Genomic DNA, 59,777 nt, shown 5'->3' on the forward strand with positions numbered 1-59,777 from the left:
ATTTAAAACACAAAAGGAGACTGAACTCAACTACATTAGGATATTAATTGAAACCCGTTAAACAATGACTGGAGCAGTGAGGTCATTCAGATATAAGGCCATTAAACGTGAAAGTTCATGCTCTGAGGTATGCTTGCACTCACTTCCCTCTGTCTTTTACCCAAAAATAATAATTGCACAAACAACAAAGTCACGTAGTATTTACAGCAATGTCAGATATGCACAATATGATCTACGTATAGTGAAATAATTCTGCTCTGTATTAAAATGGACGACTTCATTCAAATTCAATATCTTACCATCAGTCAAAGTGAATTGAGTGAACCATCAGTCAAAGTGAGTCATTAGTGAATTTCATGAGGACAAATTGTTTGGATGACAATCAAATAACTTACTTCAAATGTAGAGTACTAATACTATTCAGACAATTGTAGATTCAAAAATAAAATGAAAATACTCAATGGCAAGACCTCAGCTTCGTGACAATGACGGCAGCGAGTTGTTGTGGGTCCGTCAGATGAGGGTTTTTCTCCATGACAGAGTGCACCACGAAAGCGGGGAAGATGTTGCAGAGGTTGCGGTATGTTTGGTACAGGTGCTCTGGGATGACATGGCGCTCCTGGTGCTCGGCTTGAGGCGGGTTCTCCCACGGAGACCTCCAGATCTGCTCCATCTTGTCAGGCATGCTGCGGACCATCACCCGCTCACAACACGGCTGCATCAGGCTGTTACTCAGGGGGTACGAATGGTATCCATAGGACTCACTGCCACAGGGCAGCGGGTCCCAGCTGGCGTGCTGCTCGCGGCACAGTGGGGGTCTGCGCTGCCTCATGGGGTTACTCTCGTACAGCCTGGAGTCTGAGATGCTGTCCATACGTGTCATGCCCAGGGAGCGTCCCGGCTGCGAGGACTGGGACGGGAGGATATTCTGAGGTAAGGGGTAGTCCCCTGGGCAGCTGGACCGGGCCCCAACAACAGGGTGCTGGACATGCGGTGCCAGGTGGGATATGGACTGCTTCCTGCATGGACCTTGCTTGGGCTCCTCATGGCCATAGCTCTGCACCCGGGTCAGGGCCTCGTGGTGGAATCCCCCATGGGAGAAGGCCTGGAGTCTGCTCTGTGCAGGAGACTGCTGTGCCTTCATGCTCTCATCCAGGCTACTGTCCACTGAGCTCATGTATAATTCCCCATAAGAGGAAAAGGAGTCACTGTTAGAGTGGCTGAGGCAGGGCTCAGGGCAATGCTGGCTGGGATTTCTCAGATAAACCCCGTGCTCATGCTCCATGCTACAGAAGCTGTCCACGTTGTGCATGCTACTCATGCTCATGTTAGAAAAATCACTAAGCATAGAGTAGTATCCGTGGTCCGTGCTCACAGAATCGTACTTAGGAAACTGTTCACTGTAAGTGACAGAAGCGCCATGGCTGTTGGTGACTAGGATGGGTGGATGTGGGTACTGTACACTAGACATGTGCTCCAGAGAGCTGTGGGTGAACTGGAGGGAGCCGGGTACTGGGCTGCTGGCTGATCGTGTGTTCAAGGCACCAGCCGCATGGCTCTTTGCAGGCTGCATGGTGGGCACGCTGAGGGCAGACACAAGGGAAGGAACAGAATTTGCCTCAGGCTTACGGACAGCGGACAGTCTCTCCTCTGGCTCGCAGGCGACTGAGCGGATGCTGGGGTCAGACTGGCGCTTCGGGGTCACACGTTTAGCCTCAGAGCCACTCTCCCCCTTAGCTGTGGCGGGTCCAGTGCCGCACTTGGCCAGGGCCCCCTCGCTCATTGTCTTCACAGCAGACAACTTGGCAAACGCCCTCAGTTCATCAGCCACTGACCGTTGGGGCTGGTTTGCACGCTCTGGATGGTAGTACTTGCACTTATGTCCATAAGTGCATTTTTTCCCTGTTTAAGGTGATATAAAAGAGAGCACAAATTAAACAATATATACATCAGCAGTACAACCACAAAAATACAATATAATTATTTGTTGAGACTACCTACCATATGGACAAGGTTGCTTTTTGTGCTCTGGAACAACAGGACGCTTGCGGAGAAAATTCTCTAAACTTGGACCGTGTCTTCCCAAAGGGTCATCAGGTGGCATGAATCTAAAACATAAAACAGGAATATGCTTAGTTATTGTGTAGTTAATTACACTCATTACCCAAGTAACTAAGGGCTTTGATGACTTACTTATCATTGACAAACGAGTACATCAGCAGCCGCTCCTCTATGAACTTCTTCCACTCCGGCTTCTCATTCTGTAAATCCCTGTAGTTGTCATTTGACACAATTATGCCATCAGAGTCACAGGCCAGTTTCACTATAAAGCGATCATCATAGCACACCACTCTCCTCCCCTGGACTCTTCTAGATGGGGTGAACACTAGGATCTTTTCTTTCTCCAGCTTCCGCAAAATGTCTTGGTCTGTGAAATGAAAGTTAAAACATCAGTCAAGAACAGCAGTGTACAAATTGTTACACAGAACTCTGTAGGCCTATGTACCTGTGGTTTGCGTGATTACACATTGATATTTTCATATCCATTACATTTGTAAACAAACACATTGCAGTCCAACGTAATCCAAACTCAAATAATTGTTCATTTAAAATTATCTATTTAAAATGGTAACAATAATTTCTCACTGTGGGTGCTTTTTTTGCACTGGAAAATTGAGCTCAATGGTCACACACGTTGATAAAACACACACACACCCTCCCCCCAAAACATAGACAACCTTTTTAGAAAATATCTCGGGCTTGTACGTCTAAATGTGGCTAATTGTAGTAGAGTTTTAGTACCTGTAATAGGGGCGTCAGGTCTCGACTGCTCTTTCCTCCAGGCAGGAACAAACACTGTGATGTCTTTGTGCCCTTTCTCCACAAACCAATCAACAGCCAATTGGATACCAAGGCAAGAGAAAACCTCTTTGTTTCCATGGCTACAAAACAAAACAACCACATAGTAAAAAGGTCTGCTTGTAAAGGTAATTCAAGTACAGCCATTCAAAAACAGATGGTTCAGAACACATTTTGCACGATGTAAGGTACAAAATGAGAGACTTACCTCATTGCCACATTCTAATAGAGACTTACCTCATTGCCACATTCGATCCATCAATGACAATAGGCCTGAGATTATCATAAGGATCCACGGAATCATCTTCAAGTGACACCTCCGGACTGACAGCCTCTTTGACACAGGGGCCTCCACGGGAGACCAACATGCCTGTGTTACTGCTTGCTTGAACTTCCAGTTCACCTTTATTACCAAGCCTCACAAGCTCAGCCAGAATATCATTGATGAGGGCAGCAGCCCCTAACTTGTTCAGCACTGTCTCCACCTGTTCACCTGAGTATCCCAGCTTCAAGGCAAACTCCATCTTGGTTTGGTACACCTTGTCACTGGCCTGTTTGAGGACTGCGGCGGCCTTAGTGTCGTCAGGGCGGAGCTCTGGTAGAGTACTGCTCTGGGAGAAGCTGGGCCGGTCCAGGCATGGAGAGCGACAGAGCTGGCGGTGAGGCTTGGTGGCACTGAAGAGCTCCGTCCTCTTACAGCTGCCGCTGTTCACTTGCAGCTGATGCTCTGACTCACTCTCTGAGCTGTTCCCCTCCTCCGACTCCCCACTGGGCTGCTGGGCCTCAGTCAGCTCAGAGGCCTCTTCCCTGCAAGGGTGTTTCTCCATTTTGATCTTCTCCACCATCGACCATGCTGTCATCACGTTCCTCTCGCCACCGGAGATGTCCACCACATGCTCCCTCACCTCCACCACAGCCTGAGAGTCATACTCGATGACTGGCTTCAGCGCAACCAGCTGTTTGTGTTGAGCCAACGTTAGATGCTCTCTCTTTCGGTGAGCTGGCGAAGTTAAGGAAACTATGTAATCCTGGAAAAAAACAAAGGGTGATTGTCGATAAAAACGCCAAACTGGCCAAATGTCATCCCTGCCTAAAAGTAAAAAATGCAATGCATGTAGGGCTGGGAATTGCCAGGGACCTCACGATATGATATTATCACGATACTTAGGTGCTGATGCGATATGTATTGCGATTCTATATGCATTGCGATTCCGTCCTGCGATTTGAATTTCGAAACATATTTCTCACTATATGTCTGCTGCAGAGACAAGAGAGAGCATTATATAGTGTATCGGTCATGGAAATAAGTGTTGAAAACATGATGGCTCACCATTTAAAAAGAAGATCGAGAACAAGATATTGAATGACAAATACAGTAGTTTTGTCCCAGGTACAGCTGACTAGCACTAGCTAACATTACCTAGCCAAAAAGTAGAGTCAAATTATCGAAACAATATCATGCCAAAATAATATTGTGATATGTAATCGTATTGATTTTTCCCCCATCACTAATGTCTAATGCATGTGTAAATGTTAAGAAAGAGCTGGGACGATAAAACGAAAAATTACATACACCGACATCGCCTTCCTCTTTACCAAAGCATATATTGCGCAGGTAGGTAATTTCCGGTGATTAGGCTACACGTTACTGCAGATTTTTGGGTTCTAAAACCTTTATTTGGTGAACAGTAATGTCTATTATCCTGATTCTTGCAATGAAAGTATCTGCAAAGTAGGGCTACCTGTTTTACTGCCAGCTCTCACTCCCTCTCTCCACTGTGAGTTTAGGACTGAACAGAGACACAGGAGAGGTGGTAGAACTGTATACATGTATTAATGCGCACCATTACATGTCCTCCTTTTTGTCAAGACAGATTTAAATCAATACACTTTTTAAGAACTCTTGAGATCAGGGCAGATACATTGGGCTCCCGAGTGGCGCAGCGGTCTACGGCACTGCAGTGTTAAAGGCATCACTACAGACCCCCGGTTCGAATCCAGGCTGTATCACAAGGCAAACAATTGGCCCAGTGTCCGGGTTAGCGTCCGGGTTAGGGGAGGGTAGGCAGGCATTGTAAAATAAGAATGTGTTCTTAACTGACTTGCCTAGTTAAAGGTTCAATTTTAAAAAAGGTACAGAACTTGACAAAGTTGTCAATCTACAGTACCACACCATGGATAAGCAACGTCATAACTAGCCAATTCCATCACAGCTAGCCACTGTAGTCCATACACGTGCACAGACCAACAACATACAATTAGACCTACAGTTGAAGTCGGAAGTTTACATACACCTTAGCCAAATACATTTCAACTCAGTTTTTCACAATTCCTGACACTTAATCCTAGTAAAAATTCCCTATCTTAGGTCAGTTAGGATCACCACTTTATTTTAAGAATGTGAAATGTCAGAATAATAGTAGAGAGAATTACTTATTTCAGCTTTTATTTCATTCATCACATTCCCAGTTGGTCAGAAGTTGACATACACTCAATTAGTGTTTGGTAGCATTCCCTTTAAATTGTTTAACTTGGGTCAAACGTTTCAGGTAGCCTTCCACAAACTTCCCACAATAAATTGGGTGAATTTTGGCCCATTCCTCCTGACAGAGCTGGTGTAACTGAGTCAGGTTTGTAGGCCTCCTTGCTTGCACACGCTTTTTCAGTTCTGCCCACAAATGTTCTATATGATTGAGGTCAGAGCTTTGTGATGGCCACTCCAATACCTTGACTTTGTCCTTAAGCTATTTTGCCATAACTTTGAAAATATGCTTGAGGTCACTGTCCATTTGGAAGACCCATTTGCGACCAAGCTTTAACTTCCTGACTGATGTCTTGAGATGTTGCTTCAACATATCCCCATAATTTCCCTCCCTCATGATGCCATCTATTTTGTGAAGTGCACCAGTCCCTCCTGTTGAGAGAATGCCAAGAGTGTGCAAAGCTTTTATCAAGGCAAAGGGTGGCTACTTTGAAGAATCTCAAATATAAAATATATTTTGATTTGTTTAACACTTTTGGGTTACTACATGATTCCATGTGTTATTTCATAGTTTTGATGTCTTCACCATTGTTCTACAATGTAGAAAATAGTAAAAATTGCGACCAAGCTTTAACTTCCTGACTGATGTCTTGAGATGTTGCTTCAATATGTCCCCATCATTTTCCTGCCTCATGATGCCATCTATTTTGTGAAGTGCACCAGTCCCTCCTGCAGCAAAGCACTCCCACAACATGATGCTGCCACTCCTGTGCTTCACGGTTGGGATGGTGTTCTTCGGGTTGCAAGCCTCCCCCTTTTTCTTCCAAACATAACGATGATCATTATGGCCAAACAGTTCTATTTTTGTTTAATCAGACCAGAGAACATTTCTCCAAAAAGTACAATCTTTGTCCCCATGTGCAGTTGCAAATCGTAGTCTGGCTTTTTTATGCGGTTTTGGAGCAGTGGCTTCTTCCTTGCTGAGCAGCCTTTCAGGGTATGTCGATATAGAACTCATTTTACTGTGGCTATACATACTTTTGTATCCTTTCCTCCAGCGTCTTCACAAAGGTCCTTTGCTGTTGTTCTGGGATTGATTAGCACTTTTCGCACCAAAGTACGTTCATCTCTAGGAGACAGAACACGTCTCCTTCCTGAGCGGTATGACGGCTGCGTGGTCCCATGGTGTTTATACTTACGTACTATCGTTTGTACAGATGAACGTGGTACCTTCAGGCGTTTGGAAAATGCTCCCAAGGATGAACCAGAGTTGTGGAGGTCTACAAACATTTTTCTGAGGTCTTGGCTGATTTATTTGGATTTTCCCATGATGTCAAGCAAAGAGGCACTGAGTTTGAAGGTAGGCCTTGAAATACATTCACACAGGTACACCTCCAATTGACTCAAATGATGTCAATCAGCCTATCAGAAGCTTCTAAAGCCATGACATCATTTTCTGGAATTTTCCAAGCTGTTTAAAGGCACAGTCAACTTAGTGTATGTAACCTTCTGACCCACTGAAATTGTGATATAGTGAATTATAAGTTAAATAATCCGTCAGTAAACAATTGTTGAAAAAATGACTTGTGTCATGCACAAAGTAGATGTCCTAACCGACTTGCCAAAACTATAGTTTGTTAACAAGAAATTTGTGGAGTGGTTGAAAAACGAGTTTTGATGACTCCAACCTAAGTGAATGTAAACTTCCGACTTCAACTGTAGATACTTCAAACACTTTAATAAAGTTGTCATAATGCTCAGACAACAGGGTAACAGGGCCAGACTGTTACTCAAAATATTTTATAAAATAAACAGCAAGCGATCTGCAATAAAACTCACCAGAAATTCATCCTGCTAGATGGTCGATCGGTCTTGTTTACATTATATTGACATGACCTTTCAACTGTCATTAAAAGGTACATTGTAGCGCTGACGCCTTGTGGTGGTAATGACAAACTGCATGTTACTGCAGCATCATTTGGATTTGATCTCAAATCATGACTGATAGGCCTAGTTGGCAAAGATTGAATTGCTTCAGCGTTATGTTATTATAACAGTTACATCATAATGTATATAATATCATAATATACATTATATTCCTTTGTGCAGGGGAATCGGCATCAGGTTAGATGTCTCTAAATCTACGGCCGAAGCCTGCTTCCAAAGGGTGATCGTAGCTGTATCTCATCTCTCAAGGGCCAGAGCACGAGAAGTCATCAGTGGTATCACAAAGGCAGCTAAGTTCCCTGGGGGGGAATCGGAGCCATTGCGGAACACACATTCCCATCAAGGCCACCCGAGAATACCGAGACAAACTGCATGTCAACTGAAAGTCGTTCCATTCTATGCACCTCTATGCGACGACAAAATGCTTTTCACCAATGTATTTAGTGCCTATCCCAGTACAGTGCGTGATGCAAGGGTCTACCGGAACTCAGAACTGCACCAGGTGATTACCGCCAACGCTCAGTCTATGTTGCCCAATGCCTCTCTAGGGGAAATCTAAGGCCCCTGAACTCCCCATGAAAAGTAAAAACTGAAATATAAATAATCAAATAAAATTGTCACATGCGCCGAATAAACAGTCAAATACTTACTTACAAGCCTTTAACCAACAATGCAGTTAAGAAAAATACCTTTAAAAAAATGAAATAACAGTAACAAAAAATTTTAAGATCAGCAGTAAAATAACAATAGCGAGGCTATATACAGGGGGCACCGGTTAGTTGAGGTAATATGTACATGTAGGTGGAGTTATTAAAGTGACTTATGCATAGATAATAACAGAGAGTAGCAGCAGCGTAAAAGAGGGGGGGCAATGCAAATAGTCTGGGTGCATCTTTCTTTTTCCCAACACAGTTAAGCCAAAACCACGCCCCGTTATTCAGAGGGGCGTTCTACTACGCTCCCATTGGCTAGCTAGCGTTGTCTCACTCACAGGCGATCAGCGCAGAGACAGTGGCCTTCCAAGGTAAGGATGGAAAGTGTAATTTAACAATTAGCTGCCTACCGTAATGCAGCCCTATTATCATCATATCTGGTAACATTTGCCCAAATATTTATTTTCAGAGTTTCAATGAGTTGTAAAAATGTCTCAGAACTCTGCTGGATCAGTGCAAGCTAATGCATGATGGTGCCATTGTTGCAATTGTATAAAATAAAATATTGAAATGTATATATTTTTTTTAATTTAACTAGGCAAGTCAGTTAAGAACAAGTTCTTATTTACAATATCTACCTCTTTAAGGAATACCTAGGATAGGATAAAGTAATCCTTCTATCCCCCCCCCCCCCCTTAAAAGAGTTAGATGCACTATTGTAAAGTGGTTGTTCCACTGGATATCATAAGGTGAATGCACCAATTTGTAAGTCGCTTTGTAAGTCGCTGGATAAGAGCGTCTGCTAAATGACTTAAATGTAAAATGTAAACGTAACAATGACGGCCTAGGAACAGTGGGTTAACTGCCATGTTCAGGGACAGAAAGACAGATTTTTACCTTGTCAGCTCGGGAATTTGATCTTGCAACCTTTCGGTTACTAGTCCAACGCTCTAACCACTAGGCTACCTGCCGCCCCATATAAAATTATGGCCTACACTGGCCAAACCCTAACCAGGACAAAGCTGGGCCAATTGTGTGCCGCCCTTTGGGACTCCCTATTACAGCCCGGGATCGAACCAGGGTCTGTTGTGACGCCTCTAGCACTGTGATGCAGTGCTTTAGACTGCTGCGCCACTCGAGCCCCTAAATTAAATAATGAATAGCTCAATCTTATCCATTGTAAATCGACAGAATGTAAAGGCTGAAGTGCATTTGAGATTACATGAACATTTAAAAACCTTTATTAATTTGTATCCAAATATGCATACAGATCCAAGTGCTTAAAAAAAAAAAATGGACACCAAATGCATGTGCTACTGAAAGCAGTACTTCCCCAGGTCTTGCAGATAGATAGTAGATAGCTACTTCCATTCCTGCTTCAAGAGGCTCAGCCCATGACATGGGTTGCCTAGCAACGCAGCCCTGTCATCAGCTAACTGCTTTTTAGCAGTCACGACTAACACAAAACAGAGCCCATCTTTCTCTAGGCAGCCTGGCAAACACGATTAACGTAGCGTGCCTAAAAATATGAGAATTACAATGTTAAACAGAGGTAATAAGTTGCACACAAGAAACAAACAATTCAGTTCATAGCTACATCATTCCCCCAGTTTCGTACAGATTGCATCATCCTATTTTCAGATTTAACCTCCACATTGTGAATAGGTATTTGATAACCACTTAACAGGAAATTTCCATCTCTAGTAGTCTTTCTACTACGATTTAGTCATATGATAAGCCTTATGCAGCTAACGTCCTAATGAACATGTGCAGAACAGCTTAAAACATTGGATAGCCTAAATAATACTTATTTAGATAGCCTACTTATTTCCCCACCTCTTATTATAGAAAGTGAGAGTCAGGACAGTACACAACCTAAGATAATGGAGTAGATCTAGTTTATCTAGACAAAGTAGTTTATTTCCATAAGAATAACTAGGCTATACATTATATAAAAAGACAACATATTGGGAAGAGGCTAACCCATTCTATAACAAAAGTGGCAGATATTGTATAGGTGTCCTCACAAAGTCAACACAGACATTTGTGTATTTGCAGGAAACCCAGTAGCCACCTCACAACAATACTGATGTGTTGGAATTTCCTGGAACAAAATGACATAACTGTCGAGGAGCAGAGCAGCATGAAACAACAAAGAAGCCCCATCTTTTTTTTCTCCACCTCCACATCACAGGCTGAGACACAGCAAGGCCACTCAAGCACTGCACATGCACAGGCTTGTGCAGCCCTGTATCATAGCAACAAGTGGAGCATGTGCAGTCAGAAGGACTAAGATGCTTGGCCAAACTGAGGCCCCACAGCGAGGATGCAAAGTACAGATATGCTGCAATAATGGAGGTACACACCTGAACATTGTTCTGAAGCACACAACATTAACGGTTCAACACTATGAGTAGCCTAAGTCCTGGAAGTCAACCCCCATAAAAGGTCAAATAAGGGGTATTTTGAAGTAGCTATTAGGTGTGCAGAATTTGTTAGAAGTGTTCATAGTGCTGATTACAGACAACAACGATTAATAATAAGATTAGATAACTACCGTTGCTAACTACCTAGCTAACGTTAGATTCGAATAGTTTATTTTGCATAAACTCTGTTTCAGCAACATTTCTGCAAAAGGTAGCTAGGCTAACGTTAATTCACAATCATAGTTTACCATACAACACACATCTACCTAGTTAAACAGTACTAACGTTAATTCTTCCTTCTGATGACATTGGCTAGTAGCTGAGACATGTAAAGACTAGCTTAGCCAGTTAACTTAGTTGGCTGGAAAGCTTCCAACAGAAACATTATTTCAGCTATGTAAAAAAAGTAATTTATATATATTTTTTAAATACTCAAACAAGTTAACTTAGCTAGCTAGCACTTGTTAGAGCATAAAACAGTTAATATTGCGCCTCATGAAAGTAACGTTAGCTAAGAATGTTGTTGGCAGTAACGTTAGTTAAACTTACTAGCTAGCTAACGTTACCTACCAGAAAACAATAACTAACGTTAACGTACATGTAAACATGAAGCTCTAGTCATACATTACCAAATCCACCACAAGCGAGATTAACGTTAGTTTAATATTAGCCTAGCGAATATAGTAAGAAGCAAGCTAGTTAACAGCAAACACTAGCCTGCAGTGAAAGCTAACTACACCAGTCCAGAGTAGATCAACTAACGTTAGCTACTAACGTTAGCTAGCTGACTTATCTAGCTAACTAGTTGACCGCTTCTATGCGGCTAACGCGTTGCCGGTAGCTAGCTAAAAAACACGAAGCAAACATTAACAGTAGCGTTCCAGCAAAGTTATCTTACTTTTGCCTTGGTGTAGTCATCTTCCTTGCCCTCCGCGACACGTACTATTATGATATTGCTGGTGCTGACATTTGAGCTGTCGCAGCTTGACTCCGCGGATCCGTAGCTGACCCTCACCCGGAAAATACGCTCAATGTGCGGGATGGAGCGGTGAAGCAAAGGGCCTGCATTTGCGGGCACTGCCAGCTCCAAAACCATTTATTTATGGTAAATCAACGACCCACAAATATAATGCACTCAGCCGTCAAACGAATTTATTAACCTTAGCTATGATGTCTTGTTCAGAAAGTTCCAAATTGAGCTAGCTATTATAGTCTATCTACGAACATTACTGCAAATAATAAACACAGCTAGCAAGCTACTATAGCTAAATATCATTCATCATCCCCTCCCTTCATCATTTTTGTCTGCCTCCCACAGACTGTAACTTAGCAACAAGTCATACACCCGGGCAGGCCAGTGAAACGGAAAATAAATAATCTGGTGCCGTTCCAGGTCGTCTTTTTACTATCCCGCTGTGCAGACGATCAGATTTGACAATGCCTCGAGAATGAATTGATCATCACTACCGCTTCATATAGCCAGGTTACTTTGATCAACAGAGACAGTTTCAACTGTATATTCAAGTTGGTTATTTATGTATTTATTTATTTTCAGCAACAAAAACAAAACAAAAAAGTAAGCTACGAGTTGGCTGACTCATGTGTGGTATCAAAGTATATTACATTAACTACATTTGGTGGGCATTGTATCTAAAGATGTGCATGCTGAACTGAAATGTTTTTCCATGTCTCACATAACATAAATAATGTGAACACTAAATACTACCCCCACCCATTATATAGGCTATAGGCCTATGTAAAAACTTTTTTAGTCTCAACAACACTAATGACCGTCATAAGGTAGTTGATTATGTGTGCATCCTCTCAGTCCCCAGCTGTGCCCTCTTATGCTATTTACTTATTCCTCACTTCCACAAACTAATTTTCAAGAGACAAGGCCTACCAATCTATTAGTAGGCTAAGAGACTTGCCTAGATAAATAAAGGTTAAATAAAAAATACAAAAAAAAAAAAAATCTCCTCTGTGTGAAGAGATTGTCCTTCCCTCCCACTGTTTTTCCCCACACACCAGCAAGGACACTCTTTTAAAAACGTATAGGATAGTATACATCACAAAATACTTCAACTCCAAATCTCCTGGCTATCCTGAAGATATAGCTTGTTTGCAGCCCAAAACATTGGAAGGCTATTGTTCTAGCATTCTACCATGGCATTCATTTTACAATGTCATGAGTCATTTTGGCAATATAGGCCTATGGGATGATTGTCACACTATGTATTAGTCACCTTTATTACGGTGGGATTTTAGACAGTTTGGAATCATTATTATAGGATCAGTTTGGACAAAAATGCTGAAAATAATTTTATTTACACATCAATATGCACTGAAATCAGTGGATAATAAACATGTTACCAAAATGTACTGTATGTACTCTCTCCATAGATAACTCTTAGTACAACAAGTGGGGACTCACAAATGACTGTACGATGCAAAGTGTCCACCAATATGATCAACTATGTTTGTTTTCCAAATACCATTTTACTGCTGCTCGTTTCTGTGTCATGTGGCAAAAAAAAGTGTCTATAGAGGTGTAATCGCATCATATCGTGACACCTGTGTACAACTGTTCTGTGTGCATTGGAGACTGCGGGATGGAATAGACCAGTTGGTGTCTGTACATGTAGTGGCTATCTAAGACTGTTGGACCATTAGCATTGTGTGCTCTGGAGGCATCAAATAGTTCACATATGGCTGCGTGTGAGGCACATAATGGTTAGACTGTGTACATTTTTTATTATTTAATTTAGGCAAATTAGCTGGCTAACTCGTTGAACCTGCTTTGTAGAATACCCCTCTCCATTCAGTGCAAACAAAAATTGTGAGGAGGAGTTTAGGGAGGATGTGTTTAATGCTACAATGTAGACTTTCTTTCTTTCAATCTGCGATTGTTACATCCATTTTCTTACTTTTAAATTAATGATATGTACCCATTGATTCTTGAAGAATACAACTTATTAATGCTTCACGAGCTGAGTTCAACTGTCTTACATCATCAAAACACAAAATATAACCTTGTTTTACTCTTTTCTTGCATCCAGAGATTGAGAGTGGTTACATTTCTCCAGCTCCATCCCTCAACTGTTTACTAAAAATACTATATTATTCACTGTAGTGTTTTTGCAGAATTCACTAGTATTCACTGTAGTGGTTTTAGGTTCTTAAGTCAGCAGAAACACTACAGTGAATAGTGTAGTATGTACTGTAGTACTGTAATTAATGTTGTGTTTTTGCGGATTGCAGTATGCTTTGGTATTTACGGTAGTGCTTTTGGACTGTAGTATTCGGTAGTATTCACTGTAGTATTTCTGCAGAAAATACTGTAGTATTTACCATAGTGTTTTAGTTGTATTATCTTTTACATACAAGTGGAGGCTTTCTACTTGAGGAAACCTACTGGGTAAATACTAAAAGATCAAATTTTCCATAACCTGTAGGTTGGTAGGACTGGGGTCTGAATGGATAGTTCAGAGCTTTTGCTCTTTTCTATAACTGTCACTGCCGTCGAATGAAGAGGACCAAAGCGCAGCGTGGTGGGCGTACATATTCCTTTTTATTAGGATGACGCCGACAAAAACAATAAACAATACAAAAACGATCGTGAAGGTTAAGGCTATAGTGCCACAAACAAAGACAACATCCACACTGAAAGGATGGAAAAGGGCTACCTAAGTATGGTTCCCAATCAGAGACAACGATAGACAGCTGTTCCTGATTGAGAACCATACCCGGTCAAAACATAGAAATACAAAATCATAGAAAACAAAAACATAGAATGCCCACCCCAAATCACACCCTGACCAAACCAAATAGAGACATAAAAAGGCTCTCTAAGGTCAGGGCGTGACAATAACTTGTAGGGAACAAAATATATGATCTATACTTTGCATGTAGGTTTCTCACTTATGGGTGGCACAAATTGGCATACGGGGAGGGGAATTGGCAGTTAAAAACAATTTAGTGTTTTTGCGGACATTACTGTAGTATTTACAACATAGTTTTTTTTCAGATAATACTGTAGTATTAGTATTTTACATTATACTACAACATTTTATAGTAAGTACTACACATGATCAAGTGATACTACAGTGTGTAGTATAGTATTCTACAGTTTACTACAGAATTCTATATTAAGTCCTGTAGTATATTTTCATGTGGGATGAGCTGAAGGAAAGTGACATTGTTTTGTGTATGCTTTCTATATCATAAACACCTAACTAACCTAATCAAATGTTGTTGCTGTATTGTAATAATAGTGTTTCAGAGAGATTTCTTCTTGATAGCAGTCAAGATACTGGTAATTTGACAGTGATGTAATAATTTATATGGTACTGTAGAATGTTCATTCAAATTATGCTAACTGATTTGGCTCATGCAATAGAATGTATTTTTTTTAAATGTAATTTGAGTTGATTCAATAAATCACAGCACAGATTGATGGTTACACTTCCTGCTTTTACTTCCTGCTTTGCTCTAATGGATACACTCGCAATGGCCGCCTGTCCACCCATTGTGCCATCATTCTCTTAAATGGGGACACCTGTTATATTCATTCTTATTTCAATGATCACTACCCTCTACATTTAAATGTATCATACAGCAGGGGGAAATAATACATATTCTATATGCCCCATCCGAGAAATCCATTGCAATGTTAAGGGACATTACTAGCAAGACAGCCTCAGTAAAAACAAGCTTGCAAATTAGCATCCAAAATCCTAAACTGGCTAGCATTGTTAGTTGAATGCTAATGGTTTGCAATTTAATCTCTTTGTGCTATACCAAATCTCTGCTAATAACATGATGACCAATGTTCCCTGTAATTTATTTTGGCACTGAGCAAATTTCAGGTCCTCTGAGCGCAAGCTTGAACGTTGTGACAATTCTGTGCAACTGCCAGCATGTGTTTACTGTGAACACTGAGGCTGTACCAGCTTTAAGTTACAGTTTTTTTTAACAGTGGCCATGTAGGCTACTGTGGCTATTTCATCATAATGTAGGCCTACCAGTGGCCTACCATCAAAAACAATGGAGAAAATGCATCCCATAACATTTTACCATGGAAATAGCTATTCTATCATTCAGCCTACAGTAGCAGCCAATGTGTAGTGTTCAACGTAGGCCTACATTCCATGAGACTTTTGAAAAAAAACATGGAGGGCTTGACATTAACCTGTTTATCCACTTGTCCTTCAGACAAGGAGGTGACTGAAAATGTTATTGTATTGATGCAAGAAAACACTTTACAAAATAAAATACATTATTATTCCAATACCATTATTACATATAATGGACAAATTATGTTACCCTTTGCCTATTGGCTACTTAGCTTATTCAAGCCTGTCTCAAAATACAACATTTACATTACATTTTACATTTAAGTCATTTAGCAGACGCTCTTATCCAGAGCGACTTACAAATTGGTGCATTCACCTTATGATATCCAGTGGAACAACCACTTTACAATAGTGCATCTAACTCTTTTAAGGGGGGGGGGTTAGAAGGATTACTTTATCCTATCCTAGGTATTCCTTAAAGAGGTGGGGTTTCAGGTGTCTCCGGAAGGTGGTGATTGACTCCGCTGACCTGGCGTCGTGAGGGAGTTTGTTCCACCATTGGGGTGCCAGAGCAGCGAACAGTTTTGACTGGGCTGAGCGGGAACTGTACTTCCTCAGAGGTAGGGAGGCGAGCAGGCCAGAGGTGGATGAACGCAGTGCCCTTGTTTGGGTGTAGGGCCTGATCAGAGCCTGAAGGTACGGAGGTGCCGTTCCCCTCACAGCTCCGTAGGCAAGCACCATGGTCTTGTAGCGGATGCGAGCTTCAACTGGAAGCCAGTGGAGAGAGCGGAGGAGCGGGGTGACGTGAGAGAACTTGGGAAAGTTGAACACCAGACTGGCTGCGGCGTTCTGGATGAGTTGTAGGGGTTTAATGGCACAGGCAGGGAGCCCAGCCAACAGCGAGTTGCAGTAATCCAGACGGGAGATGACAAGTGCCTGGATTAGGACCTGCGCCGCTTCCTGCGTGAGGCAGGGTCGTACTCTGCGAATGTTATGAATGGCAACACTGCCCAGTTAAGATTTTAAAAAAGCTCTTTACTTGACATGCTTTCCAAAGATGCCTAGAAATGTACACATTTTGTGCTCTTGTAGGAATCAATCATTCCCCTGTTGCTGACTACAAATTATCTATAACTGGGCTAATAACTCAATAACTAGCAAAGGATATGATCAAAATGTGCACACGTGGCTACATGCAGCTCTCGCTTTGATTTCAAAACAAGCATCTACTCATGACCGCTCATGCTGTAAACACAGTTCAGTTCAAAGTAAATGGCACAGATCCATATATGGAATGGTCTATTTGCATATAGGCCTACTGAAGCTCTGATTGTTTATGTCGCACTGGTCTCTGTAGAGTATGAGCTGAGTAGTGTGTGTCAATGCAATAGAATCGTAATCCGATGCGTTCTGCCTACAAAAAAATCTCTTGCATAGTTTGTTTTGTTTCGGTATGTTGCATTGAAAATATTATTGTGTTGCTAATATATAATATTGTGTTGATTCGATCACAATTGCCACAGTAAAGGGAAACGTTGATAGTATTAACAGGAAACACTGTCACGCCCTGACCATAGTTTGCTGTGTATGTTTCTATGTTTTGTTTGGTCAGGGTGTGATCTGAGTGGGCATTCTATGTTGTATGTCTAGTTTGTCTATTTCTATGTGTTTGGCCTGATATGGTTCTCAATCAGAGGCAGGTGTTAGTCGTTGTCTCTGATTGGGAACCATATTTAGGTAGCCTGTTTTGTATTGTGGGTGATTGTTCCTGTTCGTGTGTTCCTGTGTTTACTATTTCGGGACTGTTGCGTCTTCGTTTATTTCGTCAGTTTATTGTTTTTGTTTGTTGTTTCAAGTATCATTATTAAAATGGATACTTACCACGCTGCATCTTGGTCCGACATTTCTTACTCCTCAGACTACAGTTACAAACACTCTAGAACAGTGTCCTCCAAGATGGCGTAGCAGTAGGACGTGTCTTTGTCTTGTCTTGTCCCGTGTAAATAGTCTTCGTATTTTTCGTATACATTTCGTATATATTTTAATTTCACTTTCCATCTAGGAACTGAATATACATTCCTACATTCCGCCTCACCCAATGTGGTACGGACCTGCTATTTTTTTATACTTTAGAACCGTAACCCCAATCAGAAGCTAGCCAGATAACTAGCTACTAGCTAGTAGTCAGTTAGCCACTGCTGCGGTCTTCACCCTCAACTCGGACACTGCCAGCTTCAATACCGGGCCAATACCTGCCAGTCTGCAAGCGCGATATCAACCCAGAGCATATAGGACTGCTTTTTCTCTACCACATCACCGGATTCCTGACGCAAGCTCTGGACAATTACACCGTATCATCACAGCTAGCTAGCTGCAACCGAGTGGCTACTACTGGCTAACACCTCTGTTCCGAAGCAAGCACCAGTTAGCCTTGAGCTAGCCTCGAGCTAGGCCCATCTGCCGGCTAGCCGAAGAGGTCTACCAGCGAATTCTTGGGCTACAATACCTCTTTTGCCAATTGGACTGGACCTTTTTTTTTTTGCCGACACAGAGCCCTGCCAATCCATCACAACTGGTCTAAATCAGCTACAAGCTAATTTAGCCATTTTTTTGCCGCTGCTAGTAGCTTTTACCTTCTGCACAGACACCAGCCCTGTTATTAGCCTGGATATTACTCACCAATTTACCAGCATCGGACTGTCTCTCGACAACAACGCCGGATTCCTGCCGTAATCCCTGAGCCACTACTTCTGATCCTCACAGCTAGCTTGCAGCTAGCGCAGCTAGCGCCACTGCCACGAAGCTAGCACCAGTTAGCAAACACAATTCTACAATTCACAACCTCTCTTTCGCCATCCGGCTTGGATTCTCTGTCGACACGACCACGTCTGAGCAGACCCCCTCCGTCTGAGCAGACCACCCCCCGGGCTACTAACTTTAAACGCCGCGTGCTAGCTTAGTGGAGGCCTCCCTGCTCCATCTACGGCTGCCCCCTGGACACTATGATCACTTGGCTACATAGCTGATGCATGCTTGACTGTCCATTAATTCACGGTACTCCATTCTGTTTATTTGTGTTTTATCTGTCGGCTCTGTGCTTTAACTCAGGATCTGTGTGTAGTTAATCCGACCCTCTCTGCCGAGTCGTCGCCATTTTTACCTGTTGTTGCTGTGTTAGACTAGCACCCTGTTATTGCTGCTGTTATCTTACCTGTTGTTTTAGCTAGCTCTCCCAATCAAGACCTGCAATCACTTTATGCCTTATTGTATGTCTCTCTCATATATCAATATGCCTTGCATACTGTTGTTCAGGCTAGTTATCATTATCATTGTTTTGGTTTGCAATGGACCCTGTAGTTCCACTCTCCGTACCTCTGTTACCTCCTTTGTCCCACCCCCCACACATGCGGTGACCTCACCCATTGAGACCAGCATGTCCAGAGATACAACCTCTCTTATCATCACCCAGTGCCTGGGCTTGCCTCCGCTGTACCCGCGCCCCTCCATACCCCTGTCTGCACATTATGCCCAGAATCTATTCTACCACGCCCATAAATCTGCTCCTTTTATTCTTTGTCCCCAACGCTCTAGGCGACCAGTTTTGATAGCCTTTAGCCGCACCCTCATCCTACTACTCCTCTGTTCCTCGGGTGATGTGGAGGTAAACCCAGGCCCTGCATGTCCCCAGTCACCCTCATTTGTTGACTTCTGTGATCGAAAAAGCCTTGGCCTCATGCATGTCAACATCAGAAGCCTCCTCCCTAAGTTTGCCTTACTCACCGCTTTAGCACACTCTGCCAACCCTGATGTCCTTGCCGTGTCCGAATCCTGGCTTAGGAAGGCCACCAAAAATTCTGAGATTTCCATACCCAACTATAACACTTTCCGTCAAGATAGAACTGCCAAAGGGGGAGGAGTTGCAATCTACTGCAGAGATAGCCTGCAAAGTTCTGTCATACTTTCCAGGTCTATGCCCAAACAGTTCGAACTTCTAATTTTAAAAATTAATCTCTCCAGAAATAAGTCTCTCCCTGTTGCCGCCTGCTACCGACCCCCCTCAGCTCCCAGCTGTGCCCTGGACACCATCTGTGAATTGATCGCTCCCCATCTAGCTTCAGAGTTTGTTCTGTTAGGTGACCTAAACTGGGATATGCTTAAGACCCCGGCAGTCCTACAATCCAAGCTTGATGCCCTCAATCTCACACAAATCATCAAGGAACCCACCAGGTACAACCCTAAATCCGTAAACATGGGCACCCTAATAGACATTATCCTGACCAACCTGCCCTCCAAATACACCTCTGCTGTCTTCAATCAAGATCTCAGCGATCACTGCCTCATTGCCTGTATCCGCCACGGGTCCGCGGTCAAACGACCACCCCTCATCACTGTCAAACGCTCCCTAAAACACTTCTGCGAGCAGGCCTTTCTAATCGACCTGGCCCGGGTACCCTGGAAGGATATTGACCTCATCCCGTCAGTTGAGGATGCCTGGTCATTCTTTAAATGTTACTTCCTCACCATATTAGACAAGCATGCTCCGTTCAAAAAATGCAGAACCAAGAACAGATATAGCCCTTGGTTCACTCCAGACCTGACTGCCCTCGACCAGCACAAAAACATCCTGTGGCGAACTGCAATAGCATCGAAGAGCCCCCGCGATAAGCAACTGTTCAGGGAAGTCAGGAACCAATACACGCAGTCAGTCAGGAAAGCAAAGGCCAGCTTTTTCAAGCAGAAATTTGCATCCTGTAGCTCTAACTCCAAAAAGTTCTGGGATACTGTAAAGTCCATGGAGAACAAGAGCACCTCCTCCCAGCTGCCCACTGCACTGAGGCTAGGTAACACGGTCACCACCGATAAATCCGTGATAATCGAAGACTTCAACAAGCATTTCTCAATGGCTGGCCATGCCTTCCTCCTGGCGACTCCAACCTTGGCCAACAGCCCCGCCCCCCCCGCTGCTACTCGCCCAAGCCTCCCCAGCTTCTCCTTTACCCAAATCCAGATAGCAGATGTTCTGAAAGAGCTGGAAAACCTGGACCCATACAAATCAGCTGGGCTTGACAATCTGGACCCCCTATTTCTGAAACTGTCCGCCGCCATTGTCGCACCCCCTATCACCAGCCTGTTCAACCTCTCCTTCGTATCATCTGAGATCCCCAAGGATTGGAAAGCTGCCGCGGTCATCCCCCTCTTCAAAGGGGGAGACACCCTGGACCCAAACTGTTACAGACCTATATCCATCCTGCCCTGCCTATCTAAGGTCTTCGAAAGCCAAGTCAACAAACAGATCACTGACCATCTCGAATCCCACCGTACCTTCTCCGCTGTGCAATCCGGTTTCCGAGCCGGTCACGGGTGCACCTCAGCCACGCTCAAGGTACTAAACGATATCATAACCGCCATCGATAAAAGACATTACTGTGCAGCCGTCTTCATCGACCTGGCCAAGGCTTTCGACTCTGTCAATCACCATATTCTTATCGGCAGACTCAGTAGCCTCGGTTTTTCTAATGACTGCCTTGCCTGGTTCACCAACTACTTTGCAGACAGAGTTCAGTGTGTCAAATCGGAGGGCATGTTGTCCGGTCCTCTGGCAGTCTCTATGGGGGTACCACAGGGTTCAATTCTCGGGCCGACTCTTTTCTCTGTATACATCAATGATGTTGCTCTTGCTGCGGGCGATTCCTTGATCCACCTCTACGCAGACGACACCATTCTATATACTTCCGGCCCTTCCTTGGACACTGTGCTATCTAACCTCCAAACGAGCTTCAATGCCATACAACACTCCTTCCGTGGCCTCCAACTGCTCTTAAACGCTAGTAAAACCAAATGCATGCTTTTCAACCGTTCGCTGCCTGCACCCGCACGCCCGACTAGCATCACCACCCTGGACAGTTCCGACCTAGAATATGTGGACATCTATAAGTACCTAGGTGTCTGGCTAGACTGCAAACTCTCCTTCCAGACTCATATCAAACATCTCCAATCCAAAATCAAATCAAGAATCGGCTTTCTATTCCGCAACAAAGCCTCCTTCACTCACGCCGCCAAACTTACCCTAGTAAAACTGACTATCCTACCGATCCTCGACTTCGGCGATGTCATCTACAAAATAGCTTCCAATACTCTACTCAGCAAACTGGATGCAGTTTATCACAGTGCCATTTGTTTTGTTACTAAAGCACCTTATACGACCCACCACTGCGACCTGTATGCCCTAGTCGGCTGGCCCTCGCTACATGTTCGTCGTCAGACCCACTGGCTCCAGGTCATCTACAAGGCTATGCTAGGTAAAGTGCCGCCTTATCTCAGTTCACTGGTCACGATGGCTACACCCACCCGCAACACGCGCTCCAGCAGGTGTATCTCACTGATCATCCCTAAAGCCAAAACCTCATTTGGACGCCTTTCCTTCCAGTTCTCTGCTGCCTGCGACTGGAACGAATTGCAAAAATCTCTGAAGTTGGAGACTTTTATCTCCCTCAACAACTTTAAAAATCTGCTATCCGAGCAGCTAACCGATCGCTGCAGCTGTACATAGTCCATCTGTAAACTACCCACCCAATTTACCTACCTCACCCCCCATACTGCTTTTATTTATTTACTTTTCTGCTCTTTTGCACACCAGTATCTCTTCTTGCACATGATCATCTGATGATTTATCACTCCAGTGTTAATCTGCTAAATTATAATTATTCGATTTATTGCCTACCTCATGCCTTTTGCACACATTGTATATAGATTCTCTTTTTTTTCTACCATGTTATTGACTTGTTTATTGTTTACTCCATGTGTAACTCTGTGTTGTCTGTTCACACTGCTATGCTTTATCTTGGCCAGGTCGCAGTTGCAAATGAGAACTTGTTCTCAACTAGCCTACCTGGTTAAATAAAGGTGAAATAAAAAAATAAAAAAAGTGACCACCAACCTTTTTTGAGTCAAAATGCAAGCCGAGATCTACCTCTCAGATTTTTTTTAACATTACTTAAAAAAAAAACGTAAGCAGTTGCAACATTAACCAATTAAAAACAGTACTGTAGCAATGAGGTTTGTGCAGTAAGACATAGGCCCAATACATTATCACAGTATATTGGCTTCGCTTGAATTGACCTGCCAATGCATTGTTGTTCGGGCCATTTTAAAAAATTAGATTTAAACATTTGAGGTAGGCTATATGATCAGACCGGTAATAGATCCGTTGTTGTATTACTTGTGAGGCACAGCTGAGTTATCATACATTTAAATAATTTGCTTTTTATTGTTATTTTACTGGGCTGAGGTGCCTACATCTGTGGTGTAAAGTACTTAAGTAAAAATACTTTAAAGTACTACTTATCAGGTTTCAGGTAAGACCCAAGTGCAGACTGTGTTGTAGTAACAATGTTTATTGCAACAACAGGGGCAGGCCAACAACAGGTCAAGGCAGGCAGGGGTCGATAATCCAGAGTAGTGGGGCCAAGGTACAGTACGTCAGGCAAGCCCAGGCCCAGGGTCAGGTCAGGCAGAGGTCGGTAATCCTGAGTAGGGGCAAAGGCACAGGACGGCAGGCAGACTCGACTCAGAGCAGGCAGGTGGGCTCAGAGTCAGGACAGGCAAGGGTCAAAACCAAGAGGAAGCGAAAAAAGAGACTGAGGGAAAAGCAGGCGCTGAAACAAACCCCTGGTTGACTTGAATAAACCAGATGAACTGGCAACAAACAAACAGTGACTACAGGTATAAGTACCCAGGGGATAATGGGGAAGATGGGTGACACCTGGAGGGGGGTGGAGACAAGCACAAGGACAGGTGAAACAGATCAGGGCGTGACATACTTAAGTAGTTTTTTGGGGTATCTGTACTTTACATTACTATTTATATTTTTGGCTACTTTTACTTTTACTTCACAACTTTCCTAAATAAAATAATGTTCTTTACTCCATGCATTTTCCCTGACACCCAAAAGTAGTTGTTACATTTTGACAGGAAAATTCCAATTCAAGAGAACATCCCTCGTCATCCCTACTGCCTCTGATCTGGTGGACTCACTAAACACAAATGCTTCGTTTTTAAATTATGTTGGAGTGTTGGAGTGTGTCCCTGGCTATCCATCAATAAAAAAACAAGAACATTTTGCTGTCTGGTTTGCTTAATATAAGGAACTTGAAATGATTTATACTTTTACATTTACTTTTGATACTTAAGTACATTTCAGCAATTCCATTTACTTTTGATACTTAAGTATATTTAAAACCAAATACTTTTAGACTTTTACTCAAGTAGTATTTTACTGAGTGACTCACTTTTACTTGAGTCATTTTCTGTTAAGGTTTCTTTACTTTTAGGGAGAGAGCAGCAGACTGAGGGTCCTCTCAACATCCCTCCACTCTCCCTTTCCTCCACTGACACTGACCAAAAAGGGACACCGTCTTCCAGCTGATGGGGCGACTCGAGTCTCATCATTATTTTTGCCTCATGCACAAGTTCATGTTGTTATTCATATGAACAGAGAAAGTGAAATATTCCTCGATATTAAAAAAGACCCGAGCCGCTAATAATAACAACAGCTCAAGCCTACAGATACACTCTCCTACTCAATCTTTACTGCTGCACTGCTTGTTGTAGCACTGAGTGGAAATAGGAAGAATGCACATTTTATGGCTTATAAAAGTGTTGAATACATGCACATTTTATGGCTTATAAAAGTGTTGAATACAAAGTGTTGACTGTGCTGAGTAAGAATTTAAACATGAACTCACTCGTAAAAACAGCAACTATTTGCTGTATTCGTTGACAGTCTCTCTAGTCATGGTTTTAAACGTTTTGAAATATCACAGTATCAATTTTGCTGTAGCTTTCTCTTACGCTTGCTACAATACTGCAGACACGATAATCTGAGCAATTCGATTGGCCAGCTGTAGACCTATAGTGCACTTGATTTGCTCTCTGGGCCCGCCGGGAAGGCAGAGTTTATACCTTCAGACACATGAAATGGTTCAAAATGACAACAGTTTGCCTTCCTGGCGCGCAGGGCAGTTGAATCAGGTGCATCTACCCCCAAGAGCCCAAAACGAATAAACCAAATAGGAACACAAGGCTTCATCGTTGGGTTTTTTACAGAAATGTTTGGCGATCGATTTAGCAATGCATTAGAGATCGACCGGTTGGTGACCAGTGCTCTAGAAAGCTGAGTGAAGTTCAATCTCGTGCTTCTCTCTGTGGGCTGATATTTCTGCGCGGCAGTCTCAGTCATCGATTATGCCGTCTGGCACCAGATTGCTATAATATATGATGTGGTTAGCTGATACAGTAGCCTATCTAAAATATTATATCCAGGCGCTGTAAAATCTGGCATGCATCAGCAACGCCTGGGCAGAGGAACACGCCCATTATAAATATCCATCTTGACATTCCAGAGCAATAGTAATGGTGTCTTTTTTTAGGGGCTAATGGCGGCTAACTCCGCCATGGCTCGTTGGCCGAAGCCGATGGGGAAATTAATGGGCTTTTTGTACTGTTTTTGGATAAACGCCGAAAATAAGGTCTGTGGTAAACACAGGTTTAGGAGATCTTTTACATTTTGTTGAATGAGAGTATCTTAATCTGCAACATCACTTTTTGTGAATGTTTAAGCATTTAATCAAAACAAGCACATTTTTATTTATTTATTTTACCGTTATTTTACCAGGTAAGTTGACTGAGAACACGTTCTCATTTGCAGCAACGACCTGGGGAATAGTTACAGGGGAAAGGAGGGGGATGAATGAGCCAATTGTAAACTGGGGATTATTAGGTGACTGTGATGGTAGAGGGCCAGATTGGGAATTTAGCCAGGACACCAGGGTTAACACCCCTACTCTTACAATAAGTGCCATGGGATCTTTAATGACCTCAGAGAGTCAGGACACCCGTTTATCGTCCCATCCGAAAGACGGCACCCTACACAGAGCAGTGTCCCCAATCACTGCCCTGGGGCATTGGGATCTTTTGTTTAGACCAGAGGAAAGAGTGCCTCCTACTGGCCCTCCAACACCACTTCCAGCAGCACCTGGTCTCCCATCCAGGGACTGACCAGGACCAACCCTGCTTAGCTTCAGAAGCAAGCCAGCAGTGGTATGCAGGGTGGTATGCTGCTGGCTAAAGCACACAAAGGCTTAATAATTAATGAAAGTAATTTTAACTGACTGATAATTATCTCATAGAACAAAATGTATAATATCTCCTAAACCCGTGTTAACCTCGGACCTTATTTTCAGTGTATATCCCCAAATACCCATTCACCTCCCCCATAGGAATGGCCAACTAACTATACAATGGTGGATCAATTTACTTCTACCAGATGCCTTTTCATTAGGTTTTGGCGCTGAAGACCATTGCGCTATGTTTTATCTCCTTGAAGACCATTCAAAAAGTCTACAAAACTACAGGCTACTTGATCCATCACTTGCAAAACATATTTTGCATAGTTTATTTGCTTTCAGAAAACAAGGAGTTCTCATAGACCACCAGGGTTAAAAAAAACTACATTTACATGTTGCTTATGAGTGCATTTCACAATACTTTTAGATTATAACTAGATTGTAAGATCTGTATGAATGTCCTACTTAATATACTGTTTGTGTCATCATCGCAAATCAACTGTGTTTTACTAAAAAAATACAAATAAACCAGTATAATGGCTCTTTGGCTAGCTTTGCTTCCAGCCTGTCAATGAGCGTTAGCATTCAAACTAACAACGGCTGCATCCAAAATAGGTATTTTGCAAAGATCACAACCAAATATAATCTGAGCAATTTTTCAAGCAATAATCCAAATAACATTGCAAGCGTATTACAACCCCAAAACATTTTTGTTGTTTATAAGTAATAACTACGTAAATATAAGCTATACATAACGGGTACAGATGGTGATGGCTTTCTTTCTGCATCCTAAAGTCCCGTGCTTCTGTGCGTGACGTAGTATGTGTCATGTACTGAAAAGGGGCTTATACAGTGAGTGATTTTCTTTGAAAGCATTCATAACCTTTTCTAAACATAATTAATTAAAGCTTTAGGTTATATATTTTTTTTTAAACAACATCGAGATTACAACAAAAGCATAAACAAGAGTAGGATGTTCTTATGATTTAATCAAGCGTTGTATTTCATATAATTGAAAGTACCAATTTTCCAGCTGTACAATAATATCTCACATCAGCACAACTTTGGTATTTTACCCTTGCTAAAATCAGAGCAAATTGACAAAAATGGAACAGTGATGAGGGTGTGTTTGAAAAAGCCAATAAGCTGTCTCAGCAAATGCATGTAATTGATGTCCAGACATTTTGTACACATACACATGCTGTACAAAGGCACACTACTAAGTCATGCATGTGTCTGGTAGGCATTTCTTTCATGTGCAAATGGTCCTACTGTAGCACAAATTACACATGGCTACGCTACATGAATTTGAAAACTGCTACACTGTAAAATTTTACTAACTTTGTAACATTTCGCTTGAAACAGGAGAACCCTGCTAAAAGTTCCAAATATAGAGGAAGTTCCTTACAAATTAGGCGACCTTGAACGTACCAACATTTTATTGCGAGGCTGGCTGGCGCTAGGTAGGAAGGCAGAATTACAGAATGTGCAAAGTTTCTTCGGGAAATAGCAACCGACAATAAGAAAAAAGTCGCTTTTAAAAAATGAATCTTGTTTAGATCAGCACCCATTTCTTGGCATTGGACGATGGAGCACATTTTAACGCCAAAGGTAGGTGGCCACTAGCTAACGTTAGCCAGTGATGCTAACTGGCAATAACTAACGTTAGTTAGCTAGCAACTACGCTAACATTACCTGACTTCGTTATCTAGCATGTTACGTTTCATAGGATAGTTTTAAAACGGAATCATCTGCCTGCTCTCTGATTTAGCTACATAACACTGTTAAGTTAGTAATGTTTGATTGTTAGCTAGCTAGCTACTATAGTTGTCATGAGACTGACAGTCACAACAAGCAACAGCAAGTAAGCTAGCTAGTTAACTAAAGTTACATTCCTGCATGTCAGCACACCTGTGTTGGAACCTCTAGGTCTCCAGGATTTCCTGGTGTTGGTTTTAGTAAGAGTGCTTGGAAATTATTTCTCAGCCATTCATTCACCTGTTGATATTTGTTATTCCGAGAATGGCATGTGGTGACTCAATCTGTCCTAATGTCGTTTTTATTTGAAATGACAGGTGGAAGAAGTGAAATTGTTGGATCGATACACTGCAAAGAAGCCAGCCATTGGCACTCTCTATCTAACAGCAACCCATCTAATCTTTGTGGAGACCTCCTGTAACACTCGCAAGGAAACCTGGGTATGACACTTGCTCAGAGAGCATGCCAAGGGTTGAGCGCCAAAGGGGTGTAATTGCCTGGTATGAAAGCAACCCATGGCCCTTTCCCATACTATGTACACCTTCACTGTTCACATATATGAAGGCACTGGATAGGATGTAGGCTAAGTTGGTGTGTAAGCAACTATATGCCCCTTGGTAGCAGGGGTGGTGCCACAAATATTAGGCCTACACCTATCTGGGTTTCTGCAAATATTGAAGTGGTAGGGAACTTAAAAGCCAGGACTCAAGATTAATCGTTTTTGGTTTCTCTCTCATTTTCACCAGATGTTACACCATCTCATAGCCACAGTAGAGAAACTCCCTCTTACAGCCATGGGATGCCCACTTCACATTTCCTGCAAGAATTTCCATGTGGCTCACTTTGTCATTTCCAGTGAGAGGGACTGCCAAAATGTTCATCAGTCCCTGGTCAGACTCTCCCAACCAGGTACTTACAGTAGCATTCCAGATCAACCCTCCTCCCTTTCGGGGAAAAACACAATTATGATCCACTGTTAATATTTATACAATTCGTCTTTACAGTAACATTGGACATTTTTTTTATAGGGAAAGTGGAAGAGTTGTATGCTTTTCTTTACAACCCAAAACAAGATGATGATGAGAGAAGAAATGGTTGGGGCTTTATTGACTCAGCCATGGATTTCAAAAGAATGGGATTGCCCAATGAGTTTTGGGAAATGACAGACCTCAACAAGAACTATGAGGTAAGTTAAGCAATCATATGCCTTTCAGACTCTTTATTGGATTTGTTTTTTTGTCAAACAAATGCTGTCTTGCCTCCCCCATGCAATTCTTTAGTTTTGCATTAGCTCTTTCATCAAGCAAAGGCATTTGCAACTAATGCATGCACACGTTGTTTTGTTCCCTCTGGATTGCTTAGCTTTGCAGCACATATCACTCAGAACTGGGCATTCCTAAAACCGCAAGCAAGGGCACAGTCTTTGGGAGTGCCAAATTCAGGAGCAGGGGGCGCATTCCTACTCTCTCCTACTACCACAAGGAAAGTAATGTAAGTTCAGACTCTCCCTTATTTAATGCAAGGGTCAGTCTCATCTCTGCTCATGCTATACTTACTGTATCTGTTAACCCTCCTGTTGTGTTCGTTTCACGTTAATTAATTCTGTTTTCCCAGTCCAAAATGACCGTCCCATTATAACTGATTAAAAATCCATAATAATACATATATTATCACCAAATGTTGTTAGAACTTTTTATCAACTTAAGTTCTTGTGAACATTCACATGTTTTGAACTTCTATTTGCTATTTATGGCCTGTAGGCCTCATTGACCTGAACTCATACAACTAGTTTTTGAATTTAAAAAAAGCATAATGTTTGGATTATTTTGACTACAAATACTCAGATGAAACATATTGTCCACTGGTGAGGACTCTCCTCCTCACCAGTGTCATGATCAAAGATATGGTCAAGAGCCTCACATACAGTATATCGTTTGGTCATTGTGCTGCCACAGAATGAATCGTGAGCAAGGTCTCAAAAAAGCTTTATGTACCAGAGCTGTGAGAAAAATTGTATATATTATTGAGACAATGTTGCAATTGTTTGTGAGAATGCCAATAGGTGTGGTTCTCGTTTGGGGGAAGATTCTATTGGGGAAAGGTTCCCGTGGGGGTTGCCATGGAAGCCAAGAAGGGGAGTGAGGTGTGTGTGTGTGTGTGCGTGTGCGTGTGCGTGCGTGCTCAAACACACATGCATTTGGGGGTCTGGGAGAGGAAGTGTGTCCATCTGATGAATGGGCATGTGCCTGAACTCAATTTTATACATTAATTGTAGTCTCACCCATTCATTTCTAATGACTGGTCATTTTTGACCGGGAACACCACAGGTGTACAAAAGTTAAATAAAACACACAAAATGTAATGAAAATTATCAAAATGTATTTTGTGTGTTCAGATGCCCGGTGTGGACAAAGTCATGGAACCTTATGACAATCAGATTAAATTAACTACATTTTCCATAGGGAACTTGTAAATCGGTCCAATTCGACCGGAACACAGCAGGAGGGTTAATGATTACAATGGCATTCCAAATGCACTTCATGGTGAAGCTGTTTTTGGTTTCCCCCTCATCTACCAGGCTGCCATTTGCCGCTGTAGCCAGCCCCTGTCCGGGTTAAGTGGTCGATGTGTAGAAGATGAGGAGATGCTACAGGCAATCAGCCGGGCTAATCCCAAAAGCACCTTCATGTATGTGGTGGATACCAGGCCTAAGGTAATAAACACGCTTTCAGATAATTGTATTGCTAATTTCCCCTGTATGTTTCATTTGCCACATCCTAACCTGAACCATCCTGTTTTTTCCCCAGTTGAATGCCATGGCCAATAGAGCAGCAGGGAAGGGATACGAGAATGAGGACAACTACTCAAACATCCGCTTTCAGTTTGTGGGCATTGAGAATATCCATGTCATGAGGAACAGTCTGCAGAAGCTTCTGGAAGGTTACTGTCATTGCTCTCACATTAAAACGATGAACCATAATCATCGGATGTACTTATTAATCATTTACTAAAGTGAAAAGTCATTTTGCAGCATGGACTAAAGACCAGGCAAAGTTCATGCTCGACAAAGTCAAGTTTATAAGGTGCTTAGTTCTCATCTTCTGTTTTCAGTGTGTGCTATGAAGTCTCCAACAATGAGTGACTACTTGACGGGACTGGAGAATTCTGGTTGGCTGCGTCACATCAAGGCTGTGATGGATGCTGGAGTATTTCTTGCTAAGGTAATAGACATCCTGCCATGTAGCGATCTTCTTAGTTCAATATAAACGCAGCAACACATTCTTATTTAGTACCTATAACCTTAGAAATGTATGAAAACAAATGATCCTTTTTTCTCTGTATCCATCTAGTTTTTTAAACTAGCGTGTATGATGTGGTTCTGAGCTATCCTTTGTCTCTGCTAAGGCTTTGGCTGAGGATAAGGCTAGTGTGCTTGTACACTGCTCAGATGGCTGGGATCGCACAGCCCAGGTGTGTTCTCTGGCCAGCATCCTCTTGGACCCCTTCTATCGTACCATTAAGGGACTCATGGTGAGAACAGAGTGGTTTGCTTACAGTATCTTGACAATATGAGTATTTGTGTGCTGGACAGCACAGTTATTGTCTACAAAATATAATAATTTGAACACTATTTAAACTCCCGTTCTGTTTATTTCTTATTTTAGGTTTTGATAGAAAAAGAATGGATATCTATGGGTCATAAATTCACGCAAAGGTATTAACATCTAATATATTTGGAACAAGGCTAATCATCTAACCATGTTGGTGTCTACTAAATTACACAACTTTGAGACGAAAACAACTGAACTATCGGACAAGCTAAAACCCAGATAAGTCTTAACATAAGATCTTCATGGTGTACATAGGACATAAGAAGATAACAGATATAATATTGAGTTGCAGGTGTGGGCATGTGGATGGGGATCCCAAGGAGGTGTCCCCTGTATTCACCCAGTTCATTGAATGTCTTTGGAATCTCATGGAGCAGTACCCCTGTGGATTTGAGTACAACGAGAAGTACCTTTTGGAAATCCACAACCATGTTTACTCCTGCCAGTTTGGAAATTTCATTGGCAACTGCCAAAGAGAGCGAGAGGAGATGCGGTGAGGAGTCCCTGAAATAAACTGCAGTGCCTATGCAGACATCTGATTTCCTTTTCTGTAATAGTCATTTCCGATTTGGAGGTTTTAATCTGTTCGTGAACAATTTATCCTTTAAATTTTCAGACTTTATGAGAGGACCTTCTCCGTTTGGCCGTTTCTCTGGGAGAACCGCCATCAGTACAGAAATCCTCTGCACAAATGCTCATTAGGGAGGGAGGTTCTGAGGCCAAGCACATTGCCGTTGAATTTCAAGTAAGTTCTCATTGGTTTCCTGAGTTTTCCACTATGAGCAAATCAATATATTGTCAATGTACATGAGCAATAGCTGTACAGAGTATTTTTTTCAAACATTTGAATTTGTGTTTAATTTGATAGAATACCAATTGCATTATTTATTTGACAGGTTTTGGTGTGGCATGTATAATCATTTTGACAAGGGCATGCAGCCAAAGCAGTCCATTCTGGATCACCTGTTAACCATAACACAGAAAAAGGCAGAGGGTGAGAAGAAAATGACAGATCTCCAGAGAGTAAGTGGATATAGATTTTTCTAATGGCACATGTAAAAGCTTTCTCGGGTGGCTTGAATACATTTCTCCAATGTTTTCATTCCTCTGTAGCAGTTGGCAGTCATGGATGGGGTTCTGGCAGATCAGGGCAGTCCAACAGGCACGCCACCTGAACAAACCTCTTTGTCTCCTGAATCGGTTAGCCACACAGCCGAAAATGCTAAACCACTCATGAATGGCGCTGCAGTGGAGGAGGCTGAAATAGAGTTGGTGCCTACTGCAGGGAGCGAGAAGATGGAACCAGTAGCTATAGAAAATTGAGTTACTGCCACAAAGGGCACAGTTGTTTCCATGGAGATCAAAGATGTCAGAGGAGGGACAAAGTTCCTCTGAAATAACCACTGAAGCAGTTAAGCTTGTGGCCTGATTATCCAATCTGTTAGTTGACTGAGCAAATTACAGCCTTATTGATGAAACAAATTCTGATCCAATTCTTTAGCAGCCATAGAAGTTAAACATTTATTTAACAATTTTAAGAAGAGGTCAACCTTTTTGGGGGGATAAATACAGTGTCTTTGGAAAGTATTCAGACCGCTTGACTTATTCCACAGTTTGTTACGTTACAGCCTTATTTTAAAAAATTACATAAGTATTCAGACCCTTTACTCAGTACTTTGTTGAAGCACCTTTGGCAGTGATTACAGCCTCGAGCTACACGCTTAGTACACCTGTATTTGGGGAGTTTCTCCCATTCTTCTCTACAGATCCTCTCAAGCTCTGTCAGGTTGGATGGGGAGTGTCGCTGCACAACTATTTTCAGGTCTTTCTAGAGATGTTCAATCGGGTTCAAGTCCGGGCTCTGGCTGGGCCACTCAAGGACATTCGGAGACTTGTCCCGAAGCCACTCCTGCATTGTCTTGGCTGTATGCTTGGTTTCGTCAGACCAGAGAATCTTGTTTCTCATGTTCTGAGATTCCTTTAGGTGCCTTTTGGCAAACTCCAAGCGGCCTGTCGTGTGCCTTTTACTGAGGAGTGGCTTCCGTCTGGCCACTCTACTGTAAAGGCCTGATTGGTTTGGCCGGGCGGCCAGCTCTAGGAAGATTATTGGTTTTTCCAAACTTCTTCCGTTTAAGAATGATGGAGGCCCTTCAATGCAGCAGAATTTATTTTGTACCTTCCCCCAGATCTGTGCCTTGACAGAATTCTGTCTCGGAGGTCTACGAACAATTCCTTTGACCTCATGGATTGGTTTTTGCTCTGAAATGCCCCGTCAACTATGGGACCTTTTATATAGACAGGTGTGTTCCTTTGCAAATAATTTTGTCAATTGAATTTACCACAGGTGGTCTCCAAGTTGTAGAAACATCTCAAGAATGATCAATGAAAACAGGATGCACCTGAGCTCAATTTCGAGTCTCATAGCTGAATACTTATGTAAATAATGTATTTCTTTAAATTTTTTATACATTAAAAAAAAAATGTCTAGAATCCAGTTTTTTCACTTTGTCATATTGTGTGTAGATTAGGGGGATTATTTTTTTAAATTTTTAATCCATTTTTTGAATAAGGCTGTAATGTAACAAAATGTGGAGAAAGTCAAGGGGTCTGAATACTTTCGGAATGCCCTATATATATTTTTTTTTTTGTAAGTTATATAAAGTTTGGACACACCTACTCATTCAAGGGTTTTTCTTATTTTTTTTCTACTTTGTAGAATAACAGTGAAGACAAACTAATAACACATATGGAATCGGGTAGTAACCAATAAAGTGTTAAACAAATCAAAGTATATTTTTATATGGGGCGGCAGGTAGCCTAGTGGTTAGAGCGTTGGACTAGTAACCGAAAGGTTGCAAGATCGAATCCCCGAGCTGACAAAGTAAAAATCTGTCGTTCTTCCCCTGAACAAGGCAGTTAACCCACTGTTCCTGAGACGTAATTGAATTTGATCTTAACTGACTTGCCCAGTTAAATAAAGGTAAAATATATATTTGAGATTCTTCGAGGTAGCTACCCTTTGCCTTGACAGCTTTGCATTGTCTTGGTATTCTCTCAACCAGCTTCATGAGGTAGTCACTTGGAATGTATTTCAATTAACAGGTGTGCCTTGTTGAAAGTGAATTTGTGGAATTTCTTTCCTTAATGCGTTTGAGCCGATCAGTTGTGTTGTGACAAGGTAGGGTTGTTATACAGAAGATAGCCCTATTTGGTAAAATACCAAGTCCATATTATGCCAAGAACAGCTCAAATAAGCAAAGAGACAGTCCATCATTACTTTAAGGCATGAAGGTCAGTCAATGCAGTTTCTTCAAGTGCAGTTGCAAAAACCAAGTGCTATGATGTAACTGGCTCTCATGAGTAGGACCGCCACAGGAAAGGAAGACCCAGAGTTACCTTCATTAGATTTAACTGCACCTCAGATTGCAGCCCAAATAAATGCTTCACAGAGTTCAAGTAACGGACACATCTCAACATCAACTGTTCAGAGGAGACTGCGTGAATCAGGCCTTCATGGTCAAATTGCTGCAAAGAAACCACTACTAAAGGACACCAATAATAAGAGACTTTCTTGGGCCAAGAAACACGAGCAATGGATATTAGACCGGTGGAAATCTTTCCTTTGGTCTGATGAGTCCAAATTTCCGATTTTTGGTTCCAACCGCCGTGTCTTTGTGAGACGCAGAGTAGGTGAACGGATGATCTCCGCATGTGTGGTTCCCACCGTGAAACATGGAGGAGGAGAAGTGGGGGTGCTTTGCTGGTGACACTGTCAGTGATTTATTTAGAATTCAAGGCACATCACAGCATTCTGCAGAGATACACCATCCCATCTGGTTTGCTCTTAGTCCCACTATCATTTGTTTTTCAACAGGACAATTACCCAACACACCTCCAGGTTGTGTAAGGGCTATTTGACCAAGAAGCAGAGTGATGGAGTGCTGAATCAGATGACCTGGCCTCCACAATCACCTGACCTTAACCAAATTGAGATGTTTTGTGATGAGTTGGACTGCAGAGTAAAGGAATAGCAGCCAACAATGCTCAGCATATGTGGGAACTCCTTCAAGACTGTTGGAAAAGCATTCCAGGTGAAGCAGGTTGAGAGAATGCCAAGAGTGTGCAAAGCTTTTATCAAGGCAAAGGGTGGCTACTTTGAAGAATCTCAAATATAAAATATATTTTGATTTGTTTAACACTTTTGGGTTACTACATGATTCCATGTGTTATTTCATAGTTTTGATGTCTTCACCATTGTTCTACAATGTAGAAAATAGTAAAAATTGCGACCAAGCTTTAACTTCCTGACTGATGTCTTGAGATGTTGCTTCAATATGTCCTCATCATTTTCCTGCCTCATGATGCCATCTATTTTGTGAAGTGCACCAGTCCCTCCTGCAGCAAAGCACTCCCACAACATGATGCTGCCACTCCTGTGCTTCACGGTTGGGATGATGTTCTTCGGGTTGCAAGCCTCCCCCTTTTTCTTCCAAACATAACGATGGTCATTATGGCCAAACAGTTCTATTTTTGTTTCATCAGACCAGAGGACATTTCTCCAAAAAGTACGATCTTTGTTCCTATGTGCAGTTGCAATCCGTAGTCTGGCTTTTTTATGGCGGTTTTGGAGCAGGGGCTTCTTCCTTGCTGAGCGCCCCTTCAGGTTATGTCGATATAGGACTTGTTTTACTGTGGCTATAGATAGTTTTGTACCGGTTTCCTCCAGCATCTTCACAAGGTCCGTTGCTGTTTTTCTGGGATTGATTTGCATTTTTCGCACCAGAGTATGTTAATCTCTAGGAGACAGAACGCGTCTCCTTCCTGAGCGGTATGATGGCTGCGTGGTGTTTATACTTGCATACTATTGTTTGTACAGATGAACGTGGTACCTTCAGGCGTTTGTAAATTGTTCCCAAGGATGAACCAGACTTGTGGAGGTCTACAATGTTTTTTCTGAGGTCTTGGTTGATTTCTTTTGATTCTCTCATGATGTCAAGCAAAGAGGCACTGAGTTTGAAGGTAGGCCTTGAAATACATCCACAGGTACACCTCCAATTGACTCAAATGATGTCAATTAGCCTATCCGAAGCTTCTAAAGCCATGACATAATTTTTTTGAATTTTCCAAGCTGTTTAAAGGCACAGTCAACTTAGTGCATGTAAACTGACCCACTGGAATTGTGATACAGTGAATTATAAGTGAAATTATCAGTCTATAAACAATTGTTGGAAAAATGACTTGTGTCATGCACAAAGTAGATGTCCTAACCGACTTGCCAAAACTATAGTTTGTTAGCAAGAAATTTATGAAGTGGTTAAAAACGAGTTTTATTGACTCCAACCTAAGTGAATGTAAAATTCCGACTTCAACTGTAGATACTTCAAACACTTAATAAAGTTGTCATAATGCTCAGACAGCAGGTTAACAGGGCCAGACTGAATCAAGGATACTGAAATACTCCCCTAACAAAGGGAATATGCTGTATAAGTATAGACCAAAGTTTGGTTTGATTTTGCGATGTAATGATTGTTAAAGGTGCAATATGCTGAAATCGCTCTGCCATTTCCTGGTTGCTAAAATTCAAATAGTTTGCCTTATATCAGTGTCACAAAACAGTCATTGTGTAGAGAATCATTGCACCATCTATCCCGCTAGTAAAATATGTTTTCCATAACCAAAAATATTGTTTTTTTAGCTGTTTGAAGCTGGTGTACCAAAACGAAAGTGAAAGACTCAAACAAAACTTAAGAACGAGAAGCATAGAAGTAGTGCACATAGAACAGATATACCGCTTCTTAGACTTGCTTTTAATGAGAATGACAGCTCTGTAACTCACTTTTCTATGTGACTTTGGTTGGGTCGCCCAAAAAGTTACATATTGCAGTTTTAATGAGAGAGATTCACTGAAAATAGTTGTTTTTGTGCATTTTATAATGCCCTTTTATTGTACTGCAACAATACTGAATATGCTCTACATGTGTCTTTGGTATTTGCAACAACATTTTAATGAATTGATATCTGCCTTTTTCTTGAAATGCCATTTTGTTAAAAGGGACCAAATAAATGCAAAACTCTGTTTATGTAGAAAGAATAGCACAGTCTGAACAAATTGCAATGCATGGATCTTTTTCAAACATGTCAGAGTACAAAAGAGGCTGTACCAGAGATGAGGCATGTGTGAATTTAAAAGCAATGATCAAATGTGTTCTTTATATTTTTTAGCAGGTTTTTCTAGAATATTGAGGCCAGTAATATAAAGTGTTCTCTCTCGTTTGTGATTTCAAGGTTGTGATAATTTGTTGCAGTTGATCACAAACAATGCATTATTTCCAACAAAAGGATTGCACTTTTATTTGTTTGAGTTGCCATACCACATTTTTACGGCAATATTGTATCTGAATGGACTGTGTGTCATTGTAGCATGGAGCAAATTACATTCTGTTTACATTCTCCAAGCCAAAATCAAGTGCAACCTGTGAGATGCAGCAAGAAAAAAAACACCAGCCAGAGGGTGCAACCATTTCCATTATTTCAGGGGGCTTTGAATGTGAGAAGTTCATTCTAGTGTATAAAGGGAATTTGTAAGCAGTTAAATTGATATAATGTAATGGAAATGTGTAGGATGTTAAATGTAAAGGGAATTTAATATACTGCAATGTCACTGTGCAGGAAGAGCAATCAATTTTCAATCAAAAGTTGAGCAATGAACACAACGCTAATGAGAACAATTTCTGTACAATATCATTTTCCCGACTATTGTAAAATGTTTAGCCAAAATGTGTGTGTGTGATGGTATTTGTTTTGAGCTAGAGAATCATGTGTTGGACTCCTAATTGAATCCCTTTGCTTAATGATGGGCATTTTGTCTTTTCCGTTGACCCTTTTGTAAATGATCAGAATATAGTGACTTGCAAAAGTATTCATCCCCCTTGGCGTTTTTCCTATTTTGTTGCATTTACAACCTGTAATTTTTATTTGGATTTCATGTAATGGTGTTACACAAATTAGTCCAAATTGGTGAAATGAAATGAAAAAAATTACTTGTTTCAAAAAATTCTAAAAAGAAAAAATGGAAAAGTGATGTGTGCATATGTATTCACCCCCTTTGCTATGAAGTCCCTTAATAAGATTTGTTGCAACCAATTCCCGTCAGAAGTCACATAATTTGTTAAAGTCCACCTGTGTGCAATCTAAGTGTCACATGGTATGTCACATGATCTCAGTATATATACACCTGTTCTGAAAGGCCCCAGAGTCTGCAACACCACTAAGCAAGGGGCACCACCAAGCAAGCGGCACCATGAAGACCAAGGAACTTGCCAAGCAGGTCAGGGACAAAGTTGTGGAGAAGTACAGATCAGGGTTGGCTTATAAAAAAAAATACCCAAAATGTTGAACATCCCACGGAGCACCATTAAATCCATTATTTGTCACGTTCCTGACCTGTTTTCCGTTGTTTTTGTATTTTGTTTAGTATGGTCAGGGTGTGAGTTGGGGTGGGCATTCTATGTTATGTGTTTCTATGTTGGGTTGTTTAACTAGCCTGATATGGTTCTCAATCAGGGACAGGTGTTTTACGTTTCCTCTGATTGAGTACCATATTTAGGTAGGCTGTTCACACTGTTTGTTTGTGGGTGATTGTTGCTGTGTCTGTTTGTTACACCACACGGTACTGTCTCGTTCATTTCGTTCTTTCCTGTTCGTGCGTTCTTCGTTTTATGTAGTTCTCATGTTCAGGTCTGTTTAATGTCGTTTGTTGTTTTGTAATTATCAAGTGTATTTTCGTGTCAGTGTTCGTCTTGTCAATTAAATTCATCATGTATTCATCACCCGCTGCGCCTTGGTCCACTCTCTCACCAAAAGACGACCGTTACAGAATCACCCACCACAAAAGGACCAAGCAGCGTGTCAAGCAGCAGCAGGAGCAGCGCATACAGGATTCTTGGACTTGGGAGGAAATACTGGACGGTCCCGCAAGTCAAACCCAAACATTTCTTGGGGGGGGGTGGCTACAACGGAGTGTGGCGAAGTCAGGTAGGAGACCTGCGCCAACTCCCTATGCTTATCGTGGAGTGCGAGAGTACGGGCAGACACCGTGTTATGCGGTAGAGCGCACGGTGTCTCCTGTACGTGTGCATAGCCCGGTGCGGGTTATTCCACCTCCCCACTGGCAGGGCTAGATTGAGTATTGAGCCAGGTGCCATGAAGCCGGCTCAACGCGTCAGGTCTCCAGTGCGTCTCCTCGGGCCGGCATACATGGCACCAGCCTTACGCATGGTGTCCCCGGTTCGCCTACACAGCCCAGTGCCGGTTATTCCACCTCCCCGCACTGGTCGGGCTACGGGGAGCATACAACCAGGTAAGGTTGGGCAGGCTCAGTGCTCAAGGGAGCCAGTACGCCTGCATGGTCCGGTATATCCGGCGCCACCTCCCCGCCCCAGCCCAGTACCACCAGTGCCTACACCACGCACCAGGCTTCCAGTACGTCTCCAGAGCCCTGTTCCTCCTCCACGCACTAGCCCAATGGTGCGTGTCTCCAGCCCGGTACCACCGGTTCCGGCACCATGCACCAAGCCTCCTGTGTGTCTCCAGAGTCCTGTGCGCCCTGTTGCTGTTCCCCGCACTAGCCCAATGGTGCGTGTCTCCAGCCCGGTACCACCGGTTCCGGCACCACGCACCAGGCCTACAGTGCGTCTCAGCCGGCCAGTCTGCCGTCTGCCCAGCGGCGCCTGAACTGCCCGTCTGCCCAACGCCGTCTGAGCTGTCCGTCTGCCAAGCGCCGCCTGCGCTGCCCGTCTGTACTGAGCCTTCAAAGCCGCCCGTCTATCCTGAGCCTTCAAAGCCGCCCGTCTGTCCTGAGCCTTCAAAGCCGCCCGTCTGTCCTGAGCCTTCAAAGCCGCCCGTCTGTCCTGAGCCTTCAGAGCCGTCCGTCAGTCAGGAGCCGCTAGAGCCGTCCGTCAGTCAGGAGCAGCCAGAGCCTTCCGCCAGACAGGAGCAGCCAGAGCCTTCCGCCAGACAGGAGCAGCCAGAGCCTTCCGCCAGACAGGAGCAGCCAGAGCCTTCCGCCAGACAGGAGCAGCCAGAGCCTTCCGCCAGACAGGAGCAGCCAGAGCCTTCCGCCAGACAGGAGCAGCCCTCCAGTCATGAGCTGCCCTCCAGTCATGAGCTGCCCTCCAGTCATGAGCTGCCATATAGTCCAGAGCTGCCTCTCTGTCCGGAGCTGCCCTTCAGTCCGGAGCTACCCCTCTGTCCTGAGCTACCCCTCTGTCCTGAGCTACCCCTCTGTCCTGAGCTACCCCTCTGTCCTGAGCTACCCCTCTGTCCTGAGCTACCTCTCTGTCCTGAGCTACCTCTCTGTCCTGAGTTGTCTCCTCTATTTAGGAGGGGCCTAGGTGAAGGTTCCTGGACCAGGGTCGGGGGAGAGGGTCGCCACTCAAGGGACGCTAAGGAGGGGGACAAAGACAATGGTGGAGTGGTGTCCTCGTCCTGCGCCGGAGCCGCCACCGCGGACAGATGCCCACCCAGACCCTCCCCTTGAGTTTTAGGGGTGCGCCCGGAGTTCGCACCTTGAGGGGGGGGTTCTGTCACGTTCCTGACCTGTTTTCCGTTGTTTTTGTATTTTGTTTAGTATGGTCAGGGCGTGAGTTGGGGTGGGCATTCTATGTTATGTGTTTCTATGTTGAGTTGTTTAACTAGCCTGATATGGTTCTCAATCAGGGACAGGTGTTTTACGTTTCCTCTGATTGAGAACCATATTTAGGTAGGCTGTTCACACTTTGTTTGTGGGGGTGATTGTTGCTGTGTCTGTGTTTGTTACACCACACGGTACTGTCTCGTTCATTTCCTTCTTTCCTGTTCGTGCGTTCTTCGTTTTATGTAGTTCTCATGTTCAGGTCTGTTTAACGTCGTTTGTTGTTTTGTAATTATCAAGTGTATTTTCGTGTCAGTGTTCGTCTTGTCAATTAAATTCATCATGTATTCATCACCCGCTGCGCCTTGGTCCACTCTCTCACCAAAAGACGACCGTTACATTATTAAAAAATTGAAAGAATATGGCACCACAAACCTGCAACACAAAGGGCAGCCCACCAAAATTCACAGACCAGGCAAGGAGGGCATTAATCAGAGAGGCAACAAAAAGACCAAAGATACCCCAATCTCCGCTGTGGAGCTTTGCAGCTCCTTCAGGGTTATCTGTCCATAGGACCACTTTAAGCCGTACACTGCACAGAGTTGGGCTTTATGGAAGAATGGCCAGAAAAAGGCCATTGCTTAAAGAAAAAAAAATTAGGCAAACATCTTTGGTGTTCTCCAAAAGGCATGTGAGAGACTCCCCAAACATATGGAAGAAGGTACTCTGATCAGATGAGACTAAAATTGAGCTTTTTGGCCATCAAGAAAAACGCTATCTGGTGCAAACCCAACACCTTTCATTACCCCAAGAATACCATCCCCACAGTGAAGCATGGTGGTGGCAGCATGCTGTGGGGGTGTTTTTCATTGGCAGGGACTGGGAAACTAGTCAGAATTGAAGGAATGATGGATGGTGCAAAATACAGGGAAATTCTTGAGGGGAAACCTGTTTCAGTCTTCCAGAGATTTGCGACTGGGCCGGAGGTTCACCTTCCAGCAGGACAATGACCCTAAGCATACTGCTAAAGCAACACTCGAGTGGTTTAAGGGGAAACATTGAAATGTCTTGGAATGGCCTAGTCAAAACCCAGACCTCAATCCAATTGAGAATCTGTGGTATGACTTAAAGATTGCTGTACACCAGCGGAACCCATCCAACTTGAAGGAGCTGGAGCAGTTTTGCCTTGAACAGGCAAAAATCCCAGTGGCTAGATATACCAAGCTTATAGAGACATACCCCAAGAGACTTGCAGCTGTAATTGCTGCAAAAAGTGTCTCTACAAAGTGTTGACTTTGGGGGGGTGAGTAGTTATGAATGCTCATGTTTTGTTTTTTTGTCTTGTTTGTGTCACAAAAAATATTTAGCATCTTCAAAGTGGTAGGCATGTTGTGTAAATCAAATGATACAAACCCCCCAAAATCTGTTTTAATTCCAGGTTGTAAGGCAACAAAATAGGAAAAATGCCAAGAAGGGTGAATACTTTCGCAGGCCACTGTAAATGTTTGATTCCTACAACTAAAATGGTTTGTAGTTGGGATACCAGTTATAAATGGAATTGGACGTTTCCTGCCGAGTATGCAATATTGTCCAGGGATAATCAATATGCTATGGAGCTTTTGCCATGTTGATAATGTGTAGCCAGTTTAAGTATCCCTTATCCCCTCAGTTTACACCATTTACAAATAGGCCTGTTGAAAACAAAGTGTGGTGAAAATGAGTACAGTAGCCATCTTGTATACTAGACAGGAGTAGAAGTAAATAGCCCATGAGCCAGGGGTGTTGGTCGGGCTCACCTGGGGGTGACAAGTTATCCGTGATTTTCTTAAAGGTCTATGAGTTGGAAAATGTGTGATAGCAGTGCAGCAATGGGTGATCTCTGTGTTTCTTTCGCCCTCCATCCCTTTAAAGGAATTCTCCTGTACTTTTTTTTACACATTTAGCCAGTAGTTCTGAAAGTAAATCTCACAAGCCAAAAGTGGTCCCTGAAAATTGCGTACTACGTCTAGGGGTGTAACGGTTCACCCTACCTACGGTTCAGTACGTTTTGCGGTTTTGGAATCAAGTTTCGGGTACAGTGGAAAATTAAATGCCAACATTTGCGGTAGTTCATTTTTGTGTATTTAAGAAAATACGAAGTGTTGGTATTCCTGATTCCATATATGATCATGAGTCATAATGCCTGATAAGAGCACAATCAGGAATACAAACACAGTATTTTCTTAAATGAAAACACGATTACTCATCAACAACACTAAAATAAAGTGCAATATATTTGTGAAATCAATATGTAAACATGGCTCAGACATTGTATAGGCCTATGCTAGAATGTTTTCTTGCAGAGAAAAATACACTGAATGTACAAAACATTTGTATTTATTAAGGATCCCCATGGCAGCAGCTATTCTTCCTGGGGTCCAGCAACATTAAGGCAGTTATATACAATAACAAATATGGCATGACATAACATTTCATAACACTTTTCACAACACATTAAGTGTTCCCCCAGGCCACTACTCTACTACCACACATCTACAATACAAAATCCATGTGTGTGTAGAGTGCGTGTGTTATGTGTAAATGTGTGTGTGTCTCTTCAGTCACTGCTGTTCCATAAGGTGCATTTTTTAAATCTGATTCTACTGCTTGCTTCAGTTACCTGATGTGGAATAGAGTTCCATTATAATGCACTGCCTGATGTCGCAAGGATCTGTACACAATTTCCGGAATCTGAGCATTTCCCAGTTCTTCCATGGCCTGCATACTCACCAGAATTGTCACCCATTGAGCATGTTTGGGGTGCTCTGGATCAACATGCCAATATACAGCAACTTTGCACAACCATTGAAAAGGCCACAATCAACAGCCTGATCAACTCCATGTGAAATAAATGTTGCGCTGCATGAGGCAAATTGTGGTCACACCAGATACTGACTGGTATTCTGATCCACTCCACAATTTTTTTTTTTTAAGGTATTTATGACCAACAGATGCATATCTGTATTCCCAGTCATGTGAAATCCATAGATTAGGGCCTAATGAATTTATTTAAATTGACAGATTTCCTTATGTGAACTGTAACTCAGTAAAATCTTTGAAATTGTTGCATTTTAATATTTTATTCCGTATAAATCAACTGAGGTGAATGAAGCCACAGCAACCAATGTGCTCTTCTCCAAATAGCTTTTTAGAGTTTTTAAATTGTATAGAAGCGCAGTAGATGAGCTTCAACGTTCTTAACATTTCCAAGAGGATAGCCCAAGGGTGCGTGATTCAACTGAGTGAGAATGCCTGAATAGAGAGGATGGGCTTTAGTAAGATAGCTAGAAACACAAGAAATCCTATGGTTATTAATTGTACTGCACTGATTGAGCATAAATCCCAGAAAATAGATGCGGTAGTGGCAGCAGCAGAGACATTTGGGTGTACAAGATTTTAGTGCAGATGATCTACAAGGGCGTTAAGAGAATTGGTTCCATCCTCCCAGGCCGTTGGCCTGGACTAGGCTCTGGTAGGGATAGTTTTTGTTAGGTATAGTGTTGATATGTGTAGGGTTAGATGGTGGTAGAGGTCTTCACGGGTCCACCAGACCCAAAATTCTGAGATCTGACCTGGGATCCGAGCAGGTCCGGGTCCTAAATTCTGACTTTTGTCTCAGATCTGGGTCGGGTCTGATATAATTGCCACGGGTCTCGGGTATGTTCAAATTAAACTGATTTACCGACTGGACCAGTCCTTTTGTTATTTTAATGTGTGAGGACTCATGAGAACTGTGTGAGCTTGTTATGTGTCAGCCAATTGCAACTCAACAAAACATATAGCTTATGAACGAGTATAGTGAAAGAAGCTGACGAGGAGAATGTCCTCCGGACAAGTTTTAATATTGTAGTGGACAAAGATGACAACAGTGGCGAGGCCAAATGGACTATGTGCAACTCTTTTCATGTTTGATGCAATTTTCTGACATAAAATAATGTATTTATGTATATTTATTAGGGGGGGTAGAATACATTTTTGCTGTATCGGTCTGCTAATAGAGGACTAACAAATGCCCAGTGCACTAGTTTTGTGAAGGGGGGGGTTATATTCTTTTATGTTTTTATTCCAAATTTTTCAGGCGGTGCTGCATCACCCTCACCCTCACCCTCAGCACCCCTACTTCCTGCGGCTCTGCTGCCCAGGACCCTGCTCTGAACTTTAGTCACTGTTGCTAGCTGGCTGTACTCAATCATGCACTTTAGAAACTGTTGCCCTATGTACATTACATAGTCATTAAACACTGGTCACTTTAATAATGTTTACATACTGTATTACCCATTTCATATGTATATACTGTATTCTAGTCAAGGCCTATCCTTTATAACTACGGCGGTACGCATCTTTTTTTATTCATATAATGCCCATAATGTCTATACACACCATCATATAGATATATATATTTATATTCCGGACTCTGACATTGTTCGTTCTTATATTTCTTAATTCCATTATTTTTATTTATGGGATTTGCATGTATTGTCAGCTATTACTGCACTGTTGCACTGTTACTGCACTGTTTATAATTTACTAAATATGTGTACGCGACTCGTCCAATAAAATTTGATTTGATTTGAATGCGCGCGCTCACTGCGGGCGCTCACTGCTGTCTCCGCGACACGGCCCAGCCCAGCACTACATCGACTGTTGTTCATCTGTCAAGGTAACAAATGTTTGCCCGTTAGATAGTCATGTCACTGTTTGAAAATTGTCTCGTCTTGCAAGTATTGACAAAGACAATATGAGTTTCTCTGTGTTGTTGACTTGTCCCTAGCTAGCTAGATAACACAGCCGCATCGATTAGCATAGGTATGTATTAGTTAGCTAGCTAACTTAGCCAACTTAGCTAGTAAGGTAGCAACGCTTGGTGATTAACGGTTTTGACTGGCCTCTTTTAAAATGTGATTTTAAACCTAATCTTAAATTAATACCAAAAATATTTTTTTTGTTTTCATGAATTTTGACGATTTAGACCATTTTGACTTTGTGGCTGTGGTAACTAGTGGACACCGTTCTGACTAGGTGGAAGACAGCTACGACCGGAAGTTACTTTTTCGTAGTAGGTTAGAATAATTTACGCAGCAGGTTAGGATAATTAACGTAGCAGGTTAGGATAATAAGGTTAGGGAAAGGGTTCGTGTTTGGCTTAAAATGATCTCTGTGCTCACAGAAATAATCGGATATGGATTGTTAGTCAGGAAGTCAACTAAGGTTAGCTTCTTCAGCAGTTCGTGTTTATAGTTATTTGCTAGCAAACATACTAATCTTTAGTTATTGTCAAAGATTATACCATCTATTGTTGTACATAACGTTAACTAGCTAGATTCCCTTTGGTGCAAATGTCTGCCGTATCCTTCGTCATAGAAAAATAGCTAACGTTAGCTAGGTAATGTTAGCTAGCTATCAACAGCCTTTTAACAACAAATAAATGGTACCAGTATAACTAGTTGATGCTCATCATTTTGTATAACCAACAGTGTGTGTATTATGGATATTATTGCTTTTATTATGGTGTTTTTCTTTCTTGTTTCGAAACAGATTTCTATGATCCAGTTAAAAAAAATTCTAGAAGAAAAAGACAACGGTGAAGGTCAACTGCTCCATCAGGCAGTGTCCAACAATGATGACAGACTCCTTGATGAACTGCTCTCTCAAGAAAAGTACAGAAAGTTCATCAACTGTAGGAGCGGCTGGGGTATCCCAAGAACACCTTTACGAATGGCTGCATCTAAAGGTCATCTCAGGTGTCTGCAGGTTCTGCTGGCCCACGGAGCAGAGGTGGACTGTCTAGACGTGAAGGCTCAGACCCCACTTTTCACAGCTGTCTGTGGGAAATACTTCAACTGTGTTTTAGCCCTCCTCAGGGCAGGTGCTAACCCCAATGGCAGCTTGTATAACAACTGCTCTCCGGTCCTGACTGCAGCCAGGGAAGGGGATGTTGAGATTTTGAAGCAACTTCTTAAACATGGTGCTGAGGTCAACTCCAGATCCAAAGTCTTGCTGTTTACATCAAGTGCCAGTGTTTCTAGTGGTCCCCTCTATCTGTCTGCTGTGTATGGACACTTAGACTGCTTTAAAGTATTACTTCTCTATGGGGCTGATCCAAATTACAACTGCACAGATGCAAAACTACTGAGTAAAATCAAGCAGCCTAAGACCGTGCTTGAAATGTGCCTCAGACATGGCTGTGGGGTGGAGTACATCCAACTTTTGATTGACTTTGGTGCAAATGTCTACCTCCCCACTCTCATCATAGAAAAGTCCACAAAGCAGAATGAGGCGGTGGAGCTGCTGCTGCAAGAAAGAGGTAATGCAGGAGTTATGCTGTTGATGACCTTGGTATTCTATTGATTTCTGGTAATGTTTTTATTGACATTAAACAAGCATCTCTGTTTTTGTTTGTTTGTTGAATTGCTACTTGACAATACAGTACTGAACTGCTTTGCTGACAGAGCAGCATTTGACTATTTGAATAGACTATTGAATCTGTGTATGTTTTTTAAAAGTATTTTTTAACTCTAACTCAAATGCAATTGTTATTTTTGCTAGGTTTTCCCAAGTCCCTTGTATCACAGTGCCGACTTGCCATCCGAGCATACCTCAGGAAGATCAACAGAATCCAGTCCATTGACCATTTGGAAATGCCATCAAGCATGATAAACTTCTTGCAATATAAATCAGTCCCAGCAATTGCTATGCATCTCTGAGAAAGCATATATTGTCCCTATGCTTTTGCTACATGAAACATGATGCTTACTTTTTGCAAAACATTTCATAGTGATGTTGAAATAGTACACATTTGTTGTCCTGCATTTGAGAATAGTTGTGTACTGTTTATTCTCAATGTTTTCAATAAATGATGCAATCATGTTTTTCATTTTCTTGTTTTATCCCTCTTCCATAATATATGTGGGATTTTTTTTGTAATACTGCAATGTCAGCATAAAATACAATGTACAGTAGAAATGACAACCATTAAAATGTCTTGAACTAATTTTGTATCAGAAAATATGTTTTTATTTTTAAACATTGTGCGTACTTTATGTATGATAAAGTATTATATAATTATGTGCAAGGTGCTTTACACTTATATATAAATATCTGTGTACAAAATGTTAGGAAGACCTTCCTAATATTGAGTTGCACCCCTTTTGCCCTCAGAACAGCCTCAATTTGTCAGGGCATGTGTAACCGATGTGAAATGGCTAGCTAGGTAGAGGTGGTGCGCGCTAGCAGCCTTTCAATCGGTGACGTCACTTGCTCTGAAACCTTGAAGAAGTGGTTCACCTTGCTCTGCAAGGGCCGCGGCTTTTGTGGAGTGATGGGTAATGATGCTTCGTGGGTGACTGTTGTTGATGTGTGCAGAGGGTCCCTGGTTCGCGAGTGGACGGATGTAAAGTTAAACTGTTACATTGATGCTGTTGACCCGGATCACTGGTTGCTGCGGAAAAGGATGAGGTTGAAAGGGGGGTGAGTGTAACGGATGTGAAATGGCTAGCTAGTTAGAGGTGGTGCGCGCTAATAGCGTTTCAATCGGTTACGTCACTCGCTTTGAGACCTTGAAGTAGTGGTTCCCCTTGCTCTGCAAGAGCCGCGGCCTTTGTGGAGCGATGGGTAACGACGCTTCGTGGGTGACTGTTGTTGATGTGTGCAGAGGTTCGCGCCCAGGGCGAGGGGACGGACGTAAAGTTAAACTGTTACACATGGACTACAAGGTGTCAAGCTTCCACAGTGATGCTGGCCCATGTTGACTCCAATACTTCCCACAGTTGTGTCAAGTTGACTGGGTGTCCTTTGGGTGGTGGACCATTCCTGATACACACAGGAAACTGTTGAGTGTGAAAACCCTAGCAGCGCTGCAGTTCTTCACACTCAAACCAGTGCTCCTGGCATCTACTACCATCCTCTGTTCAAAGGCACACCTTTTGTCTTGACCATTCACCCTCTGAATGGCAGACATACACAATTGTATACATTTGGCAGACGCTCTTATCCAGTGCGACTTACAGGAGCAATTAGGGATAAGTGCCTTGCTCAAGAGCACATCGACAGATTTTTCACCTAGTCAGCTCGGGGTTTCAAAACAGTGACTTTTCGGTTACTGGCCCAATGTGCTTAACCACTAGGCTACCTGCAGCCCTTAGGAACAATCCATGTCTCAATTGTCTCGTGCTAAAAATCCTTTAACCAGTCTCCTCCCCTTCATCTACACTGATTTGAAGTGAATTTAACAGGTGCCATCGATAAGGGATCATAGCTGTAAAGATGGCGGACGCGGATGATGAAGTGGATTCTGAATCTAATGGCCTAGAATCAAGGAGAATTGGAAAATTGTCCAAAAGAAAGGAAAACGGAGCAAAGTAGAGTACAGTGAGAATGTTACTTCATATATTGTAGTAGTACGGTTTGTAAATGAGGAGCAGCTGATCGAATTACCAAGCTTGAATCCATTTGAGATATCCAAACTGGTGGAGAGAGTGGGTAGAGATAAGGCTGTGAGGATCAAGAGTTTTGGTTTTGATTCGTTTGTGTTTCTGCGGATCAGAAGAAACGTGTGCTGCGTCTCTCACCCAATTTGATAAGTTTGAAGTGTTGTGTGTGTCTCTTAGGAACAAGGCACCCCTCAAGGGGATTATGTCTGGTGGGAAGTAGATTTTGAAGAGAGAAAAAATATTCCTGGAGTGATTGATGTACGTCGGATGAATTGTGTGGTGAATAAAGAAAAAGTTAAACCTATCTGTTCTTTTGTTTTTTGATATGGAGTCTCTCCCTACTCAAGTGCAGTTAGGGTATATTAACTACAGAGTTAGAGCATTTATCCCAAGACCAATGCAGTGTGATCATTTTAAAGTTTTTGGTCATGTGGCAAGTGTTTGCAGAAGGGAGAAGCCGAGATGTACAAGTTGTGGAAAAGATCATATGTGTTATAAAAGTGATGAAAATGTGACTTTGCAATTGTGGTGGGAACCATGAAGCCACATCTTTCAAATGCCCCACAAGGGTGAAAGAGAATGAGGTGGCCAAAGTCAGGGCTGTCCAGAGCATATCATATGCAGCTGCTGTTATAAGGGTTTGAGGGTGTGAATGATGCACTTGAAGAGTCCATGGTGGTGGATAGGCCTTCACTGCTGGCTGCAGGGGTTGACTTTCACCAGCAGGATCCTGACTTTTTAAAGGTTAAGAAGGTGGACTTTGTTGTCTTTATAGCTATGGTGATAAATGGCACTGCCAAGGTGGAGAGAAGGTCCAGGAAGATAGAAATCATTGTGGAAGAGGCAGAGCGGTTCCTGGGGCCGAAAGATTTCTCAGCAAAGGAGTTACATGGAATATTTTCACAAGCCGTACTCTAGAACCTGAGAAGGGAGATATGGAGAATTGAAATAAGGGTGAAATGGGAGTTTTGTTTTGTCAATGTACATTTTTATTTGGGTGGATTAAGTTAGTTTCCATATCACGTATCGGTTTTCTTTTTACCTTGTTTTGATTTAAACCCATCTAGTTGGTGGCAGCAATACATGCTTTTGGTTTGTAGTCTGCCATAAAACCCACAGAAGAAGAAGGGATTCTAGTGTTCACCTGGTCAGTCTGTAATGGAAAAAGCAGGTGCTCCTAATGTTTTGTGCACTCGGTGTGTGGGTGTATATGTGTGTGTATATATATATTATTGACGGAGGGTGTAACTGAAGCTATATAGAGCATGACATATTCCAGTACTAACAATTCAATTGAGCTATATTAGCCATGTAAGTGTGACAATGTCAAAGGAAATATATTGTCAGTCAGGAAACTATTTACTAAATGTTTTGTTGGCAAAATGATTCTAGATTGAGCATCCTCTTTGAATGAATTTGGGGGGTATAAATGGTCTTTAGCAATCTAGAACTACCGGTAAAAGATAAATCAGAGAGGAAGAGGCAAAGCCGCTCAATATATACTCTAGATCCTCTTTGGACCCCAGGACACACCCCGCTCTCACTACAACTACCAGAATTCAATGCGTACATTAACAAGAGGCTCAAGACTGTTTGTGTTCCACGACTGAAGAAAGTGATTCGGATTTATTGTTTGTTATTCTGGCGTGTAGAAGCCCAACAAGGTCGGTTCATTTATATATCCCCCAACCACATAAACCCTTATTGGAAATATAGCAAATTTTCCCTTCAATTTAATGCTTGCAGACAATGCTTGTCTCCTAGGCTAGTCAACGTGTATTTTCCAGCCATGCATTGCCATTGTTGCTAGCGAGTTAAGGGTGTAAAATGTTATTTAATTGAAGAAGAGCAAGCAAACTAGGTTAAAACAACCAACTCCGTTTTCTTAATATTGCTAGCTAGGTCGATAACTTGATGGTAGCTAGCCTAGGCAGCCGATAGTGCTACATCCTTTTAGATTTGCGGGCCAGGCACAAGGTAACGTTAGTTAGCTTCCACTGCTAGCGACACATTGCTTTGTGGTCCCAACCTGACGACTTCTTGGTCAACGTCACGCATCTCTGTTTTCTCGTGTAGTGTATCGCATAAACAATTAGTATACATAATGATGTTGATTCAAAAACAGGTGATTCATTGAAAGCTATCCCAAGCTAAAACAATTTAGGATATGTCCTGCTGTCTGTTATATTTCGCTGTTACTGTTGCACGTATATCAATGGTCAGTTTGCTTTATACTTTCTATGCAGATAGCATAACACTTGTTCTGAACGCTTTGCAAGGTAGATAGATAATTACCTGTACGTGTGTTATTTCATCTGATGTAAAGAAAATCACCGTAAATAAGCCCAAAGTGATTAATGTAGGCCCATCACTGTTTGCACAGAATCTAATCCTTTGTTTGTCCTACATTTCAGAAAAATGGAAGCAAATGGTTTTGGAAGATTGATTGCCAGCAGTCTTTGCACCTGATGGTGATACCATCATGCTCATATCTGTTCACTTCACCTTCCTGTAGATTGTTGCCATGGAGCACTGCGACGGAAATGAGCCAGCAAGTGATACAAAGCATTTGTCTGCTGGCTGTGAGCAGACGGCCATGGGTGACCAGGATTCACAGACTGAGGTGAAGCCTCCATCTGACATTTCTGATGCTGTACCCCTTGAGCATCAGCCATCAGGGAAACTGAGGAGGACTGCCTTAAGATTCTTTGGAGGACGCAAAAGCATCTGTGTTTTACCAAACTTCTTTGGGGGAAGGAACAAAAATCTGAACAAGTGGTCCTCTAAGAAGGGAGTCAGCAAGAGTAAAACTCATGATGGACTTAGCAAGGCAGACTGGGAGGACAGTCTGGGAATTGGAAATGTCCCAGCAGGATATTTTGAGTACCACAGCCAGAAAGATACTGCTGGAAAGGCTTGTAGGGAATTTGGTCACCCTACTGGTGATCAGAAGTCATTCTCTCTCCCCCGGCAGAAAAAGGGTTTGAGAGAACTTTTTAACAGCATCAGGCGTTGTAGGAAGAATAGAAATTTTGATTTTGAAAAAAATGAAATAGTTTCGAATTCTCATGTCTGCAACAAAGAGGTGCCTATTGCCCAGACTATCATTGACCAAAATGACACGGAGTGCCTGGGCAGTTTGTCTGAATCCAATGTGCCTGTTTCGGCAAACGTTGACAATTGTTTGACAATTGCTCCTGAATGTATTAATGTTGATGTCATAGTGTCTGAGAAAGACCTGGTGAAACAAGGGAGTCTGGATTCTCTGATAGGGGAACTGAAGAAAGGTGAGGATATGGTAGAGACACTCCATATAAACACAGAACCAGATTCTTTCCCGAAGACTAACCTAGAGTCTACTGTGAACGTCCAGCTGCCTACTGGCTCATCTCAGATGAGCTTGATGTTTGGTGATGTGGCCTCTCTAAAGAGTTTTGACTCGCTCACTGGCTGTGGTGACATAATAGCTGATCAAGATGACGGCAGTATTGCAGATTCTCAGGGCACAGTCTCAAGGGAAAGGAGTCGAAATGCAGGCAAAAGGAGTTCCTGTTATGTTACGTACCAGGGTGGAGGAGAAGAAATGGCCACCCCTGTTAAGGTGGACGGAGATTATCTCCACAACCTCTGGGAAAATGAGGTTGCAGAGGACGCTTGCTATACCCACAGCCAGGAAGAAGACTTTCTAGAGCACAGTGAAAGTCCTAGGATGACACCTGAAGAGCCATCTAGCTCCTATACCATGGACATCAGCAGCAACAGCAATGGTGCTCTTGGAGTTACAGAGACCACCCTTACATCTTCGGATGTCATGACCCCACAGAGCGAAAATCAAGTGTCAGTTCCTAACAGCGATGAGGGTTACTATGACTCTACCACCCCAGGACAAGATGAAGACGGACGTGACAAAGTTGACAGGATCAGGACCGATAGACTACCAAGGGACAGTTATAGTGGCGATGCACTGTATGAGCTTTTTGAGCCTGATGACAGTCTTATCAGTCCACCTTTTGAAAAAGCTAAGCTGCCCGTCTCTGATCCACTTGAGTTTTTAGACATGTCAGCTCAGTGTGGTGATGAAGATGTAAATGCTGTGTTCGCTCCTGAAACGGGTCTAATTGAAGAGGACAGGCTAACTGGGAATAGGGAGAAAATGCTTGGCAACCCTAAGTTGTCAGATGCCGTTTTTGGCACCTTTACCTCAACATGTCAATCACAAGAAATTGACTCTGCGCAAAACAAGCCACAGTCCCCACTGTTAAAAGGAAATCATGATCTATCTAAAGAAACAAAGAATGACTTGGAGGATGGCCAGACAGTTTGCTTCTCCCAAGCCCTAGTGGACTTCACAAAACAATCACATGTTTATAGAAATTTAACTGAAAGCATGGGAGGCTCTGAGTCAAACTCTCCCTTTGCCCAAAACATGCAAGCCCTCCCAGCCATTGTCACGTTTGATGTCGTGGACATGGATAACGAGGGGGAATATGACCAGCAGATGGATATGGTAATGGAGGAGGAATACATCACGTCGCCTTATGAAGTGTTTGAAGAAAGCTACCTGCAAAAGGATGCGTTTGCTGAATGTGACTTACGAATGTTTGACCTCCTTGAACAGAGTCTCCTCAGTAATACTTGGGGAATCGCCAGCCTGCCACGTCACCTTAGCCTTACACAAGTCAATCGGTCGAGTCCACTGGCTCCTCTGCCGAGTCCTCTGGCCTTAAATAGGAGGAGTAGATCCCTGGACACGGAGAGCTTGGAGTTAGAGATGACTGACATGTATTTAGGGAGTGGGGCAGCACTAGCGTCTTGCCCTAGAACTGAAAGGGACTCGAAGAGAGTGTCCTCGCTTCACCGCAAAAATGATGGACACATTTCCACTTCAGAAAACAGGGATAATAGGCAGATCATGTTTCCGTCATGGCAGCCAGAGACTGAGGGGACTGTAACGCACCCACGAGCAGATGGGAAAAGAACAGAGCAGACGTACAGTCTCTATCAAACTCAAAACAGACACATGGTATCATTCAGTCAGCCTGTCAGTCGAGTCCCAAACTGTAAATCTCAACCGATCTCAGCTAGCAAAATGACTGACAGAGTATCCTGTAATTATATCTCTCAGATTACAGGACCATTACATAGGCCATCTCATCTTCCTTTGCAATCAGAATCCTGTCGGCCCCATGCCCCCTATGGGAGATCAGTTAAGGCATCAGATGGTGGTGGTGAGGCCCTTTTTTACACATCGACCGTTAGCTCTCATCCTTACAATCAACACAATAAGATGCCTCAACCTTGGTTGTGAGTCTGGCAGTTCTGTAAGCAGGGCTCTAAACTAATTTTTAAAATGCAGGAGCACCACATAAAATGTAGGAACAGCAGAAATTTGATTTTTTTAAATTGTTTAAGATACAGTATAGCCTAGCTACTTCTAAAGCACATGTTGTGCCCTAGAAACAAATATGAAACACTGTAAACACTTTTTTTTATTATAAGAAGCAAAAATGTTGATTTAAATACCTCATTTAAAATTAAGTCATTTGTGGAATATTAGGTCTCTACATCATGTAAATTCACTTTTTTAACATTTAACGTTGTACACCGTCTCTTTAAGAGCATCAAGTTTGTTATGACATGCAAGACGTCATTCGTTCATTGTTATGATCATGGATCTCCTGAAGAAGCTATCCCTTTTCCTTTCTTTCTGTGCCCCCAAATGTTTGGATATACTGTTATCAGGTTGTTAGCTAGCTAGCTAATAAGGTATCAAACATGACTGAACAAGGTGTAAAACAAATGCGGTCCGCAAGTAGTTTTAGAACGTCCCGCGACATGGTTTATGAATGTAAAATGCGGCCTCCCAATCTGTGACAAAAAAAACAACAAACGTTGCACTGATAATATTGGTCAGCTCTTTTGAACTTTTTGGGCTAGAAACAAGCAGTTTTTGCTGTATTAATGGTGCAAGCATGACTCTTAATGAATCTGGACTCGGGGAAACGATAAGCCTTATTACAAAAATTATACAAATAAAATGAAATGAAATTTATTTTGTCGCACTGGTGCTCCCAAATTAAAACTCCAGGTTGAGGTCGCACAGCAAAATATTTAGTTGCAAATGTGCACTTCAAAGCCCTGCCTGTAAGGCCAGTGGACTATGAGCAGCAGGCAGACTTCACCATTAAAGTAAGAAAAACTGGATATGGTACACCCTGTTGAATGTAACAAACACACAGTGCCTTCGGAAAGTATTCAGACCCCTTGACTTTTTCCACATTTTATTACGTTACAGCCTTATTCTAAAATTGATTTAAATCATTTTTTCCCTTTATCAATCTACACATAATACCCCATAATGACAAAGTGCAAATTTATGAAAATAAACGGCAATATCACATTTATAAAACTATTCAGACCCTTTACTCAGTACTTCGTTGAAGCACCTTTGGCAGCGATTACAGCCTCGAGTCTTGGGTATGACGCTACAAGCTTGGCACACCTGTATTTGGGGAGTTTCTCCCATTCTGCTCTGCAGATCCTCTCAAGCTCTGTCAGGTTGGATGGGGAGCGTCGCTGCACAGCTCTTTTCATATGTCTTCAGGGATGTTCGATCGGGTTCAAGTCCAGGCTATGGCTGGGCCACTCAAGGACATTCAGAGACTTGTCCCGAAGCCACTCCTGCATTGTTTTGGCTGTGTGCTTAGAGTCGTTGTCCTGTTGGAAGGTGTATGTTCGCCCCAGCCTGAGGTCCTGAGCTCTCTGGATCAGGTCTTTTCCTCGATCCTGACTAGTCTCCCAGTCCCTGTTGCTGAAAAACATCCCCACAGCATGATGCTGCCACCACCATGCTTCACCGTAGGGATGGTGTCCGGTTTCCTCCAGACGTGACGCTTGGCATTCAGGCCAAAGAGTTCAATCTTGGTTTCATCAGACCAGAGAATCTTGTTTCTCATGGTCTGAGTCTTTAGGTGCTTTTTGGCAAACTCCAAGCGGGCTGTCTTGTGCCTTTTACTGAGGAGTGATTTCTGTCTGCCACTCTACCATAAAGGCCTGATTGGTGGAGTGCTGCAGAGATGGTTGTCCTTCTGGAAGGTTTTCCCATCTCCAAAGAGGAGCTCTGTCAGAGTGACCATCGGGTTCTTGGTCACCTCCATGACCAAGGCCCTTCTCCCCCTACTGCTCAGTTTGGCCGGGAGGCCAGTTCTAGGAAGAGTTTTGGTGGTTTCAAACATCTTACATTTAAGAGTAATGAAGGCCACTGTGTTCCTGGGGACCTTCAATACTGCAGACATTTTTTTGGTACCTTCCCCCAGACCTGTGCCCCGACACAATCCTGTTTTGGAGCTCTACGGACAATTCCTTCGACCTGGTTTTTGCTCTGACATGCACTGTCAACTGTGGGACCTTTTAATATAGACGGGTGTGAATTTCAAATTCACGTACAGTCAATCAAATTTAGCACAGGTGTTCTACAATCAAGTTGTAGAAACATCTCAAGGATGATCAATAGAACAGGATGCACCTGAGCTTTATTTAGAGTCTCATAGCAAAATGTCTGATTACTTATGTAAATAAGGTATTTAAAATTAAAATTAACTGTTTTCGTTTTGTCATTATAGGGTATTGTTTGTAGATTGAGTAAAACATTGAATTTAATAAATTGTAGAATAAGGCTGTAACGGAACAACGTGGAAAAAGTCAAGGGGTCTGAATACTTTCCGAAGCAAATTCCCAAAAATGTAATGAAACCTCTTCTACACTTAGTATTGAAATGTGGTATACATGTTATGTGCCACCAAAGACACCATCTAGTATGTTTACATAACTGAAAATATAATTATTGTCTGTTACTGCAAGTATGTTGTTTTTATTGATAAGCTATTGTATTTCACTGTGTTGTATAAGCCTTATTTGTGTTGCTGTTCTATCATACTGTGTTATCTTGTGAACAGTCATAATAGAGGCTCTCCAATGCAGTCTTTCATTAAAATGTTCAGGCCTGAGTATGCCTTGCATTTGCTCAGTCCAGAGTTAGGCCACACACAACACTTATTACACATATTGGTAGGTATTGTGAATTGGTAGGTACTGTAAACTACGTGGTCCATTTAAAATCAAATGTAATTTGTCACATGCGCAGAATACCTCTTGTGTAGACTACTGTGAAAGGCTTCCTTAAGAGCCCTTCCCAACGATGCAGAGTTTAAAAATAAAATGTCACCGACAAAAGTTGTATCTAGCCTTTAGTCTTTTTTATGACTTTCTTTACAGAAAGTTGTTAACTACAGTCTAGGACGGTGCTTGTAAACTGTTAGGATGGTATTATATTGTAATTGTAAGATGCAGCCTTTTCTTTATTTTTACTATTTTCTAAATTGTAGAATAATAGTGAAGACATCAAAACTATAAAATAAGACATATGGAATCATGTGTAACCAAAAAAGTGTTAATCAAATCTAAATATATTTTAGAATCTTCAAAGTAGCCACCCTTTGCCTTGATGACAGCTTTGCACACACTTGGAATTCTCTCAACCAGCTTCGCCTGGAATGCTTTTCCAACGGTCTTGAAGAAGTTCCCACATATGCTGAGCGCTTGTTGGCTGCTTTTCCTTCCCTCTGCTGTCCAACTCATCCCAAACTGTTTCAATTGGGTTGAGGTCAGTTGATTGTGGAGGCCAGGTCATCTGATGCAGCAGGTGTGTTAGGTCATTGTCCTGTTGAAAAACAAAAGATAGTCCCACTAAGCGCAAACCAGATGGGATGGCGTATCGCTTCAGAAGGCTGTTGTAGCCATGCTGGTTAAGTGGGCCTTGAATTCTAAATAAATCACAGTGTCACCAGCAAAGCACCATCACACCACTTCCTCCATGCTTCACAGTGGGAACTACACATGCGGAGATCATCTGTTCATCTACTCTGCGTCTCACAGACACGGCGGTTGGAACCAAAAATTGCACATTTGGACTCATCGATTTCCACTGGTCTAATGTCCATTGCACGTGTTTCTTCTTATTGGTGTCCTTTAGTAGTGGTTTCTATGCAGCAATTCAACCATGCAGGCCTGATTCATGCAGTCTCCTCTGAACAGGTGGATGGATTATCTTGGCAAATGAGAAATGCTCACTGACAGTGATGTAAACAAATTTGCTCAAACATTTTGAGAGAAATACACTTTTTGTGTGTATGGATTTAAAAATATATATTTTATTTCAGCTCATGAAACATGGGGATGTTGCATTTATATTTGTGTTAATGTAGTATATACAGTGCCGTGCAAAAGTATTCAGACCCATTAGATTTCTTCACATTTTAATGTGTTACAAAGTGGGATTTAATTGTCATTTTCTGTCAACACTATCCAAAATACTGTAATGTCAAAATGGAAGAAAAGATACATAAATTAATAACTAAAATATAGGCATTGCATAAGCATAAAGCCCCTTTATTTAGGCAAACCTAAATTTGTTCAGAAGTAAAATTTGGCTGAATAAATCACATATGAAGTTACATGGACTCACTCTGTGTGAAATAATAAGGGTTGACATGATTTTTGAATGACTAACCCTTCCTCTGTCCCCCATACATAATACATCTGTAAGGTCCCTCAGTCACGTATTGAATTTCAAGCACAGATTCAACTACAAAGACCAGGGAGATTTTTAAAAGCCTCATAAAGAAGGGCAGTGATTGGTAAATGGGTAACAATAACCAAATCAGACGTTGAATATCTCTTTTAGCATGATCAAGTTAATTATGCTGTGGATTATGCATTAAACCTCCCAGACACGTCAAAGATAGTCATTTTTCTGAACTGAGCTGCAGGACAGGAATGAAACTACTCAGGGATGTTACAATGAGGCCACTGGTGATTTTAAAACAGCTACAGTACATTGGCTGTGATGGGAGAAAACTGAGGATGGATCAACAACATTCTAGTAACTCCACAATAATGACCTAAATGATAGTGGGGGGAAAAATATACGAAACATCCATCTTGTATGCAACAAGGCACTAAAGTAATACACATTTTGGCCTAAATGCAAAGCCTTATGAGTAACTGCCTCCTTATTTTCAAGCATGGTGGTGGTTTGCATCATGGTATGAGTATGCTTGACATTGGCAAATACTGGGAGTTTTTCAGGATATTAAAGAAACGGGGTGAAGCTAAGCACAGGCATAATCTTAGAGGAAAACCTGCTTCAGTTTGCTTTACACTAGACTGGGAGAAGAATTCACCTTTCGTCAGGACAATTCCCTACAACACAAGGCTAAATCTACACTGGAGTTGCTTACCAAGAACACAGTGAATGTGGCAGTTTTGACTTAAAACTGCTTGAAAATCTATGGCAAGACTTGAAAATTTCTGTCTAACCATGATCCCCAATGTCTTGACAGAGCTTGAAGAATTTTGATCTATTGTCAATGAAGAATGCAACAAAATTAAAGTTTGGCATTTACTGTTATTTTTTATCAATTAGTTTGGTGAACAGCAGGTTTGGGGTCAATTCCATTTCAATTCAGGAAGTACACTGACATGCAAATCCTCTTCAATGCTTTTCTATGAAGAAAATGTTGAATTGGAATTTTGTTTGCTTTCTGAATTGACTGGAATTAAAATGGAATTGACCCCAACCCTGGTGAACAGTGATGCATAGAGAGAAGGTTGCACATTGTGTATGTTCCCTCACGTAGCCCTATAGCAGTGGAGGCTGCTGAGGGGAGGACAGCTCATAATAAT

General features: G+C 42.3%; 4 protein-coding genes across 9 annotated transcripts; 3 read left to right on the plus strand and 1 right to left on the minus strand.

Moving 5' to 3' along the window:
- Positions 1 to 243: 243 nt before the first annotated feature.
- On the minus strand, positions 244 to 11,598 carry zc3h12b (zinc finger CCCH-type containing 12B). The gene is made up of 6 exons (XM_071338352.1): positions 11,266 to 11,598; positions 3,097 to 3,887; positions 2,803 to 2,942; positions 2,194 to 2,428; positions 2,002 to 2,108; positions 244 to 1,902 (listed from the first exon to the last, which is right to left on the minus strand). The coding sequence occupies exons 1-6, from the start codon at positions 11,461 to 11,463 to the stop codon at positions 458 to 460; spliced, it is 2,916 nt and encodes a 971-aa protein (XP_071194453.1). The 5' UTR covers positions 11,464 to 11,598; the 3' UTR covers positions 244 to 457.
- Positions 11,599 to 26,794: 15,196 nt separating this feature from the next.
- On the plus strand, positions 26,795 to 38,372 carry mtmr8 (myotubularin related protein 8). 4 transcript variants are annotated; one of them, XM_071338356.1, is made up of 14 exons: positions 26,795 to 27,177; positions 27,642 to 27,764; positions 28,071 to 28,233; positions 28,353 to 28,510; positions 28,687 to 28,815; positions 29,903 to 30,037; positions 30,132 to 30,264; positions 30,436 to 30,545; positions 30,730 to 30,855; positions 30,990 to 31,039; positions 31,228 to 31,428; positions 31,552 to 31,680; positions 31,832 to 31,958; positions 32,052 to 38,372. In XM_071338356.1, the coding sequence occupies exons 1-14, from the start codon at positions 27,154 to 27,156 to the stop codon at positions 32,256 to 32,258; spliced, it is 1,815 nt and encodes a 604-aa protein (XP_071194457.1). In that variant the 5' UTR covers positions 26,795 to 27,153; the 3' UTR covers positions 32,259 to 38,372. The 4 variants fall into 4 exon arrangements, with proteins under 4 accessions (XP_071194457.1, XP_071194459.1, XP_071194456.1 ...); XM_071338358.1 differs by having other exon boundaries at positions 34,810 to 38,372; XM_071338355.1 differs by having other exon boundaries at positions 26,797 to 27,177; positions 32,049 to 38,372.
- Positions 38,373 to 45,146: 6,774 nt separating this feature from the next.
- Positions 45,147 to 47,596, plus strand: asb12a (ankyrin repeat and SOCS box-containing 12a). Of its 2 annotated transcripts, none has more exons than XM_071338360.1 (3): positions 45,147 to 45,265; positions 46,141 to 46,909; positions 47,152 to 47,596. In XM_071338360.1, exons 2-3 carry the CDS (start codon positions 46,147 to 46,149, stop codon positions 47,307 to 47,309), a joined length of 921 nt encoding a protein of 306 aa, XP_071194461.1. In that variant the 5' UTR covers positions 45,147 to 45,265; positions 46,141 to 46,146; the 3' UTR covers positions 47,310 to 47,596. The 2 variants fall into 2 exon arrangements, with proteins under 2 accessions (XP_071194461.1, XP_071194460.1); XM_071338359.1 differs by lacking the exon at positions 45,147 to 45,265 and adding an exon at positions 45,274 to 45,813.
- Positions 47,597 to 50,500: 2,904 nt separating this feature from the next.
- amer1 (APC membrane recruitment protein 1) lies at positions 50,501 to 57,266 on the plus strand. 2 transcript variants are annotated; one of them, XM_071338354.1, is made up of 2 exons: positions 50,501 to 50,698; positions 51,550 to 57,266. In XM_071338354.1, the coding sequence occupies exon 2, from the start codon at positions 51,559 to 51,561 to the stop codon at positions 54,340 to 54,342; it is 2,784 nt and encodes a 927-aa protein (XP_071194455.1). In that variant the 5' UTR covers positions 50,501 to 50,698; positions 51,550 to 51,558; the 3' UTR covers positions 54,343 to 57,266. The 2 variants fall into 2 exon arrangements, with proteins under 2 accessions (XP_071194455.1, XP_071194454.1); XM_071338353.1 differs by having other exon boundaries at positions 50,505 to 50,698; positions 51,449 to 57,266.
- Positions 57,267 to 59,777: the final 2,511 nt, after the last annotated feature.

Source organism: Salvelinus alpinus, chromosome 13 (assembly GCF_045679555.1).
Source record: "Salvelinus alpinus chromosome 13, SLU_Salpinus.1, whole genome shotgun sequence".
NCBI lineage: Eukaryota > Metazoa > Chordata > Actinopteri > Salmoniformes > Salmonidae > Salvelinus > Salvelinus alpinus.

What these genes read in the sequence shown, in the direction of transcription:
- zc3h12b (XM_071338352.1), bottom strand. Translation starts at nt 11,463, where the DNA reads ATGGTTTTGGAGCTGGCAGTGCCCGCAAATGCAGGCCCTTTGCTTCAC. An exon ending in ATGACTACACCAAGGCAAAA is followed by an intron (nt 3,888 to 11,265) that starts GTAAGATAACTT and finishes GTTTTTTTCCAG; the next exon opens with GATTACATAGTTTCCTTAAC. An exon ending in AAAGCAACCTTGTCCATATG is followed by an intron (nt 1,903 to 2,001) that starts GTAGGTAGTCTC and finishes CACCTTAAACAG; the next exon opens with GGAAAAAATGCACTTATGGA.
- mtmr8 (XM_071338355.1), top strand. Translation starts at nt 27,154, where the DNA reads ATGGAGCACATTTTAACGCCAAAG. An exon ending in TGGTGGATACCAGGCCTAAG is followed by an intron (nt 30,038 to 30,131) that starts GTAATAAACACG and finishes TTTTTTCCCCAG; the next exon opens with TTGAATGCCATGGCCAATAG. An exon ending in CTGGAGTATTTCTTGCTAAG is followed by an intron (nt 30,546 to 30,729) that starts GTAATAGACATC and finishes GTCTCTGCTAAG; the next exon opens with GCTTTGGCTGAGGATAAGGC.
- asb12a (XM_071338359.1), top strand. Translation starts at nt 45,754, where the DNA reads ATGATCTCTGTGCTCACAGAAATAATCGGATATGGATTGTTAGTCAGG. An exon ending in TAGTCAGGAAGTCAACTAAG is followed by an intron (nt 45,814 to 46,140) that starts GTTAGCTTCTTC and finishes GTTTCGAAACAG; the next exon opens with ATTTCTATGATCCAGTTAAA. An exon ending in GCTGCTGCTGCAAGAAAGAG is followed by an intron (nt 46,910 to 47,151) that starts GTAATGCAGGAG and finishes TATTTTTGCTAG; the next exon opens with GTTTTCCCAAGTCCCTTGTA.
- amer1 (XM_071338354.1), top strand. Translation starts at nt 51,559, where the DNA reads ATGGAGCACTGCGACGGAAATGAGCCAGCAAGTGATACAAAGCATTTG.